The sequence below is a fragment of the Papio anubis genome, chromosome 1, assembly GCF_008728515.1.
Source record: "Papio anubis isolate 15944 chromosome 1, Panubis1.0, whole genome shotgun sequence".
Taxonomy (NCBI): domain Eukaryota; kingdom Metazoa; phylum Chordata; class Mammalia; order Primates; family Cercopithecidae; genus Papio; species Papio anubis.
Window position 1 is genome coordinate 179,868,454 of NC_044976.1, and position 72,089 is coordinate 179,940,542.

The window sequence follows — 72,089 nt, forward strand, 5'->3', positions numbered from 1 at the left end:
TTTTTTGAGACAAAGCCTCCCTCTGTCATTCAGGCTGGAGTGCAGTGGCGTGATCTCGGCTCATTGCAACCTCCTCCTCCTGAGTTCAAGTGATTCTTGTGCCTCAGCATCTAGAATAGCTGGGATGACAGGCATGTGCCACCATGTGTCTATTTTTATTTATTTATTTATTTATTTATTATTTTTAGTAGAGACGAGGTTTCACTATGTTGGCCAGGCTGGTCTCAAACTCCTGACCTCAGGTGATCCACCTGCCTTGGCCTCCAAAGTGCTGAGATTACAGGTTGAGCCACCATGCCTGGCCCCCAATTATATTTCTAGCAACTTTCATGTTGAGCAGATGCTCCCCAAAGCCCTTCCTGAACAATTCCTCAGACATTTGTGCTTCCGCCCTTGACTGGTAGAGACATGTAACATGTGATGAATGTGTTTCCACTGACACTGTGTGTACACTCAGGGAGAAAGCACAGGAAGGCTGTGGGCTGTATAGACACAGACCACCATGCTCTGGAGCCCCCCGCTGAGCCAGCCAGTGGGAGCTGAGGGCAGGTAGCCCATGCTCTGCTACCTCCTTTCCCTAGAGCTTTTCTTTAGATGCCCCCAGTCTGGTCAAAAACAAGCCGTGAAATGTTCTGGTCATTGGTCCCAGAGAAGTTTTATAAACTCTTGAACACAGCCAGGTATACCTCACTCCCACACTGTTTGAACCTGATTTAATCTTACTCTGACAACTTAGAAGACAGCAGCTTTAGAGGTGGTATGAGTGTTGGTATAGACCATGGGCTCTGGAATCAGACTCCATGGGTCTGAATCTTTGCCCTGTCACTTATTAGCTATGTGACAAAGGGTAATTTACTTAACCTCTCTGCCTCAGTTTCCTTTTGTACAAAATGGCGATGAAAGCATCTGCCTCTGTTGTTGTGATACGGGCCTGGCACCTGCTAAGCACACAGTAAATGTAAGTCACGGTCATCTCACAAGGCATCAGGGTATAACTCTGTAGTCTCGAGTTAGAGAAAGGAAGTCTCAAAGCTTATAGTTTGGAAGGGGACTGGGAACATTTTATAATGATTCCATTCAGTTGTTATCTTGCTTTATCTTCTTGTCATTAGGATAACATGGAGAAAGTGTCCCAACTACAAAGCTGGCGAATGAAACTGTCTGGGTGGCGGGTGGGAGGCCACTAGTCCAGGACGTTCTGCAGCTCTGGCAGTTCTATGATCCCAGCCAATTTTTGCCCAGACAGCACTAAGCCTTGTCTTGTGCCCCAGAAGGTTGCGGTCACTGGGTTCCCAGATGGCAGCTCTATACTTCTTCTAAGGCCAAACACAGAAGGGGCCAAATTTGATAATACTCTGCTTCTGGTCATAATTATTCTGCAAAATATTTATATATATATACCTCTTTATATATAAAGACAAAAAGTCATCCTTTAGTGGCCCCCAGAGACTCCAGGAAAGAGCCCAATCCATAGCATGTCCTGCAAGTCTGCCATGGCACACTCATCCCTATAGCATCATCTCCACATGCTGCTACATTCCAGCCATCCTGACCAGCTCATGGCTCCCCACACTCTCTCAGTAGCCCCCACCCTCTCCTCACTAACTCCTGATAATCCTCAGTCCTCTGTTTAGCCATTGTATGAAACTCTCCCACTGCCCACTGTCCACCTCCATTACCACCCCCACCCCCACCATGGCTCATGTAATAGTTTCTCCTGTGTGCTCCCACATGCTCTGGGTTTACCCCATTGAAGCCCTTAAGACACTTTCAAACCACCTGCTCCCCTCTTTGCTTCACCAGACCGTAAACTAACTTGGAGATAGAAACTGTGTGTGGATTCCTATTGCTTCAGTGGCGCCAAGCACAGCACCATGATTTAAAGAGGGTGTTCGGCAAGGTTTCTTAAGGAAATGACACTCAACATGAGACTTAAGGGATGGAGGTGAGGAAGAGGTACCATTTCAAGAAAGGAAAGAACATGCCAGCAAGTGCAAAGGCCCCAGAGTTGGAAAGAACTTGATACATCCAAGGAACATGCTAAGGATAGTGTGGCTGGAATGTAGAGAGGTAGCGGGCTGGTGGCAAGGGATTTGATTTGGAAGGTTCAAAGCATGGTGGGAAGTAATTGAAACATATTACACTGGATGGAAACAATATCCTATATCCCCAACATCTTCTCTTCCCCTTTTTGCTCTCATGAAACATGGATCTCTTCTGAGAATAGTTCCCTGTAGACTTCTCAAGTGGAGGATTAATTTTCTCTTCCACATCCCTCCTACCACTGGGTGGGGCAAGTGTCTTCCTCACTCCTTTGCTATTTCAGACAATTCTTCCTCTCTTAAAATTCCCCAGCTTTGAATAAGCAGACTGCAGCATCCACCACTCCTCCATGAAGGCTCCCACAAACCCCAGATGGCTTCCTCTCATTCCTTATATGGATCTCAGCACCTCGTTCACCATCATTTTCACCAATGCCAGTTGTCATCATTCTAAGAACTACAACTCTGTGAAGCTGGCTTCTTGCTTCCCTGAGTCTGTGAGCTCCTCTTCTCCAAGAATCTTGTCCTTTACTCTATCAAATATGCAAATGGCCCAAATCTAAAGCTTGTCATCAATAACTGCACTCCCTCTGCAGTCTCAGTTTGGTGCAGCTCCCTCTCTGGCCAGCACCTCCTTAAACTTCCCAGGTTGCTGCCCCTGAAATCCCACCACCACCAGTCTTTCCACGCAGGGGGAGCCTGGCCCTTCCACCTTTTTAGTCATCCTGCTACCCTCAGGCTTCAATTCCGTGGTTCATCACGTTAGTCACTTTTTTCATAACCCCTCATCTTCAGTACCTTTCTTTAGTTTTGTTGCATTTGTCTGGCAAAACTCTAACAATGGTGAACTCCAGGCTTCCGCCCACACAGCCAACATGTTGGGGGAAAGCACACCATCTTCCTGGCTGGCCTAACTTTAATTCATGACCACTAACCTCGCGTGGGCCTTTATTGCTGCCTGGCAATTATGAACCCATTCACTCTGCAAATGAGTATTTTATGCCTTTTTTCTCTTTAGACTTCCCACACCTCCTCCACTATCATCCATCTCAGCCAACGACCTTGCTTCTTATTTTGCTGAGACAAAGCAACCCTAGCAAGAGTACTTCCTCAAGCTTCCACCTCCACATCTAACCACACACCTGTGCCTGTGTCCATGACTTCCGCTCTCCTTTCCCTGTGAACAAGTTGCCTGTGCAGAGGCCACTCCTGTATGGGCCCTGAGTCCCATCCTCTCTTACTTTCTCAAGGACACAATCCCATTTCTCTATTCCCACGTAATCACTCCTTGAATAATCTGTTTAGACTCACAGATTACAGTTCCTCTCCTCCCTTAAATCTATTGCAATCAGGTTTGATCCCCATGTATCTTAATTGGATGGTCAATTCTTAGTTCTCATTAATAGGAATTCTCAGCAATGTTTGACATCATGCAGCACTCCCTTCTCCTTGAACCATTTTCTTCCCTTGATCTCCAAAATATCACACACATCTGACTTCTCTTCAAACCTTTTGTCCACATCTTTTCACATCTTTTGCTGGGCATTTCTCATCTCCCCTAATTATGAACATTGGACTGGTCCAGGGTTCAGTCCTTGACTCTCTTCACTATATATGCTCTCCCTTGGTGACTCACAGAATCCGATGGCTTTAAGTGCAATCCACACGTTGATAATTCAAATTGTATTTTCTACCAAGATCCTCATCTTGAAATCCAGATGCCTCTCCAATTGTCGCATCGATGTTTCCAAGTGGAAACCTCGTCCAAACTGAAGCTCCTGGACTTTCTCTCCTAAACTCTGTTTCTCCCATAGTCTTCCCCTGCTCAGTTAATGGCAGCTCCATCCTTCTGGTTGTTCAGGTCAAAAACCTAAGAGTCGTCCTTGACCCCTCTCTTTCTCTCACACCCCATAGCCAATATATAACAAAATCATGTTAGCTCTAACTTCAAAACATATCTAGAAATTGACCATTTCTCACCATTTGTGACAACTCTGGTCCAAGCCACTATCATCCCTCACCCAGATTACTGCAAAGCCTCCTAACTGATCCTCCTGAGTCCACCATTGCTCCCATCAGCTTTCTTAAAATAGTAGCCAGAGTGATCTGGTTAAAATATTACGCAGAGAAAATGCCAAACTCCTTTCAATGACCTGCAAGACCCTGTGTGATCTGGCCAGGACTTCACCTCCTCCTGCTCTTCCCACCGCCCATTCCATCCACCTAGGTGTCCTTGACCCGCACACTTCAGGCCGCTGTACTGGTTCTTCCCTTTCTGTCTTATCCCAGATATTTGCACATCTTACTCCCTTGCCTCCTTTAAGATTTTGCACGAAAGTCATCTTAATGAGATCAACTTTGCCCCTGGAATTTAAATTGCAGTCTCCACCCCTACACTTCCAATCCCCTTAACACTGCTCAGTTTTTTCCCAGAGCACTTATTTGGGGAGGGGGTTTGGGTAGGGAGGGTTTAAAATTAAAATAAAAAATTATTTCCCTCCCATGCTACATATTCACCATGAGCAGCAGAGATGCTCTGTTTGTCACAGCCCTCCTGGGTTCCTGGCTGATGGAGATGCCACCATCTCAAATGTTAGTTACTGGTTGCCCTGCGAGAAGGCAGAGGGAGCTCAGAGTCCCAGAGAGGCAATTACATGCTCTGCCTGAAAGACATGCTAGCAAGGGAGTGTGGGGAAAAGAAAGAGAGATCAGCCTGTTACTGTGTCTATATAGAAAGAAGTAGACATAAGACACTCCATTTTGTTCTGTATTTGAGATGCTGTTAATCTGTGACCCTACCCCCAACCTTGTCCTTGCAAGAGACATGTGCTATGGTGACTCAAGGTTTAACGGATTTTGGGCTGTGCAGAGTGTGCTTTGTTAAACAAGTGCCTGAAGGCAGCTTGCTGGTTAAAAGTCATCACCATTCTCTTAATCTCAAGTAACCAGGGACACGCACACTGCCAAAGGTCACAGGGACCTCTGCCTAGGAAAGCTAGATATTGTCCAAGGTTTCTCCCCATGTGATAGTCTGAAATATGGCCTCGTGGGATGGGAAAGACCTGATTGTCCCCCAGCCTGACACCCGTGAAGGGTCTGTGCTGAGGAGGACCGGTACAAGAGGAAAGAAGGCCTCTTGGCAGTTGTTGGCAGTTGAGATAGAGAAAAGCATCTGTCTCCTGCCCCTCCCTGGGCAATGGAACATCTCGGGTATGTTCTGTTTACCTAGAAAGGAGAAAACCGCCTTAGGGCGAAAGGTGGGACTTGCTAGCGCAATGCTGCTCTTTATGCACTAAAAAGGTTTATGGAGATGTTTACATATGCATATCAAGGCACAGCACTTTTCCTTAAACTTGTTCATGTCACAGAGAACTTTATTCATATGTCTTACTGCTGACTTTCTCCCTATAATGATCCTATTATCCTGCCACTTCCTTTTCTTTAAGATGGTAAAGATAATTATCAATAAATACTAAGGGAACTCAGAGACTGGTGCTGGCATGGGTCCTCTGTAGGCTGAGCGCCAGTCCCCTGGGCCCACTTTTTCTTTCTCTATACTTTGTCTCTGTGTCTCATTTCTTTTCTCAAGTCTCTCGTTCCACCTAATGAGAAACGCCCACAGGTGTGGAGGGGTAGGCCACCCCTTCAAGGGAGAAAACTGGAAATATATTTGATGGACAACATCAAATGATTACTAAGCAGTTAATGAACACTTATTAAACAAACAAATAAATCAATTTGAGGGAGTGACTCTGAGGTCTCTGCGTTGGAGAAGTCTTATTTAGTGGTAATTCAGACAAGGGAGAAAACATGCTGTGGGAGTCAGTGACTAATCAAACGTGCATGGTGTGAAAAAGTCCAGTTTGGCTGCCAGATTTTCAGACTGGGTGAGTGGAGGAAGGGTGATATCAACTAAAGAAAAACAGGCTGGGCACAGTGGCTCATGCCTGTAATCCCAGCACTTTGGGAGGCTGAGCTGGGTGGATCGCCTGAGGTCAGGAGTTTGAGATCAGCCTGGCCAACATGGTAAAACCTGTCACTACTAAAAATACAAAAATTAGCCTGGTGTGCTGGCAGGTGCTTATAGTCCCAGCTACTCAGGAGGCTGAGGCAGGACAATCGCTTGAACCCGGGAGGCAGAGGTTGCAATGAGCCAAGATTGCATCACTGCACTCTGGCCTGGGCGACAAGAGTGAGACTTTGTCAAAAATAAAAATAAAAAATAAAAAACAGAGACATAAGGAGGTACAGATTTAGGTGTGTTCCCATGTGCATGTTAGTAAAGTATAAATGAGACATCTACAGTTTATTTTCTATTTTTTTATTGTGGTAAAATACACATAAAGTTAACCACCTTAACCGTTTTTAAGTATACAGCTCAATGATATTAAATACAATGATCCTCTATTTACAATGGCTCAACTTAAAAATTTCCGACTTTACAATGGTGTGAGAATGTACCGCATTTACTAGAAACTGTACTTCAAATTTTGAATTTAGACCTTTTCCCAGGCTAGCAATATGCAGTGTGATACTCTCACAATCTGGGCAGCAGCATCAAGCTGCAGCTGTCAATCAACTATGCCATCACAAAGGTAAACTGTGATACTCTCCCGTGGACTGTGATGCAGTCGATTCTGTTCAACTAGAAGCCAATGTAAGTGTTCTGGACATGTTTCAGGTGGGCTGGGCTCAGCTGCGATGCTCAATAGGTTAAGTGTACTAACTGCATTTTCCACTTAGGAATTTTTTCACTTAGGATGCGTTTATCAACATATAACCCCATCGTAAGTTGAGAAGCATCTGCACATTCATATTGTTGTGAACCCCCATCTCCACCATCCATTTCCAGAGCTATTCTCATCTTACAAAACTGAAACTCTATACCCATTTACATAGTAATTCCCCATGCCTCTCTCCTTCAGCTCCTGGCAACCACCATTCTACTTTTTGTCTTTATAATTTTAACTATTCCAGGCACCTCATGTAAGTGAAATCATATAGTATTTGTCTTCAGTGTTATTGGCTTATTTCACTTGGGATAATGGCCCCAAGGTTAATCCATGTTGCAGCTTATGTAAGAATTTACTTCATTCATTCATTCATTCATTCATTCATTCATTCATTTTTATTTTTACTTTTTTGAGATGGAGTTTCGCTGTGTCGCCCAGGCTGGAGTGCAATGGTGCAATCTCAGCTTACTGCAACCTCCACCTCCCGGGTTCAAGCAATTCTCTGCCTCAGCCTCCTGAGTAGCTGGGATTACAGGCACCCACCACCACGCCTGGCTAGTTTTTTGTATTTTTAGTAGAGATGGGGTTTCGCCATGTTGGCCAGGCTGTTCTGAAACTCCTGACCTCAGGTGATCCACCAGCCTTGGCCTCCCAAAGTGCTGGGATTTCAGGCATGAGCCACCACATCTGGCTTTACTTCCTTTTTAAGACTGAATAATATTCCGTTGTATGTGTATACCACATTTTGCTTATCTATTCTCCTGTTGAAGGATATTTGAGCTGCTTCCAGATTTTAGCTATTGTGAATAATGCTGCTATGAACATGGGTATATGAATATCTTTCTAAGACCCTGCTTTCATTTCTTTTGGGTATATACCTAGAAGTAGAATTGCTTGACAATGATATTTTTAACTTTTCAAGGAACCACTATACTATTTTCCACTGTGGTTGTACATTTTCACATTTCCACCAACAAAGGACAACGGTTCCAGTTTCTCTGCATGCTTGCCAACACTTTTTATTTTCTAGGGTTTTTCTAATGGTAGTAGTCATTCTAATGGATGTGAGGTAGTATCTCATTGTGGTTTTGATTTGTATTTCCTGAATAATTAGTGATGTTGAGTATCTTTTCATATGCTGATTGGCCATTTGTATATCTTCTTTGGAGAAATGTCTATTCAAGTCCTTTGCCAATTTTTTAATATGGTTGTTTGGTTTCTTTGTTGTCGCATTTCTGGAGTTCTCTATGTATTCTGAATGTTATTCTCTTATCAGATATATAATTTGGAAGTATTTTCTCCCTTTCTGTAGGTTGCTTTTTCATTCTGTTGATAGTGTTCTTTGATGCAGAGAAGTTTTTAATTTTTATTTAGTTTGTCTATGTTTTCTTGTGTTCCCCAAGTCTTTGCTGTCCTATTCAAGAATGTATTGACAAATCCCATGTTGTAAAGCTTTTGTTCTAGGTCTTCTTCTGAGTTTTACAGTTTTAGCTCTTATATTTATATCTTTGATCCATTTTGAGTTGATTTTTGTATATGGCATTAGGTAAGGGTCCAACTACAATATTTTGTGGGTGCAGGCCCAGTTTTCCTAGCACCATTATTTGAAAAGGCTATCCTATCCTATGGTAGAATGGTCTTGGCATCCTTCTCAAAAATAATTTGACCATATACGCAAGGGTTTACTTAGGCTCTCTATCCTATTCCATTGTCTATGTCTGTCTTTATGCCAGTATCACAGTTTTGATTACTGTACCTTTGTAATAAGTTTTGAAATTAGGAAGTGTGAGTCCTCCAACTTTGTTTTTTTCTTTTTCAAAATTGTTTTGGTTGTTTTGAGTCCCTTGAGATTTCATATAAATTTTAAGATTTTTTCATTTCTACAAAAGTGGTTATTGGGATTTTGATAGGAATTGTATTAAATTGGTAGATTGCTTTGGGTAGTATTTACATCTTAATAATGCATCTTCCAATCCATAAACATAAGTTGTGTTTCCATTTATTAAGTCTCCTTTAATTTCTTTCAAAGACGTTTTATAGCTTTCATTGTAAAGTCTTTCAGCTCTTTAGTTAATTCCAAAGTATGGTCTTCTTTCTGATGCCATTGTAAATGAATTTGTTCTCTTACTTTCTTTTTAACATTGCTTATTGTTAGTGGGTAGAAATATTGTTAGTGGATAGAAATATGTGTTGACTTTCTATTCATCTTCTTTGCTGAATGTGTTTATTAATTCTAATGGCATTTCAGGGGACATCTGCATTTTGACCTCACTTTTTTTTTTTTTTTTTTTTTTTTTTGAGATGGAGTCTCACTCTGTAGCCCAAGCTGAAGTGTGGTGGCACCATCTTGGCTCACTGCAACCTCCGCCTCCCGGGCTCAAGCGATTCTCATTCCTCAGTTTCCCGAGTAGCTAGGATTATAGGTGCGCATCACCACGCCCAGCTAATTTTTTGTATCTTAGTAGAGACAGGGTTTCACCATGTTGGCCAGGCTGGTCTCGAACTCCTGAGCTCAGGCGATCTGCTTGCCTTGGCCTCCCAAAGTGCTGGGATTACAGGCATGAGCCACCACACCCGGCCATTGACCTCACTCTTTGCTGGATAAAATCTATTATTTTGGCACCAGGCCCTTTCTCAGTATAGTGTTTTTATTTTATGGCCAGTCACAGGGGACTGGCTAGGAAAAAGATCTGGTCCCTGCTCTAAAGGAACTTCCAGCCTGTGGTAGTGACACTGACGGTTATACAGAACTTCAACAAATATGGAGAACAAGGAGGTGTTTTAGGGATATGCAAGTTAACTATTCTAAGTTATAAAATTTGTAGGGACAAAGTTGTTCATAACATTTCCTTATTATCCTTTTAATATCTGTAGAATCTATAGAGGTGTCATATCTTCTATTCCTGATGGTTAAATTTAGGATGTTTTCTTTCTTTTTTACCTAATCAGTCAGATCAGAGGTTTTTCAATTTTATTGATTTTCTCAAGAATCAGCCTTTGGTTCCATGGTTATTATTTCTCTGTCTCTCTCTTTTTTCTTTTTTTTCTGGGATGGAGTCTCACTCTGTCGCCTAGGCTGGAGTGCAGTGGCGTGATCTCAGCTCACTGCATCTCCTCCTCTCAGGTTCAAGCAATTCTTCTGCCTCAGCCTCCAGAGTAGCTAGGATTACAGGTGCATGCCACCATGCCTGGCTCATTTTTATATTTTTAGTAGAGATGGGATTTCACCATGTTGGCCAGGCTGGTCTCGAACTCCTGACCTCAAGTGATTCACCCACCCTGGCCTCCCAAAGTGCTGGGATTACAGGTGTGAAGCACTATGCCCAGCCAATATTGTTGTTTTCTGTTGTATTTGTTTTCTATTTTTTCCTTTTGACTGTAATCTTTGTCATTTCCTTTATTTTAATAACTTTAGATCTATTTGATCTTCTTTTTCCTAGTTTCTTAAAATGGAAACTAAGGTCATTATCTGAGACCTTTCTTCTTTTATAGTATAGGCTTTTAGTTCTATAAGCTCCTGATGGTACAATTTGTGTTTGTTTTATTCACTGATAAAACCCTGAAGCCCAAATTGGTGCATAGTAAGTACTAAACAAATATTTGTCAGGTGAATGAATTGATGCCTCCCTCTACACAAAACTCTCTGAATGGTTCCCATCTGACTCCAGATAAAGCCAGTTCCTTACATAATCTTCATGGCCGAACACAATCAGGCCCTGGCTACTCTGTCCTCTTTTCCTGCTGTCTTTCCCTCAGCCTCACTGGCTGTCTGTCAAACATGCCAGGCAGGATCTGAACTCATGGCCTTTACATTTACTGTTCTGCCTAGAACACACGCTCTCTCCTCCCTTCCCTGCATACCCCAAACAAGAGAGTGACATGGTTTACTCCTTCACTTCTTTCAGGTACTTGCTGAAAGTCACATCAGAGTCTTTCCAGATGACCCTCTACTCACTTCCCATCCTCTTGCCCTATTATCACCCACTTCCCACTTGATTTGTCTCCATAGCACTTCATAGTTTTCATCACCTTCTAAAGCACTCTTTAGCCTATTTTTTTTTTTATTTATTTTTTATTTTTTGTCCTGGCAAGAAATGTGAACTCCTTGGAAGTAGAAAGGTAGCACTTTGTTTTCTTTTCCTTTTCCCCTCTTCTCTTTCCTCTTTCTTCTCCTCCCCCTCCTCCTCCTCCTTCCTCTTTTCTCTCTCTTTCTCTCTCTCTCTCTCCTCTCTCCTCTCTCTCTCCTCTCTCTTTTCCTGCTATATCCCCAGGCCTTGAGCAGTATCAAGCTCATAGTAGGCGCTCAATATATGTTTAACAAATTCATAACTTACAAAAAGATCGCTGTGGTTGTCGTGTGGAGAATGGATTGTAGGGGAGCAAAAATGCTCACGTGAAGACCAATAACAAGGCAACTTCAGTATTCCAGGAAGTAGGCGATGATGGCTTGTGCTACAGAAGTGGCAATGGTGGTGAAGGGAAGTAAATTACATCAGTATACAGTTTGGAGATTAAATCAATAGGACAAGCTGATCCAACAGACAAGGTGGTGAAAAAAATCAGGGTAAAAGAATAACTCCCAGGATTTTGGCTTAACCAAGCCGATTGTTGGTGTCATTTATTGAGATGGTTAACATCTCAGAGAGGAGTAGATTTGGGGGATTCAGTTTTGAATGGATACGTTTAGGATGTTAATGAGTAAAACCACGCAGTTGAATTATAGAAATCTGGAATTCAGAGATATATTTTTGGCGGTTTTTAGAATATAGGTGAGATTTCAAGCCATGAGCATGAATAAAATCACCTAGAGAGAGCATATGGAGAAAACAAGAGATAAGAAGAGAGGAGAGGAGAGAAAGGAAGAGGAGGGGAGAAAAGAGGGAAAAGGGGGAGATAAAGGGAAGGGGAAGAAAATATTAAAGAAGAGAAGAGAGAAGAGGAAAAGAGAGAGAACAGAAGAGACAGAAGAGGAGTTGAGAGGAATGGAGTACTTAGGGCCAAATTCTGGAGAAAGCCGACATTTACAGACAGGAAGAGGCGGAAAAGAGACATAGAGAGAGTGTAGTGTCAATATGATGAAGCCAGGAAAGGAAAGTGAGGAAGGAGGGAGAGGCCAACCATGTTTACTGAGGCTGAGCGTTTCAGTAAGAGACAAGAAATGTGTATTTTGGCTTTTCCTAAATGGAGGTCAATGCCCTTGACTAGAGCAATTTCAATTAGAGGGAGGTTAGAAGCTAGAGTATAACAGGCTTGAAGAGTAAACGGAATGAGAAAAAGTGGAGACAGCATGTGTAGATAAGGGTTTCTAGAAGCTGGTCTATGTGGGGAAGAAGCAGTAAGAGAGAAAAGTCCTCTCTTACATAGGACAGCATTGGCCTCTGCAGCTGGGCTGAAGTGGAAATTGTAGGTGCTACACCCGGGTACAGAGGTACACACATGGAGATGTGCTGCCCAGATCTTCCTCCAAAGAAGCACTTGCTGTGCAGCTGTGGGGAATGCAGTCAGCAGACGCCTTCTAGCTGTCAGCTCCTTCAGAGTTTGCCTCAACTGCAGAGAGCTGCCTTGTCCGAGATCATAGCCTTTCCAGTGCCTCCTATATCTGGTGACCTGGATATTGAAAGAGCTGGCCTCTCTAGCCCAATGCTGGGCAGTCTACCCAAGGAAACTTGTTCCAAAGCTTTCTGCCACGTTGGCTGAGGCTTTGTTGGGCCTCATCTTCCTCTACCCAGTTCTGTTGATCCCCCTTCTCTTCAGATATGTTGGTCCCTAATATAACATCTTATACCCCCAAATCAAAATTCAACTCACAAGAGAAGTCCAGCTACCCAAAAATAGCATAGAAGAGATGTGACATCACCATTGCTTATGTACAAAATGCTTTGGGATGTTTCTTAACACTGAGGGGGTTAGGTGGTTCGGCCCATCAGCAAGGCCAAAGCTTTGGGGATACCAAGAGAGAACCAGAAATGAGGAAGAGCCAAGTCTTCTTTGCTCCATAATGGTCAGACTAGCTGCACCCAAAACATCGTGTTCAGTTTGGAAGCCATGTTTGAAGAGGTCCATAAACATCATCAAGTACTGAGTCCTGAATAGAGAAACTCAGACAACAATAGGACTGCAGTTCTTTTCTCATTTTTTTTTCTCAGCTACCAGTCTCTCCATGTTTTCTACTGTTTGAAAACAACACAGCTGTTACGCATTGAGCTCTTGCACTGTGCAAGGTGATGATGCAATGTGTCTCTGCATAACACATATAGAAGTTCCATAAGAGAGACGCTGTTAACCCCACTGCCCCTCCTACACAGACATGCCTGAGAGAAGCCAGAGAACTTCATCAAGGTCATACAACTAGCAAGTGGCAGAGCAGGGATGTGAACCCAAGCCTTTCTGACTCCAAAGTTGTACTCCATGCTCCTGCCTTTTCTCATTATATAAGTTGAGTATCCCTTATCCAAAATACTTGGAACCAGCAATGTTACAGATTTCATATTTTGGAATATGTGCATATACATAATGAGATATCTTGGGGATGGGACCCAAGTCTAAACACAAAATTCATTTATGTTTCATATACACCTTATATACATAGTCCAAGGTTAATTTTATACAATATTTTCAATAATTTTGGGTATGAAATAAAGTTTGCATACATTGAGCCATTAGAAAGCACAGGTGTCACTTTCTCAGCCACCCATGTGGACAATACATGGTGGTTTGGCATCATCATTCCTGACTCTAAATGTAGATGCTACCAATAAGCAATCATTTCCTATACTTATTCACACATAAGTACTTAAACAGTAAAAAAAGATACATTATTAATACAATTTAAAAAAATGTGTTCTGGGTAAATAAGCGGCACAGTAGCATCACCAGAATACCTGTATCAGCTGTCAGACAACAGCAGCAACAAACAACAGGCTTTCAACTACAATGCTGTGTTTTGATTAAAAGGTCACTGTGTGCTGTAATTTGTGTTTTTTTTGTTTTTGTTTTTTTTTCAGATGAGGAGAAACATTCAAAGCAGTTGGGGGGCAGGAGGTTGGTCCCTTAGGATGAGGAGGCATTCTGAATAAACTGTGTGTTGTGCACCTGCATTTTGGCTATGACCTGTCACATGACGTCAGGTGTAGAATTTTTCACTTGTGGCATCATGTCGGTGTTCTGAAAGTTTTGGATTTTGGAGCATTTCAGACTTTGGATTTTGAGGTTAGTGGTGCTCAACCTGTACTAAGCAGACAGATGGCTACAGTAAGGCTGTTCTGAAGCTTGGCAATGTCTTCACCTTTTAAGAGGAAGAATCCTAATGGGTAAGGGTAAACCACCCAAGGAGTCGGTGTGTGGCCTGGAAACACAGAGCTGAACAGGCTCAGGAAGCCCCCATGTCCACTGAAGGTGCTGAGACAGTGTCACTGGGACTGGGATGAAACTATAGCGGGGTGCTAACTAAGGAGCAACCTTTACAGTGGAAGATGTGTCAACAGGTGAATGGTCTTCCAGGGAACAGGAAAAGGGACTCGGCAAAGCGAGAACTCAGGTCTATCCCCAGTACTGCCCATATAGGTTGTGTGAGAGCAAACCTGCAGCCGGGGCCACAGGTAACTGAGCCCTGTGCAGATATAACCGGGAACCTCTGTTTTAAAAATCACCCATTTCCTTTTCTTCCTTCCTTCCCCTCTTACCCCTTCATTCCTTCCCTCCCTAGACACTCCCCTCATCAGTGCATGCTTATCTAATTATGCTCTTACCTAAGAACTACCAGAGGCTAGTATTAAAACAATCCAGGTGCCCCACTCCTCCCACTTAGGGGGAATTGTGAACAACTGGGCCAAAATCAGGATATACCAACCAGATCTCCTGAGGAGCAATTAACCAAGATAGCCATCGGAACAAGACACACAAGCCCAGTACCCTGTACCACTCCCACATGTCCCCTATACCACGTATCCCTTTAAAAACTCTATGGTAAGTTATAAAATGTAAGATGGTACTTAGAATGCTAACTTGCCATCTTCTGGGTTTGCTGGCTTTGCTTTTCCTCCCAGCAACCCTTGCCTCTGGTTTTGCAGCAGCAAGCAGCTGAACCTGGGTGCGGTTACACAGCTGTGTCCTTGGGGTGCAGAAGAGGCACCAGGCTCCTGATGCCAGCCCCAGCTCTGATTCAGTGCTCTTGGTGCTGTAGTTCAGCTTGTCTACACTGCCCTATGCACAGAGCCAGGCTGGTGAGCCTTCAGGAGTGTCCTGGGATCCTCGGCAGTCCCGGTTTTCCTGGTAAAGAAGGACTGCACATCACTGTGCAAAGGGCCTCTGCCATCTCTCATCCTCCCTCCCCTCCTAAGTGAGAAAACCTGGCTTAAGGGCAGAAGCTTGCTCTCCAGAGTAGCCATGCCTGGAGCCCTCACACCTCTGGCGTTCCCTAACTAACCTGGGCACCTGGGGTGGAGGTGGTGGTGGGTGGGTGGGGGAACGGTGGCAAAATAGAGATTTTGTCTCTGCAAGGCCAAGGACTGGGGCTGGCCCAGGCACTTTCATCTGATGAAGCCCAGCTATTAGCAGATCGTTGATACTTTTTATTCCAAATGTAAGATTTCAATTCTACATATGTACAAAAATGTAATTTGCTTCCTTGATGTTTTCAAACATGATGACATAAAATTGCTCAAAGTATGCCTTTATATTTTTATACCTTACTTATATTTTATTTATTTTTAACTCACCCAGCCCCCACTCCCCATTAGATTTGCCAGAGGTTTTCATGGTCTTTTCGAAGAATAGACATGCTCACTGTTCAATACAGGCAAAAAAATACAAGCCACAGCTCATCCTGCCAGGAGAATCCACACCTACAGAGGGATGCCGCACTCCAGCAGCCCTAAAGGAAATTTCTTTCAAGAAACTTGCTTCACACCCGTGGCCAGAGGGCTATGAAGAGAGGTCTTCTCTGGTTACGTTCAGTGCAGCAGTTGAAAAAGGAAAAGGGAGGTATGTTTTTATGGAAACCTCAAACGCCCTTCCACATCTCCTGTGAATTACTTCTGTGTTCAGGCAGCCGAGCTAGACAGCTGCGAGGAGAGGCGTGTGGTTTTGATGGGGGCCTTGGAAAGAAAAGGCCCCTTGTACCCTGGCCAGCGCATGTAGGTGGTGTGACCTGGGAGGACAGCGGAGCCAGGAGCTCCGCAGCTGTGTTGGAAGCCAGGCTCCCAGCGGCAATGTTCCAGTGAGCCAGAGGGGGAGCCAGAGAGCCGGGAGGCTCCAGCCCGGTCTGGAGAGAAACAGGTAGCACCTGCCCAAGGCGGTAAGCAAGGATCAGGGAATATAGCGGAGAATTCCGGACTGTGATGAGGCCCCTGCCCTCCCCTTCCTCTCTCTTCTCCTCTCCTCCCCTCCCCTTCCCTCCCCTCCCCCCTCCCCCCTCCCCCCGTCCTCTGCCCCTCCCCTGTCTTCCTTCCTTCCTTCCTTTCCTTCCTTCCTTCTTTCCTTCTCTCTCTTTCCTTTCTCTTTTTCCTTCCTTCCTTCTTTTCTGTATTGTCTTGCCTCTTTCCTTCTTCCTTCCTTCCTCCTTCCTTCCTTCCTTTCTTCCTTCCTTCCTCCCTCCCTTCCTGCCTGCCTTATTTCTTTTCTGTGTTGTCTTGCCTCTTTCTTTCTTTCTTTCCTTCCTTCCTTCCTTTCTTCTAAGAACAGAGAGGAAAATTTTCTTTTCTTTTTCCTTTTTTTGACACTTGGTCCCACTCTGTTGCCCAGCCTGGAGTGCAGTGGTTTGATCATGACTCACTGTAGCGTCAACCTCCTGAGCTTAATTGATCCTCCTGCCTCAGCCTCCTGAGTAGCTGGGACCACAGGTGCGTGCCACCACATCCAGCTAATTTTTAAAAATTCTTTGTGAAGGTGAGGTCTCCCTATGTCGCCCAGGCTGGTCTCAAACTCCTGGGCTCAAGGGATCCTCCCGCCTCAGCCTCCCAAAGTGCTGGGACTACAGGTTACAGTCATGAGCCACTGCACCTGGCCCCAGATGATTCTTATGTACAGCAGGGTTGATGCAATGTACAATGTTTTTCAACTGTGTTTGACCAAGAATCAGAGCAAACTAGACTATGAGATACAGTTTTCATTATATACCGCCAGACTATGTATATAAACCTAAAACAAAAATTACATGAAACTATACTTTTATGTGTGAGACACTTTGATATATTCTACTGTCTTCTGATCTATTCTAAAAAAGAATGTTGGTTGCAGCTCACTAAAATGATTCACTGTCATATTCACAGATTGTGTCCTACAGTTTGAAAAACACTGACATAGTAAAGCTCAACAAATGTTTGGTGAGTAAATGAATGATGGAACAAATAAATGAATATTTCAATCTTAACACCAGTAAAATAGAGAGGCTGCACTAGATAATTTCTTAGATCTCTTCATTAAAAATACTGAGGTCAATGCCTTTTTTAAAAATTTCCAACAGCTTCATCACGCCCCTGGGCTCTGGCAAGCCTCAGTTGTAGGGATTCCCACTGATATAAGAGATCAGAGGGTTCTTTTTCAATGTGTTGATTAATTAAAGATAAGCAATATCTTCCCTTCTAACTTCCCCAGACCTTCCATACCTGAGCCCAGAAGGACCAGCAAAGTCAGAAGGTAAACCTAAGGTATAGAAGATTCCCAGAAGTCTCATTTGTGGTGGTGTTCCTCAGTTTTCTACAAGGTCCCAAGGCTGAGGTGGAATGTGGAGGAGTGGAGGCCTGAAGTCTCTGTGGCCTTGAAAGGTGTGGTAGCCAGTGTGGGCCCAGACAATACGCTGCTATGCCAGTAGACAATTGGAATCTTCAGCCTCTTGTACCCTGAGGGTTCCATGAACCCATCCCACTGCTTGCAGTGAAGCCCATCCCACTGCTTGCAGCTTATCCTCCCTTGGCCTGGGCCAGAGGCTTCTGGGGTTATCTGGCAGGGCCACTGCAGTACAATGTGGGTCTTGAGAAGCTTGGAAAGGACTGGTCTTCTGGTGAGCTCCAGAAGTGGCTCCAGAGACCACTGCCCCAGTAGGACCTGGTTATAGCTCATTCACAGGGTAAGGGCTTCAGAAAGTTTGAGGAAAAGGCTCCAGTGGAGACCAGAGGTGGGTTCTCTGCTGTTTAGACAGGAGGTAGAGGCCACTTCCTACCCCATATTATATTGTTAGCTAATACTGATTGGGCACTTGTCCATCCCTTGTACTCTGCAAAGCACACCATCTCATTTAAACCCCACAACAACTCTATAAGCTAGATATTAAATATTATTATTAGCCATAATTTACAGATAAAGAAATTGGGGCACAGAAAGGTTAAGCAACTTGCTCACAGTCATGCAGGGTGTAGAAATGGGATTTACCCAAGTAGCCTGATGTCAGAGCCTGTATGCTCCATCACTACACTGTGCAGCCTTCACTTGGGCAGGTGGTGTTGAGTTAGTGAAGAGATGGCATTCTACCTGGCACTGTTCGGCAGGGGCTGCCAGGAAGTACTGACATGTGACGTCATTGCCATATAACGTCATCCCATCCAAAGCACAAACCTTCTACTCTGTCATTGATTGCCACATGTGCCAAGTGTAGCACACGATGACAGGCCCAGGTTTATGACATCACTGCTCTAGGAACGTTACTGGCCTCAAAAAAGGCTGCTTGGTCAGTCTCTCAGTGGGAATGTTTGGGGCTAGGAGACCAGAATCAACGAATGACACCCTTCTGGAAGCAAAGTAATTAAGGGCTAGCATTCTGGAAGAACAGGGATGTAGTAAAGATATCAGCAAGCTCCCAATAGCTCTAGGATAAAAATAATAAGGGTTATAATTTATTGAAAACCACTATACAGCTAACACTAGACCAAATGCTCTTAAAATGTGGTTTCAGGTTATTTCACAACCCTGTTATGAAATTATTCTTATTCTCATTTTATGGGTGAGGAGCATGAGGCTCAAAGAAGTAAATGGATTAAGATCATCCAGCAAACAGAAGTGGTATTTAAATCCAGGCCTTTCTGACTCAAGATTGTGTACTGAGTTCCTGTCCAATTCTGCTTTCTGCATGTATATTCATACTCAACAAAGTTTGATGCCTGCGTGAAAAACAATATTTAAAGTCTCCACCATGTCTTGGCCACTTAAGTGCCTCTATCACTCTTCCTCAAGGATGATGAAGGGCTGGGGCAAGTAGAAGATTAGATGGTACCTCACCAACCATTTACACTGTTTGGAAGCAGCTCAGGCAGAGTGCTGTGATGACAGCTGGCAGCAGAGCATGGGTAAGAACATAGGCTCATCTTCCACACGTCACTCCACTCCACCCATCCAGTCATTGACAGGCACAAATGAGCTCCTGCACCATGCCCACCAAATGCCCTTCTCTCTCCCAGATGTCTTGTGTTCCTCCCTCAGTCTCTCCCTTTTCCTCTTCCCAGACAGGCAGGCAGACCTTTGTTTTCACTACTGCCAGTCAGCAGCTCAGGGGAATTGCCAGATTTTAGAGGCAGACTTGCAAATAATAACAAATGCATAAAAGAACACCTCTTTTGTTTCCATGCCTAAGGAACTTGGCAGAATGATACAGATTTCAAAAGTTCTTAAAAGCAGGAAAAGGATGTGGCCTTAGGGAAAGGGCCTTCCACTCTCCATGTCTGGTGGTCCTTACAGTGAGTGTTGGGAAGATTAAATAAGACAGTAAATGTGCTTGTGCTGTCAAAAGGGAAACATACCCAGGAAACAAAAGGGATTTCTGTCCCTTGGAGTCTGAGCAATAGGTTGACCAGCGAGATAGGCAAGACCTGGGATTCAGATCTGAGGCCTGATCTGCACCTGCTATGTGCCCACTCATTAGGATGGTGAAGTCTCACATAGATAAAAAGCACATGGCACTTCAAAACAGCATTCTTAAGATGGCTTGGGGGGTGTATCAGGGTAAGTGACTCAGGGAGATAAGGGGCTTGTGTACACCTTGTCTCTTGATGTAGCCTCCAGGCCACTGCTGGTCCCATTCACCACTAGGTGGCCTATCCCATACCAGTGAGATGGTAACACCAGTGTGTCTTGAAAACCAAGGTGGAGTCACGTGGTCAATTTAACGTGAAAGTCCCAAGGTATCTGGTAGTTACTCAATTGTTACGGTTTCTAGAAATAAAGCATGATGGAAAACAGGCTGTCCAGGCTGGATGAGGAATAGGTGAGAAGACTCTGCAGGCACTTAGTGGGAACCATCTCTCTAGGCAGCAAGGCTGAGGGAGAAGAATGCCTTCTGGGGAAATGACTGTAGTGACCACAGATACCCAGGTCATATAGCCTTGGGGAGGAGGGACTAAGAGTTTCCAGGAGGAAACAAGGGTAGAGTCAAGCAAAGGCCAAGTGCGCAGGCTCTGAGGGACAGTGTTTGGGAATCTAATGTGGTAGTGGTTAAGAGTGCAGACTCTGATACCTTGGCTCAAATTGCAGCTCCACTATGTAGGAACTGTGTGGCTGTGGCCCTTAAGCTGCCTATGGCTCTGTATCCTCCATCTGTAAATGAAGGTAACACTGGTAGTAGCTACTTCATTAGGATGTGATGAAGATTAATTGGGGCATTGTGTGTGGCATGCTAGCATAGTGTTGGCACTAGTAACTGCTCAATAAATGTACCATTGCTGTGAGGCTGGGAATGGGAGGGGGACACACACACACTCTCATCCCAGCTCCAACTTTCATCTCCACAGGCTCCTTCACAATCAGTGAAGAATTAGGTACTTTCCTGCCAAAGATATCTGAAGCTCAAAGCCTGTACCATATGGACACTTGGGATATTTTGAGCAACCATGTTGGGATGCGGGTTAGTGGCAGCACCAACTGATAACGTGGCTATGGGAGCTATTTTAAGTGTTCACCTACTCTCCCTATCCCATGCCCTCCCCAAATGCCAGTGGTGCTCAACATTTTTTGGATCATGGCCCCTTCAAGAATCCTCTTGTCAGAACAGCACATTCCACATAGTTGCCACATTCTGCACTTTATTTCAGAGGCTCTATGGACTTCAGAATTTGAACCCTATTCCAGATATTCAGACTCAGAGACCTAGAGGTATGTCTCTGCTGCCTGCCTCTTTCCTCTGAAACCATGCCTTAAAAACACCAAGGGGACAGTGAAACCTGTTTTTCTGGATCACATTCTGAAAACTGCCGTTCAGAAGAGTTGCAGCTTCAACAGGGCCACGGGGATATAAAAGAAGCCTTGGAATGATGTCTTCCCTAAAAACAACAAAATCATCAATAACGAATAGGAAGAACCAATACTGTGAAAATGGCCATACTGGCCAAAGCAATTTATAGATTCAATGCTATTCCCATTAAACTACCACTGACTTTCTTCACAGAGTTAGAAAAAACTATTTTAAAATTCATATAGAACCAAACAAGAGCTTGTAGAGCCAAGACAATCCTAAGTAAAAGTAACAAAGCTAAAGGCATCATGCTACCCAACTTTGAACTATACTACAAGGCTACAGTAACCAAAACATCATGGTCTGGTACAAAAACAGGCACATAGACCAATGGAACAGAAAGAGAACTTAGAAATAAAACCACACATCTACAACCATCTGATCTTCCGAAAACCTGACAAAAACAAGCAATGGGGAAAGGATTCCCTATTTAATAAATGGTGCTAGGAGAACTGGCTAGCCATATGCAGAAAAGTGAAACTGGACCACTTCCTTACACCTTACACAAAAATTAATGCTAGATGAATTAAAGACTTAAATGTAAAACCCAAAACTATAAAAACCCTAGAAGAAAATCTAGGCAATAACTTTCAGGACATAGGCATAGGGAAAGATTTTATGAAATTGCCAAAAGCAATTGCAACAAAAGCAAAAATTGACAAATGGGATCAAATTAAACCAAAGAGCTTCTGCACAGCAAAATAAACTATCAGAGTGAACAGACAACCTATAGAATGGGAGAACATTTTTTCAATCTATCCGTCTGACAAAGGTCTAATATCCAGAATCTACAAGGAACTTAAGCAAATTTACAAAAACCCCCACAAACCACCACATTAAAAAGTGGGGAAAGAACGTGAACAGATGCTTCTCAAAAGAAGACATACATGCAGCCAGCAAACATATGTAAAATCGCTCAACATTACTGATGATTAGAGAAATGCAAATCAAAACCACAATGAGATATCATCTCATGCAAGTCAGAATAGCGATTATCAAAAAGTCAAGAAACAACAGATGCTGGTGAGGTTGCGAAGAAATAAGAACATTTTTACACTGTTGGTGGGAATGTAAATTAGTTCAAGCATTGTGGAAGACAGTGTAGCAATTCCTCAAAGATTTAGAACCAGAAATACCATTTGATCTACAATCCCATTACTGGGAATATATCCAAAGGAATATAAATCATTCTGTTATAAAGATACATGCATGCATATGTTCAATGCAGCACTATTCACAATAGCAGACTTGGAATCAACCCAAATGCCCATCAATGACAGACTGGATAAAGAGAATGTGGTATATATATACCATGGAATACCATGCAGCCATAAAAAGGAACAAGATCACATCCTTCACAGGGACAGGGATGGAGCCGGAGGCCATTATCCTCAGCAAACTGACAAAGGAACAGAAAACCAAACACCGCACGTTCTCACTTATAAATGGGAGCTGAACAACGAGAACATATGGACATAGGAAGGGGAACAACACATACTGGGGCCAGTTGGGGGAGTGCGGGGTGGAGAGCGCATCAGGAAAAATAGCTGATGCATGCTGGGCTTAATACCTAGGTGAAGGAAGGGTTGATAGGCTCAGCAAACCACCATGGCACATGTTTACCTATGTAACAAACCTGCACATCCTGCACATGTATCCCGGAACTTAAAATAAAATTTAAAAAAATCATCAATAATAACAATGAAAGCAGCTAACGTTTTTGGGTACTTGCTATGTTCCAGACACTGAGCTAAGCTCCTTACATGCATTATCTCATTTAATCTTCTCCAAACTTCGATAATGGCAACAGTATCCTAGTCCTTGTTTTGCAGATGAGACACTAAGGCACACAGAAGTTAAATAACTTGCCCAAGATCACACAGCTAGTGAGTAGTAAGATTCAAACCCAGATCCAGACCCTACTGTCAATCAGTATACTTTGTGACCACCTAGTGATGTCACAGGAACCACACTTCCATCACCTATTTTAATGCCGTGAATGTTCATCCTAATAAATGCACATTAGACTTGAGTGGATAAAAATTCTCAATGTACTGAATCTTCTACCTTGGGCCAATCCTTCTCTTCAAAATGAGCTTGCATGGGAACCAATGCTGAAAGTGTAAAGAGACCCCAGACAGGCCTGGCATCTGTATGCATAAGACAGAAAACCATCTCCCTGCACCCCTACTCCCAGTTAAAAGGCTGGGGGCATCTTTGAGCCAATGAATGGGCTGCTGCAAAGAATTCTGGGAATCCCAACCCCCGAGTTCTGCGACTCACAGTCCTGCAAAAGGTGGGTACTAGAATAGGGAGGTGGGCATATAGGCCAAATACTCTGTTCTGCCTTCCGGGAGGGAAAAAGCATGCTACCCAGGAAGCCCACAAGTGACATGTGGCCCGTGGGCATACCAGGGCTAAAGTGAAGGATGGACTGCTCTGTGGAAGGAAGGAGTGCAAGTGAACAGGAGGCATAGGGCCACATGCAGGATGACTGCGAGGAGGGAAGGAGGAAGGCTGGCTTTGGCAGGGAGGGGAGGCAGGAGCAGAGGGAGTCAGAGGATCGGTTCAGGCAGTGAGAGAGGGCAGCCCCACTCTATTTCCCAGGCTGCTCTCTGGATGCAGGCAGGAAGGTTGAGTGTATTACACTGGCCCCACCTCCAGAGGCTCCCTCTGCAGCTGCTGGACTGGACACAAAGCGTGAGAGACAGAGACACCATCTCTGCTGATTTGTACCCAACTCTGGTTCCTGTTGCTGAGAGCCCACATGTCACAGAAGCCAGGGCAGGGGGCCCACACTGCTGTCTGCATTTCCCAGGTAAGCAACTGTCTGTGTGTGAGCCAGGAGTGGAGAGCAAGGCCTGAAGGCGGTAAGCAGATGAGAAAGTAGGAGGTGGCTGCCTGGGATGGACTTTAGTACAATCTGGAAAGAATGAAGGAAAGAAGAGGGGTATGGGCTGGGGTTGCAACAAGCCCTTAGGGTAGGCTTCTGCAGAGTGTTGATGGATGTATGAGGTTGGGGAGTCAGACGCTGCATTTGGTCCACTCCTAGCTGGCAAGTGCAGAGGAAGTTCCAGCAAAGGACTGTGCTCTGACAGCCTCTGGGGACTAGCACATCTGGGGAGCAGAGGGGCCCGCCATACCATGGCATCAGTGTTCTTCTTTCAGACCAGGTATATTTGTGTAGACTGCCAGAAAATCTCTCCCTGTGCCCCTGCCTGCCTCCAGGTCTTCCTGGTGGTCGAGAGCACGCCTGTGGCAGCGGCAGGAGGAAGAGAGCAGGACGTATTCACTGGAGATATGGCTTCACATGGAGGAGGGATTCCTCATCTGAAAAGAGAGTCCCCTGACAGGCTCTGGAGAAGAGATTGGTTAGCTAGTGGAGGGCTGTGTGCCACCCTAAGGAGGCTCCCCTATGGCCCAGAGGAAAAGAATGAGACACAGGCTGTGGAAAATGGGGTATTTGTGCTGGAGGTGGGGTGGGGAGCGGGTAAAGTCAGTGATCTGTGAACAGTGCCACAGAAACAGGCAGTATGCTGTCATAAAGAGAGAAAGAGACCTAAGACATGCGTTTCATACAAATCCAGCATTCCTTTCCTGTCCCTGCTGGAGGACCCACAGCCCCAGATCAAGCCTGCTGGTCTGAGTAAGTTCTGTGAGGTTGGCTAGTGGTATGTCCCCTCTATGAACTACACATTCACTCCCTAAGATCCACTATGCCGAAAATATGTCAGACCTGGGCTCCTGTCAAAAGACATGCGAGCTACCCTCTGCCATGTGATGGGTGAGGGAAGCAGTGAGGGAAGAGGGGTGGTCCCTGGGCTTGAGGACATAAAGAGACATTAGATGCCGAACTCCAGTCACAACTGCAATGTGTCCTCCCTCCCTCCATGGCTTCTGTATCCAGAGTAGAAAGTTAGGATTCCTCCATACTGCTCCCTCTTCATACACACAGGGTAACTGGGCTCATGATCAGGCAGACACCAGGAAAGAAAAGTTTAATGAGATGGGGATAGGGTAACTGGACCAGCCAAATACAACGATCACTCCTTTTATCCCTTCCGAGAAGGCAGTGAAAGGTGGGCAGAGGTAGAGAGAAGGAGCTTTCAGAAGGTAAATGCTCAGTGACTAATACTCTTGAGCACCCCAGGCAGTGGTCTCTGCAACATGGGTCCTGGCTCTGATGGGCAGCCACTGGCCTCTCTCTTTGGCGGAGGGCAATCTGGGTCAATGAGAGCAGGGAGGAGCCCAGCAGCGAGGCCCTGTAGCCAAGGTTCCTTGGCCCAGAAAACACAAGGGGCTTTGATGCCTACAGAAAGCCACAACTCTTCACCCCAGGATGCTGCAGCTGCTCTTGGGCAGAGCCCAGCCCCAGAGCAGGCTTCAGTCTGAAGGCCACAGCTGGGAGGCAGGACCATTTGGGGCTTAATGGCCTTAAAATTAGAGAGAAACCCCACTGCTGCTGTCTATGAGCTGTGTGGCCTTGGGCAGGTAAGTAACCTCAATAAAGCTCAGTTTCCTGGTCTGTAAAATTGAAAGAATAAGATAATAATAATAGCATCTATCTCTCTCTTTTTTTTTTTTTAGACGGAGTTTCACTCTGTCACCCAGGCTGGAGTGCAGTGGCGCGATCTCGGCTCACTGCAAGCTCCGCCACCACCACCACCAGCTAATTCTTTTGTATTTTTAGTAGAGACAGGGTTTCACTGTGTTAGCCAGGATGGTCTCGATCTTCTGACCTCATCATCCGCCCACCTCGGCCTCCCAATAGCATCTATCTTAATGTTTGCTGAAAAGAATAAATGAAATTATGTTTGTGAAGCACTCAACATAGTGCCGGGCTCATAACGTGTGCCCAGAAAAATGAGAGTTTTAATACCCCCTCTGGGATTCTCAGAAGTTTCTCTCCAGACTAAAGCAGATTTAGCCCTCTGGCCAACAATTTTCCCCCCAGAGAGGCCCTCAGTACCCTGCCTCTCTAGTAACTCCTTTAAAATCTGTCACCCAATCCTCCAGCAGGCTTCCTCTATGTCTTCAAGCTAAGATAAAATTAGTTTGAAAATAAAACCCAAATGGCTCTCATATCTCATGCCTTATGTTTGAAATCCTACATCTGGCTTCTTGAGTCAGGAGGTGTGTACCCCAGCGGGCATCTGCGGTATGCCAGGGGATCAGTATGGCACACTTGGGGGAAGACTAAACATTTAAACCCAAGGTAACTTTAATACTATTTTCTATAAAACAAACGCGACTGGCTGGGGACAGTGGCTCACGCCTGTAATCCCAGCACTTCGGGAGGCTGGGGCAGGTGGATCACAAGGTCAAGAGTTCAAGACCAGCCTAGCCAAGATGGCGAAACCCTGTCTCTACTAAAAACACAAAAATTAGCCAGGCATGGTGGTGGGTGCCTGTAATCCCACCTACTCAAGAGGCTGAGGCTGAGAATCACCTGAAGCTGGGAGGCAGAGGTTGCAGTGAGCCAAGATCGTGCTACTACACTCCAGCCTGGGTGACAGAGCGAGACTTCGTCTCAATTAAAAACAAAAACAAAAATGCGACATAAAATGTAAGACTCTCCTGAATGTTTATGATGAAGCAAAATTTCAAAGGTCAAGCTCTCAGTGGGCATCTTCTGCCCCCTGGGTGCTTATGGGTAGCCTTCCTGGCAGTCAGGAGTTCCTCAGAAGTTACAAGGGCCTGAGAAACCCCGCTTAATCAGTGAGGGGCAGCTGGTGCCTTCCTGACTCACCCTTATTCTCCCAAGGGCTGCTCCTTATCTTTGGAAGAGGTGGCCTACACAGCCCAGGGCCTGAGAGGTAACCCTGGCTGACACCATCATGAGATGGCAGACTTCCACTCCTGGCAGAGAAAGCAAGAGCCAGCCTGATTTCCAGCTTCCCGAGTGGGGGACACTGTAAGAGTGCCTTAGGAGGACCAGAGCTTGCTTCCTACCATCTCATCAAGTTGTCCCCCATGCTCACAAAGGACACATTTGGTTAGCGGTTGGGGATGAGCACCCTAGAGAGGGCAGGGCACAGCTGGCACCCAGCAAATGGCCCACCCTGGCTATTCCTGACAGCATGGTCTCCTGGGGCTTCTAGCAAGTGGGATCTCCAGAGGGAATAAGGATGACTGGAATTTTCAGCAGAGCCAGGCCTCTGTCTTCAGTGAGGCTCAACAATATGCCTGGGATGGAGACCAGTTGGAAACAGAGCTGTGGTGGGAACCTCAATCCCTCTGCTCATGAAAGTGATTAAGTACATTTTTTGTGATTTTCTCTTCATACTTTTATTTTTGCAGGTATCCTGAGCCAAGCAGAATACTCCTCCTCAGAGGAGCAGGCAACAGAAGCGCCTGAACATCATGGCACAAGTGGACTCCCAGGACAGGTGGGGAGCGGTGTCTCCTCTCAGCAGCTTGACTGAGGAGGCTCATGACACCCAGATGCTGAGCATGAACTTAGAGAGTGATGATGAAGATGGTGGGGAGGCCAAAAAAGAGGGACCTGCTGACCCGGTGGCCTGTCCAAGGGGCAGCTCCCCAGTAACATATGACAATCCTGACTTGCCATGGCCCCATCCACTAGACAAAGAGGAAGAGAAATTCTCTGACTCCTCCAGTGCTGGGGACATGGGGCAGAAACCAGTAGAAATGTCTGGGAAAGCCAGCTGGAGCAGAGATGTGGCAAAGATCAACGAGACCCAGGGTTCCCCAGGAGCAAGCACAGCTCTGGGTACCCTTCCCAGTGGTCTCGCACACAAGTTAGGTCAGATGCAACCTCTTGGGGACCGACTACCTGCGGGTGATGATGGAGACTCGAGGGCCAACCAGGGCACAGTCTTGGCTGTCCCATCCAGCTTCCCCAGCAATGGAAAGTATCTCTGTGCGCACAAAAGTGCAGACACGTCCGCAGAGAACTATTCTCTGTTGTGTTTCCCCAGGCCAGGGAGCAACTGGGACCTCTCCACGCGAGAGACACACACACCAGCGCAGGCGTCGGCCACCCCAGCCAGCCTGACTGTCGCGGTACTGGCAAAAGCGCAAAGAAGCAGGAAAGTACAGAACCAGGCGGGCGGGCGCGAGGACGGAGAGGCTGAAGCGCGTCCGCACAGGCGCCTGCGGGGCGGGCGAGCCTTCCAGAAGCCCAGCAAGCCGCTGAGCCCCGCTGAGACGCGCGGCGGCGCCAAGCGCTACGCGTGCGAGCTATGCGGGAAGGCCTACTCCCACCGCGGCACGCTCCAGCAGCACAGGCGCCTGCACACGGGCGAGCGGCCTTACCAATGCTCCTTCTGCGACAAGGCCTACACCTGGTCCTCCGACCACCGGAAGCACATCCGCACGCACACAGGCGAGAAACCCTACCCGTGTCCAGACTGCGGGAAGGCCTTCGTGCGCTCTTCGGACCTGCGCAAACACCAGCGCAATATGCACAGCAACAATAAGCCCTTCCCGTGCTCCGAGTGCGGCCTGACCTTCAACAAGCCGCTGTCGCTGCTGCGCCACCAGCGCACGCACCTGGGAGCCAAGCCCTTCCGCTGCCCCGCCTGCGACCGGGAGTTCGCTGTGGCCAGCCGCATGGTGGAGCACCAGCGCGTGCACTCGGGCGAGCGGCCCTTCCCCTGCCCCACCTGCGGCAAGTGCTTCACCAAGTCCTCCAACCTGTCCGAGCACCAGACGCTGCACACCGGCCAGAGACCCTTCAAGTGCGCTGACTGCGGCGTGGCTTTCGCGCAGCCCTCGCGCCTCGTGCGCCACCAGCGCATCCACACTGGCGAGAGGCCCTTTCCTTGCACGCAGTGTGGCCAGGCCTTTGCCCGCTCTTCGACCCTGAAGCGGCACCAACAGATCCACTCCGGAGAGAAGGGATTCCTCTGTGCAGAGTGCGGCAGGGCCTTCCGCATTGCCTCTGAGTTGGCCCAGCACATACGAATGCACAACGGAGAGAGGCCCTACCAGTGTAAGGACTGCGGCCAGGCCTTCACCCGATCCAATCACCTCCAACGACACCGAGCCAAGCACCGCACCTGCAAGAAAGAACCCATCCCTTCCTCCTCTGACGAGTGAAGACAGCATCGTCGTCGACCTCACTACTTGGAACCTTCCCAGGTGGACCCACTCACATGGTATTGCCAGCCTCATGGTCAGCCTCGCCTTCCAGTAGGTCGCGGGTCATGAGTGGTCCATTTGATTATATATTTGATCCCTTGAACAGAAAGTCATCACCGAGAGAGCACCCAGGTGTGTGGTTTCACATCAGTGGTTCTGAGTGTCCGAGGTCATAAACAATTGGAAAAGGGAAAGACAAAGTAGTGAGAGCTGATCAAACGTTGAGTTCCTTAGGTTGGGGAACCTGAATCAATCAGAAACTGCTTCTAGAATTACATGCTGGGCACTGGGCAGGGCTCCAGGGATAAGGTGGGGAAAAAGACTAACTTGTCCTACCCTCAAAGCCATATGCAAATACTGAAAAGAAGGAATGAAGGACTAGTACTCTTTAGAGAAAGATGCTTTTAGTTTTTTACGTAGATAAAGGAATCCCCAGAAGTGGTCCCTATGATGAACTCCCCCAAAGCAACGCCTTTGTGGGAGGGACTCAAACCCAGTCCAACATTCGATCATTTCACTTGACTGCAGAAATGGCTTTACCCTTAGGATATTTCTTTATGAGTCCTGGCTTTCAAGTAGAGAAGGGCTTTATCTTAGAGAAGGTAGTTTATGTCCTATTCCAGTTATTCTGGAAGTTCAGGACAGCCTTAGCATCTGAAAAAGAAGTACATTCCTCTTTATAGTGGAATTTAGTACGTAGATCTAACGCGAGTCTCACCCACAAAATTCATATATGCCTTCTCTCTGGCTGCCTTTTTTCCTGTTTGCACTCTGAGGGCTTAAGTCATATGTGATATTTACAAAGCAATTGGCCCATTTACAGAGAGACATCTATAATTTCTCCACAAAGCCTTGACCGTGGTTCATGAAACCTTTTGGGTTCATTTACATTTGTCTGAATCATCAGCCTTGACTTGAAGTGAATAAAACACCCTTTGCCCAAGTGCCATTGGCTTGTCTGCATTTCAAAATCATTAAAACCAGGTATGAAAGCCTACATGACTCACAGTTACCTAAGAGGTTATTTCAAAGTTTGCATTACTAACAGCCATTCTTCAAAGTGTATTGATGCATATAGTGATCTGTATAAAGTCAGTAGTTCTTAGCTGAACCTCAACTGTGAGGAATCTATGACTGCACAGATGTCCTTGGTGCACATAAGCAAACGGCACTTCTTATCTTACCGAAGTTAAATAAGATATTCCATAAGAAAGTATAGTGCCCTTCTTGGGGGAGTACCTTCAGTATATTCCTAAAATTGCCACCAAAGAATGCCAAATCTGAATTTCTCTTGGGTTCCACCTGATTTGGACCTAGGGTGTGACCTCTAAATATCATTCTCATGATACATGGGGGCGCGAAAGAGAAGTAAGAGAGAGAGAGCTAGACAGCTAGATAACTAGATAGTCTTGTGTCTTGTTTGACCAAGGTAACCTTAATAAAAGGGTCGGTCCCCACCCTTTACTGTTGATGTGACCTTGGGCTTCAGCTTCTGCATCTGCATGGGCAAAATAGAAGTGATAGTAGTAGGTAAAAGTTAGAGTGATCCTACTATACGATGGAAACTTTGGCTGAATGCAAGAGCTTTAAATTGGTAGATAAGTCACAAGATGAACTTGTGACTATGAAGAGAGCAAAAGCTAACTTTTTTTTCTAGATAATCAATATAGTATTTGAAGACTGAAGGATTACTCCTTTTCATTGTAGGATTACTCCTTTTCATTGTATCCTTTCTTAAAGATGGTCATTAGTATAGTTTTTACAAATTAAAGAATTTGGTTTTGTTTTATAATTTTTATGGAGTTGTTCCCCTAAGCCTGGTTGCATAGGAATCACCGGGCTGTTTGTTAACCGTATAACTTGCTGCACCCTAACCTTGAATACTGATAAAGGTCTGTAGTGTGGTATCTAGGTATGGCTTCCACATGGGCATAGCTTTGGAGAAGGAGTGAGTGTACTTGTTAATAGGCAGAAAAGCCGGATTTGCTTGTGCTGGGTATCTTTGGTGCTGTATACTATGTTTCTGGAATATAAGGGGTAGAACACACTGAATAGGTCCAAGAGAAGTTCATTAGTCCCTCAGGCCTATCACAAAACAACTCAGATTTTAAGGAAAATTGTCCCAACCAGTCTTTTCTCACATCAACTGCAAGGGTCATGCTGAGTAGGTATTAGAGAAGAAAGGAATCCCATTGGAACCAGTAGTCACAGATCACTGGACCAGACAGTGGTACACAAGTAGAAGGCAACAGTACATGGAGTGGACAAAAGAGAAGCCAACCAGCTGTGAGGTGGCTTGGGACAAATTCTGCTCAGTAGAGTCTGTCCATTCAAAGTGGGGGCAGTTGAATCACATCTTTGGAAAAGAATCAGTGCTTGAAGACAGGTTGTTCTGTCTTGCATTTGTACCCCAAATTATGCTGAGCTACTTTCCAGTTTTCTATTAACCCACTGTACATCACAGCAGACAATCTTATTTCTCTATTACGTAATTAAAAATCAGGGTAAAGCCAGGTGTGGTGGCTCATTCCTGTAATCCCAGCACTTTGGGAGGCCAAGGTGGGAGGATTACTTGATCCCAGGAGTTTGAGACCAGCCTAGGCAACATAGTGACACCCCCATCTCTATAAAAACATTTAAAAATGAGCCAGGTTCGCCAGATGTGGTCACTCATGCCTATAATCCCAGCACTTTCGGAGGCTAAGGCGGGTGAATCACCTGAGGTCAGGAATTCAAGACCAGCCTGGCCAACATGGTAAAACCCCATCTTTACTAAAATTACAAAAATTAGCTGAGCATGGTGGCAGGCACCTGTAGTCTCAGCTATTTGGGAGGCTGAGGCAGGATAATCACTTGAACCCAGGAGGCGGAAGTTGCAGTGAGCCAAGATCGTACCATTGCACTCCAGCCAGGGTGACAAGAGGGAAACTCCATCTCAAAAAACAATAACAAAACAAATGAGCTAGGCGTGGTGACACACACATATAGTCCCAGCTACTGGGGGATCTGAGGCAAGAGGATTACTTGAACCCAAGAGGTGGTGGCTGCAGTGAGCTGTGATCATACCACTGCAATTCAGCCTGGGTGACAGAGTGAGACGCTGTCTCAAAATAAATAAAATAAAATAGGGGCAGGGCCTTCTTTGTGACAAAAAGAATTTAAAGCTTCTCTCTTGGTTAATGCTGTTTCCACAGTATAGGTTGCCAAAATTAATTTGAATATACCCAGTAAAAATGTTCATTTATAAGTTTCCACTTAATAAAAATTCCCCTGATGGGTTCACCAGTCTATAGTGCTCATGACTCGTATTCTTTAGATCGTAATGATAATAGCCAACACTTACATTGTGTTCAGTATGCGCCAGGAACTGTTCTGTTTTATATATGTTAACTATAGATTTTAAAGCAAACTTATGGTGATTCTTATCCCTATTTTTTTAAGATTAGGAAATCAAGGGAGAAAGATACCACAGCTAGAAAGTGGCTGGCATAGTAATGATTTGACATTTAGACATGGTTGCTCCAGAGACTGTTCACAGGGTCAACTGCCTCTGTTTGGAATGAAGTTGTTGATGTGCATTTTTAAAGTGGATGACAATAAATTCAAACGATGATAAAAATTGAAACATAGCACAGCAGAAATCATAGCATGACTCAGGAACAAAGACCTGTGAATGACTTAATGAATCTGGGAGAGTCTGGGTTGGCAGCTCTTAATCATTAATGCCTTGGAAATTGTCAATAAGCTAGCCAGGGGGAATAAATTGGAGTTAAAGGAGTAATACTTCCTTGAAGGCCCACTGTTGTTTCATATCACTGACTAAAGAAACATTCTGTGCCTGTGCCTTACACAGAAAAATATACCAGCAATTAATCTTGGCACTCAACATTTACACACTCCATAATCTAAATGCATGCACATTGAAAAGCTATATTAACCTGATATGAACACAATAGATCACCCAGGAATTCCAACTAGACCTTAAAAAATCTTGCTTGGAAGAAAATTTTGTGTAAAGCATTAGTGTAATTGCCAGAACACTCAAGCAGATGTCATTGCTAGACTCAGAACTAGAATACGAACTACAAACTCAATGACCCATGAACATATTGCCAAAGATGGAGTGACTCAATGTTTCATCAAACCAGAAGAGGGCAGCTGTTTAAGTTGACAGGAAAGCTCATTTTTAACATCAATTTCCCTCTCTCCATTCTGCATTAAACCATGCCAGTACAATTTTATCACTGTCTGGATAATGTTTTTATCTCTCTCTCCTCCTCATTTTTCTCCTTAACCACCCCCACCCTACAACTTTCAGTCAAATTGGTTTAGAGTTTCACTGTTTAGGAGTGTCAGGAACTCGGCAGATTGGTTCAGCAAATGAATAGAACTGCTATAAAATATAAGTTATCACTAAGATTTAAAGAAAAACCTCTTGTTAAAAACAAAGAAGACATGGAAGAAGCAAAAAACAGGGATACAGGGATTCTCTTGTGGTAGTTCAGATGAAGTCAAGGACAAGTGGGGACAGAGGTAAGATGAGAAGATGCCAGAGATTTCAGAGGTGGAGTTAATAAGGCTTGGTGAAAGGATAAAAATAACTACCATTTAGTGAACACATTTTAGGGATCGGGCACTACATTCATTATCTCAATTAATTCCTACAACAATCTCTTATGAAAGGTCCTTGAAAAATATTCCCACATGGGGTCTGCAATAATTTTCCTTTCCAGGAATGCAATCAAGATTAATAGGTAATGGTTATTGTCTGTTATTGTTAAGCAAAGGTCAGTAAGGTCTACGTGTCCTTTCTAATAGGCTACCTGTCTGCAACAGGAGAATGTGTAGCAAATGTCTTGCCTTTTGGTTTAGAAGTTATGCCTGCTTACATTTTTATTTTCCATCATCACTGTGGTGGTTTTAAAAATATGTTCACAAATTCTTTGACATACCTCCCTTCGAGAGTGTAGCCTAGTTTCCTTCCCTTTTAGTGTGGGCTGGACTTAGTGACTCGGTTCTAATGGACAGAATAAAGCAGAAGTGATGGTGTGTGACTTTGGAGGCTAGGCATAAAAAGTACTGTGGCTTCCACAGGATACTTTGTTTCTCTTTCTCTCTCTTTTTCCCTCATTCACTTGCTCTGGCAGAAGACAGCCACCATGTCATGAGCAGCCTTGTAGAGAGGCCCTATGGTGAGGAACTGGGGTGTTCCGCCAGCAGTCACATCAGTGAGCTTGTAAGTGGATCCTCTAGCCCCAGTCAAGTGTTCAGTTGACTGGAGACCTGGCTGACTACTTGATTGAAACCTCATGAAAGACTAACAGCTAGAACTGTGCAGCTAAGTGGCTCTCAAATTACTGATCCTTGGAAACTGCATAAAATAATAAATGCTTGTTTTTTTTAAGATGTTGAATTTTGGTTGGTAATTTGTAATGCCACAATAGATAACAAACAATAATATAAAGAACAACTTTCTCCTAACGAGTAAGAGACTAGTCACTCAGTGTCACCGTAAGCCCTGATTTCTGCCCTAAGTAAATTGCCAGAAGGGTTGGAAACATGTCTGCTTCCTCTTGCCACATTCTCTCCAATGGCCACCCACTAAGGCTGGTTGAGGCCCAGTTGTTGCATGGGTACCCTTGTGTAATCTGTCCCATTGCCAAGTGAGCCTTAATAGCTCCAGGGCCCAGGAAGAGGGAGCCTTTGAGAAGGGGGCAGAAATATCTGGACACCAGCATCACATCTGATAAGGAATTGTAAGTATGAATCCCTTTTGGTCACTCTCTTTCTTGGTATATTTCAATTCTTAATTCAGAGATAAGTAAATCAATGTATGGTCTTCCCTAGAAAGGGGAGAAATTCCTAGTTCTCCAGAGCCTAAAACACAATCCTTTGAGGGCTATATTATAATATTATCCCCATTTTGCAGAAAAGGAAACACCATGCAAAGGATTACTGCCCGTATAATTACAAATATGAAGGAAAGCATTTATTACAAGTATACTAAAGATGGTGCTTTTGTATTGATATCCAGTCCTGAGAAAAGTAGTAAAGAACTAAGGATAAGGATAAAATTAGAGTGAGTGAGTCTGAAAATCACGCCAGAGTTTCCAAAATGCTATAACCAATTAGATCTGCAACTGTTTCCTAAATCTTCATGATGAAAGTGCTTCTGAACCTTTTCTTGAATCACAAGCTACTTCAATACAATCACAAGAATCCAATAAAAGCTGCAGACCCTATCAAAAACCCCTCATTACTGATGTTTTGTGTTACAATTTCAAGGAGTCACAGGCCTCCTGAAGCTCAACAACTGGCCTAAAATTAAGATTCTCTTTTGAATTCCACTTCCAAATATGTCTCCAGCACCAAAACCCAGGAACTTAAGTCAGTTATAATAGCAAAAGGGCTAACACAGACTTGCAAAGTAAGCCCTATCAAAGACTATCTTTTGGATAATTTTTAAAAGAAAAAACAAACAAGATAACTAAGACAGCTTATACTCCAAAGGGGTAAACAAATATCTTCAAATACTGAAATGAATATATTACTGATACAGGAAATCAGTCATGTTCTGTCTTATAAATGTAATGATTACTCTTGGAATATATAAAATGGTATATGTAGTTTGAAAAATCATCCAAATAAATATTGTCACAGCTTTTAAGAAAAATAAATACTTTCTTTTGAAAAGTACAATAATTAATGACAAAGATAAACCAGACTGCAAATGGACTTGAGGAAAGAGGCTACATTTACATTCAGAACTGCATGCAAAGCATCGCAGGGATTGCAATTACGGAAAACTTCAGTAAAGACTAGTCCTTCAGAAACCAAGCAGAATACCAGATTACAAAAGTGTCTTGGCTTCTTGGTAAGGCTTATTTATTTGAGAATTAAATAATTTTTACAGTTGAGTTTATCAACTATAAACTCAACTGTAATAATGTATTTAATTTTCAGCCATTAACAACAGTACTATCTATATCAGTAAATACCTATCTTATTCCTGCTAGAAATAACCATGGCATTTCTGAGGGGGAAAAACTGCATTCTTAGATTGATTTCAAGCCATTCATGAGAGGCAGGGTCTGGAGGAAGAGCCTGAACTGAGTAAGTTAGTGACAGAAAACTTGTTTTATTGAATAGATCTTAATAGACATAAAAACAAAAGGTGAAGATAAACTTGACAGCTCAGCCACTAGGGTCCCTCCACTTCATGAATCCATCATGCCTCCTCAATGTCCCTAGCTGAGTGACAGCATGAGCAGAGGAAGCACAGGAGACTGCTTTCTCTCCAGAATGAATCTGCTGAGGGTTGCAGGGATGCCAGCTGAGTGAAAGTCCCCCACACTCATCTCAGTGGAAAGACTGCAGTCCAGAGTGCATTTATAGATATCTTTTTAACCTGACCACCTGGACAAAGGCCACACCACACTCTTGGCACTTTTATGGCTTGCTCTGCTGAGGGGCCACCTTAAGTCTTGACAGCAGGTTTGATTTTTGAAACCCCTTACAGCAGAGAGGACAGATGTGTGGTTTGCAGTCCTCCTTCCCTGTGTTTTGTTCATCTGAACTGTGCTGGCTTTGGTGTACCGTGGACTAGGGATCTCTCACAGTACACTTTCCATAGTCATTTTGGAGCACTCCATCTCATGCACATTACACAGGTGCCTCCAAACATCCACTGTGCGGATGAAACCTTTATCATTTTCAGGCTCCATACATGGCTGGTCTCCAGAGTGAATCAATTTGTGCATGCATAGGTTGGCAGCCCAGAATAATTCCTTGCCACAGGTGGGGTGACAGTAGTAATCCTCCCCTAAATGGTTCTGCTTATGCTCTTGAAGTCCTGTGAGGTCCTAAAACGATGTCCAACAATTGTGCTGTTGATCAGAGCAATCTTCTCTAGAGATCGGATCTATGTCTTCATCATAAAATGTCAACAAGGATCATATTTTCATCATCCTCAATAGACTGTCCCTGAAGCTTTTCTGCGTGTTCAGAACAATATGGTTCTATGCCTTCATCCTCATACTGTAGGTTAAAGTTGGTTCTAGAAGTGACCGAGATCCCTGTAGGGGTTTCATTCTGTGGGTGGTAACAGATTTCATAAGTTTCCTCTTCTTCACACTAAAGTTCTACCAGAAGCTCCTGCTGACCTGAGAAACCTGCTAAGACACAGCCAGCAAGGAGGGTGGCGAGTACTTCTCCTGAATATCCATATACAGCCTTAATTCCTAACTTATCTTTCCTGAGCTCAGGCTAGAATCATCTGAAGATGCCTTCTCTGTGTCCTGGGCATCATCTGACTGCCTTGCTACCTCTGTGTCCATTCTCAGGCCACTGGGCTGGGTATTCGTTTTTGGTTTTTTGGTGAAGGTCCTTTGACCTTACACACTTCCTAAACAGTTTTGACATAACTTTAACTTTTAAACATCCTAAAGGAAAAGAAAATAACTTTTATTCATAGAATGTGCTAAAATCTACTCTAGGAACTACAAAATTATTTCCATTTTTCTCAACAGATAAATGGTTTCTATTTATTTAATTTGAGACAGAGTCTTACTCTGTCACCCAGGCTGGAGTGCAGTGATGTGATTTCAGCTCACTGCAGCCTCCATCTCCTGAGTTCAAGCAGTTCTCCCAAGTAGAATCAGGCCTCAGCCTCCCAAGTAGCTGGGATTACAGGTGTGCACCACCATGCCTGGCTAATTCTTGTATTTTTAGTAGCGATGGGGTTTTGCCATGTTGTCCAGGCTGGTCTCAAACTCCTGGCCTCAAGTGATCTGCCTGCTTTGGCCTCCCAAAGTTCTGGGATTACAGGCATGAGCCACCACACACAGCCAATAGTTTCTAATTCTAAAAGGAAGTAGAACAGTAGTTGCTTGACCTTCTGCCAAGATGGTGTTGGAAGTTTACACTTTAACCACCACTCCTAAAATACATTGCAATGCAATTATAGATAAGCTATAACAAGAGAAAATACTTAAAATATTGCTGTGCTTAAAATTAAGATTAAAACCCTCATGGGCTATAACTAAATAGAAACACAATGCAGTAGTTGAGACTAAAGATGTAGGCTTGTTGGGTTCCATGTCTGAGAATTGGCAGAAGTGGCTGAGAGTACAGTTCCCAAAGTATAAATAAAATAAAAATGAAACTTAGGTAGAAAAAGTTGTGCTCACAGCCTGTGAGATGCTTATATAAAGTTGGAATAACAGTTAGAAGAAGATACATCCTCTGAACCAGAATGTGGTCACAATAAGAAGAAATTAGTAATCTAGAAGCAGGAGAGAAAGGGATTACAATGAAAAGTTGGTTCATTGTAGACACTAATCAAAAAGAGAAAGCACTAGCAAGACTGTTAAAGGGAAAAGGGAGAGGGCACCAAAATATTAGAAATGAAAAGGGAGGCTAAGCATGGTGGTTCATGCCTATAATCCCAGCAGTTTCAGGCTGGTCTCAAACTCTTGGCCTAAGTGATCCTCCTGCCTCTGAGGTAGCCTGAGGCTAGGAGGATCACTTGAGCCTAAGGCTAGAAGGATTTTTGAGACTGAGAAGTCAAGGCTGCAGGTGGATCACTTGATGCCAAGAGTTTGAGACCAGCCTAAGCAACACACTGAGACCCATCTCTACAAAAAATAAAATATAAATTAGCAGAGTGTGGTGATGTACACCTTTAGTCCCAGCTACTCAGGAGGATGAGACAGGAGGATCACTTAAGCCCAGGAAGTTGAGGCTGAAGTGAGCCATGATTGCACTGCTGGACTCCAGTCTGGTGACAGTGAGACCCATCTCTAAAAAAAAAAACTAGAACAGAATAAATAATACTTTAATAAATTAAACCACCTAGTGCCTATAAATTAAAAAACTTCAATGAAATGGAAAAATTTCCAGAATAATATAAATCATCAAAATAGCCCTGGGAATACAGAAGTTCAAATCAGGCTGGGTGTGGTGACGCATGCCTATAATCCCAATACTTTAGGTGGTAGAGGTGGGAGGATCACTTGAGCCCAGGAGTTTGAGACCAGCCTGGGCATCATAGGGAGGCAATGTCTCAATAGAATATTAAAGAATTAGTCAGGTGTGTTGGCGCACACCTGTGGTCCCAGCTACTTGGGAGCATGAGGTAGGAGGATCACGTAAGCCTGAGAGGTCAAGGCTGCAATGAGCTATGATCATACCAGTGCACTCTAGCCTGGGTGACAGAGCAAGACCCTGTCTCAAAAAAAGAAAAAAGAAAGAAAGAAAACATTCAGGCCAGGCACGGTGGATGACATCAGTAATCCCAGCACATTGGGAGGCCAAGGGAGGCAGATCCCTTGAGGTCAGGAGTTTGAGACCGGCCTGGCCAACATGGTGAAACCCTGTCTCTACCAAAAAATACAAAAATTAGCCAGGCATGGTGGCATCTCCTGGTCCCAGCTACTCAGGAGGCTGAGGTGGAACGATTGCTTTAACCTGGGAGGCCAAGGTTGCAGTGAGCAGAAATCTTCACTGCACTCCAACCAAAAACAAAAAAACAAAAAAAAAGCCAGATGCAGTGGCTTATGCCTGTAATCCTAGCATTTTGGGAGGCCGAGGTGGGCGGATTACCTGAAGTCAGGAGTTGAAGACCAGCCTGGCCAACACGGTGAAACCCTGTCTCTACTAAAAATACAAAAATTAGCCAGGCATGGTTGTGCTCGTCTGTAATCCCAGCTTCTCAGGAGGCTGAAGCAGGGAGTTGCTTGAACCTGGGAGATGGAGGTTGTGGTGAGCCAAGATCGTGCCGCTGTACTCCAGCATGGGCAACACAGTGAGACTCTGTCTCAAAAAACAAAACAAAACAACAAAACAAACAAAAAATTTCAAATCAATAACCACTAAAAATTATTAATCTATTATTTAAAATTTTATTCCCTTTCCCTCAACCTCCAAATAACTTAGGCTTACATGGTTTTACAAGTAAATTTTATCTATCTAATCTTCAAGGAATAGATAATCCTTTTCTAATACAAACTATCCTAGAAAATAAAATGAGAGCAGGCAACTTTTACATACGACTGGATTAGGAAGATATAAGGGAAGAAAATTATGACTGCATCTCACGTGTAAATACAAATATAAAACTCCTAAATAAATGTTAGCAAATAAAATCCAATGGGAAAAATGAATCCTCAAAACCAAATAACAATGAAACAAAAAAAATATGACTATGGAAGGTTTATCCCAGGAATAAAAAGATGTTGCAATATAAAGAAATTCTATTGAAGTAATTAACCACATTAACTGATTAAAAGAAACAGGGTAATCATAACAGACATGATAGAAAAAGTATTCAATAAAACTCACTAGAAATCCATAATAAAAACTCTTGGAAACTATGAAATTAAAAGACACCTGTTTAGATTTTCTTGACAACAGAGGTTAAGACATAGACCAAAGTACTAAGTGCTCTTTTTGGGAGTTGATTCCAGGAAGTAGGAGTGAGGCTGTAAGGAGGATGAAACAAGCAAGGGAGGCAAGCCAACATAAAGGTGCATTATCAGGATTGCTGCTCTAAGCAAGAAGGTCTCAGTACCACTGAGACTTCTAGGAGCGTACAAAGAATTGTCCATCAGAGGAAAGAAAGACTAGAGGCTGAGGCTTCTATTCATAAGCTACCATCTACCAATGATTGACAGATGCCCACAGGCAACATTAACACCCCCAGCCCAGGACTCCCAGGTTGTACCCACACTAGGACTGAGTGGGCTCCTGTGGTTTCTGAGAAGGCCTGCTATTGCAGAGAAGTCACTGGGCAAAAGAGAAAGACACATGGCACATGCGTGAGGTGAGATGCTGTTAGCATGAGCCACCAGTGTCCGCTATAGCTGCAGCTGTAATTAGAGATGGACAGAGGGCATGTGATGCTGGGTACTAAAAATGTCTGTCATAGCTAACTAACAAAAACCTACAACTGACTGGGTGTGGTGGCTCATGCCTGTAATCCCAGCACTTTGGGAAGCCGAGGTGGGCAGATGACTTGAGGTCAGGAATTTGAGACCAGCCTGGCCAACATGGTGAAACATCGTCTCTACTAAAAGTACAAAAATCAGCTGGGTGTGGTGGCTCCCACCTGTAATCCCAGCTACTTGGAAGGCTGAGGTGGAAGAATCGCTTGAACCTGGAAGGTGGAAGTTGCAGTGAGCTGAGATCATGCCACTGCACTCCAGCCTGGGCAACAGCGTGAGACTCTGTCTGAGAACAAAACAAAATAAACAAAAAACCTACAACCAACATCATAATGGTGAAATGCTTTAAAGTCAGAAACGAGAAGGAGCCTCCTGTTATGAAATCACTCTTCAACATTATATCTGAAGACCTACCTGATGCTGTAAGTTAAAGACAAAGAAGTATAAAAATCTAAAAGGAAGAGACAAAACTGTATTTGTAGATAAAATAACTGTCTACAAAAAACAATCTAAGAAAATTTACAGATAATTCATTAGAACTAAACACAAGATTACTCTATAAAAATTAATAGATTTCTGTAAAAGCAATAATCAATTTTTAAAATGTAATTAATGTAATATTCACATTAACAATAAAATTTCTATGATCATTGGGAATAAAATCCAATAAAAGATTAACAGAACTTTTATGGGCAAAATTATGGAATGATATTGAGGAACATAAAATAGAACCTTATAAAATACGAGATAGATCAACTTTATGCTCATGGATGGAGGGACTCAGCACCATAAGGATTAAATTATCTGAAACTTAAAGTCAACACATTCCCAACAAAAACTCCAATGCATATGTTTTAAGGACCTTGAAGAAAATGATTCTAAGATTCACGGAAGGGTTAAAGTCCCATGAATGGCCAAAATAATTCTGAGAGGGAAAAAAATAAAAATGAAACATGGAGGGGTCGCCTGACCAGTTAGTAAGATGTATTTGCACAGCAAGTCATTTCAGAGTCATTGAGTTAGTTTTATATTGACATAAGGTTAGACAAATATTTTCATAAAAACAGACTAGAAAATCCAGAAAGACCCAAGCATACATATAGGCTCTTGGTATATGATAGAGCAGGCATTACAAATCAGTGGAGAAAGATCAAGTTATTCAATATTGGTGTTGGAACAAGATATACATCCAGAAAGAAATGAAATTAGATTTCCTCCTCGTGCCATAGAAGATTAAATATCTAAGTGTAAATAATGAAATGTTAAAACTGTAAGAGGTAAACTTACATACCTTTATAGCATAGGAGATGATTTTCTTTAATAAGACATTAAAAGGAAGTATAAAGGAAAATAGGGTGGAATTAGACCACATTAAAAATTTAAAGTTCTGTAAAACAAAGGATGACATGACTAAATATAAACGGCAAGTGACAGATTGGAAGAACATTTATGACACGTATACTTGTCAAAGGAGGGCTATCTATAATCTATAAATAACTCAGACAAATCAATAAGGAAAACATATCAAAAACATGGGCAGTAAACATGGGAAAAGATGCTCAACCTCAGGAATAAACAAGGAAACCCAAAATAAAGTGTAACTCCATTTAACTTCCATTAGATTGGCAAACATTTCACAAATTTCACAATCTCCTTATGCAATTCACTGAAGACACAACATCTCTTGTATAATATTCCTGACAAAAATGCACAACCCAATCAAATCACGTGTAAACCATTAGGCAAACCCAAATTTAGGAACAAGAAACAAAATAACCGTCATGTACAATTCAAATACATCAATGTCATGAAAAAAACTGTTCCAGATTAAAGGAGATTAAAGAAACATGGCAGCTAAATACGTTGTATGTTCTGGGTCAGAAAAAAAAAAATTGCTAGAAATGACTTAATTGGGAAAACTGGTGAATTTTATAGTTCTACATCAATGTAAGTTTCTTGAATTTGATAATTTTATCATGATTACATAAGAGAATAGCTCTGTTCTTGCGAAATACATGTGTGAATATTTAGGACTGAACGGTCATGATGTCTGCAATGTATTCTCAAATGGATTAAAAAATTATATAAGTAAAAAATAAATATGTATGAAGGGAAGAATGTGATAGAGACAGGAGACAGCCAAGGGTCCCGGACGAAAGCCCGCCTACAAGCCTAAAACAGCGTGAAGGCTGCAAAACCGAACTGCTGGTCCGGGATGGATGAAACCTGCCCTTTCCTGACTGATTCTCTCTGAATAATGCTCACCTGCGCACTGGGGGAAAGGGGTGGAGCCAGGGGAAGTTCATTCCCTGGAAATGGTTGCAGGGGGAGGAGCCTGGCCTCTTCAGTTCATGTGTGGCGGCTTGGGATTCAATCTGTCAGGTGGGGACCTGCTAGCAGGGCTGTCTCTCACTTTGCTGAGAGTTCCTCTTTCCTTTTTTTCTTTTCACCCAATAAACCTTGCCCTACTCACCCCACAATGTGTCTAGGTGCCTGAATTTTCCTGGTTAAGTTACAAGAACCCAGTTTTTTCCTACAACATTTTTGGTGCCCAGAATGTGGGATCTGAGGAAGAGTCAGTAAAATGCAGACCCAAAACCTCTCACTTTCATTTGTGAGCCTTTTGGTCTTTTGGCATTTTTCTTCCATTTTTCAAGACAGTAACAGCACCTATCTTTTCTTTTAAAATATCGCAGGTGGTCCACACCCACCTCAATGGCCGTACGCATGTGCAGGATGATTGGGTGAGCTGCGACTCCCCACCCCCACTTCTCTCCCAGGGGGTGCATGGCTGTGTCTGCAGCATGTGTGTAAGGTGAGGTCACACAGAATGGGAATGAGCCACAACAGCTGCCCAGGCCCCAAGGCAGCCCCAAAGGACTGGCTGGCCAGACTCAGTCCAAACCCAGGGAAAAGAAACTATTTGCATAAGAGTAAGAGGTTCTTTCCCCAGGTGTCTTTCCAACCCTGCACTTTAAACTTATTTCCTTTTCTCTACCCTGTCAGCCGTTAACTTTTAAGGAGCTTTTTTGTTTTGTTTTGTTTTGTTTTTTGTTTTTGTTTTTTGCTTTTAGATGTTTTACTAGGCCAGGAATGATAAGGATCACTGTTTATATTCTCTGCAAAGTTTTTTTTTTTTTTTTTGAGATGGAGTCTAGTTCTGACACCCAGGCTGGCGTGCAGTGGTGCCATCAGCTCACTGCAACCTCCGCCTCCCAGGTTCAAAAGATTCTCCTGCCTCAACCTCCCAAGTAGGTGGAATTACAGCCATACACCACCATGCCTGGCTAATTTTTGTATTTTTAGTAGAGACCAGATTTCATCATGCTGGCCTGGCTGGTCTCGAACTCCTGACCTCAGGTGATCAACCCGCCTCAGCCTCCCAAAGTGCTGGAACTACAGGTGTGAGCCATTGTGCCTGGCCACTCTGAAAAGTTTTAATTATGTAAAAGGATTTGTGAGGTTGGTCTTAAGCTGTAGCCAATCTGGTGTGCTTTGCATGATTTTCTGTATGGTCAGTAGCAAATTTTGCTGTAGGCCTCCATCTTTTTTCATGTGCCTGGGAGCATGACCTGTAACCATGTGGCAATATTTTGTTTAGCCTCTGCCACTTTACAAGGCAGCTAATTCAATCCTGGCTTAGGGAATGAATACTTTCGGGTTGAAAGCTGCGTGGCTGTTGCCATTTACTGATTGCCATTTACATTAAAGGTAACCTCTAAATGTTCTAAATTTTGTAAGAACTGCTTACCCCCTTTGAAAATACCTTTACACTTGCAGTTAAATTTTAACCTTAATTAAGACTTGTTGGTGTCACCTATGAGGTTACCGTTAGTAAAGTTTGAAAGCCAGAAATATTGGCAGCTTGGCGAGGCTAAAGTACGATAATAAGGAAGTTAAAAAGATTTTCTTAGAGCATGTTCAGCTTATTTAAAACTGGATATCCAAGTTATAGGTATATTTAAAAGGCCTTTATTTATTTATTTTCGTAGACCTTGTTTTGCTGGAGAAATTTTTTTTTCTCAGCCAAATTAATTCTTTTTCTCCATTTTGTCTTGCCACTCTTAATGCACACATGAGAAACCAATATTCCAGTTAGGAGATTGGCAAAGGAAAACTCTTATGGCTGCCGGATTTTCTTCTGCCTGTCTGTGTAGTTACATATGTGTTGTAAGTGTGATGTCTATTAAAAAAAAAAAAAACTCTAATTAATTGACTTAGAGGAGGATAAGTGCTTGGATCAAAAAAATTTTAAAGAGAAGATAAAAGCTGTGATATCCTTCAGTTCACATGATTTTAATCTTTGAAAAGTAAAAACAGCCTTAAAGATTATCGGTAAAGTGCAGATGTAGCCAAAATGTAAATAGGTGGAGTAGATTGTGCAGGTCAGATACTAGGTTTGCTAAATGTTTTGGGGTTATAAACTGCTTTCTTGGTTTTTGAGAACTGCTCAACTTCCTGCCTCACAATTGGTAAGGCCTGGGGACATACAGAACCAACCACACGCTTAATTATGCTGGAAGGAGTCAAACCTTGGCTTTACTTAGTACATAATTAATACAACTTACCAGGTTTTACATTAAAGTTAAAAATTGCTAGGAATTATTATTATAGCATGTAATAGAAACTACTGGAAATAGATTTACATGCAACGTATGTAAGAGCAGTAAAATGTGTTTTTAATAAAAGATTATAAGAAGATGTGGAAATGTAAATTCTTGCTTAGGGTTAAAGGATTGTTTTGAATTAGATAAGATAAAGCTCAAAGTTCAAACAAGCTGTGGAAGGACTGTAAAAATTCATCTTGCAAAAGAAATTCTGTGTGTGAACATATAACTAAATTTAAAGGTTATTATATGTTTTTTCTGTAAATTGAGCATTGAAATAAAAGCACAAGGTACTGTTAAGGCACTAATCTGCTCTGTAGCAAAATTTGTAAATGGTTGTAAAAGGTTTTTGCTTTTTTAAATTTTTGAGTCATTTGGCAAATTAAATAAATTATGGTAATCTGGAATTCTGTTTCATAACATCAAGTGTTTTAAACCTCTCACATATTTAATCAGCTTCCCCAAATCAAACTTCAGTTTCAAAATTGTCTTTCCTGATGCCTGGCTTTTGGATGCTACAGAGGGTCCCTGGAATACTCAAAATGGAGGTTAATGGGATTAGTTAACATGTTTAGGTACATGGGATTGCCAAAATGATGTTCAATCTTCTTTAGGTTATATTTTAGTGAATAATATTAACATATATTCCAACATTGTATGGGATTTCTAAAATTCTAATGTCTAAAGTATATATTCTTAATCCTCATTAAGGTTGTTAATATATTAAGTTATTGTAAACCCCAGAGATAACCAACCTTCTTTGTCAACTGTGTTTCTGACTGTAACTACCCTGGACATTTTGTTATTCAGAAAAGTGTTGTCTTGCTTTGAGCCTTTTCAAAAGATGGTTTATAATAAGCTACAGGACTCTGCCAGGTACACTCAAATACAGGTTTCTGAGAACTTTGGAGATTATAACATTGAAATAAAGGAAAAACTATTTATGGCCTTTAATAATTGAGAAAGGCATTAACACAATTTGGAGCATGTTTGTTTCTTTCTGCCTCGTTCCTCTAGAATTTGGAAACTGTGAGTATTCTTAACTTATGACAATATAGTTATTTCCATCAGGACTCATGAAGAGCTGAAATGCTCATGAATATAAAGCAAAAGAAGACTAACTGAGGGGACTGAACTAATAGAAAACTTCAGTAATCTTTCTGACTTTTGCTTGGAGCATTGTTAATCCTTGTTTTGTTTTTCAGAGTTATGGAAACTTATTTTGAACTATTTATGGCCTTTAATAATTGAGAAAAGTATGAACAAAATTTGGAGCATGTTTGTTTCTCTCTGCTTGGTTCCTCTGGAATTTGGAAACTATCTGTGAGTATTCTTAACTTATGGCAATATAGTTGTTTGCATCTAGTGCAATAAGAATCCATTTTCTTTTGCAACAGGACACAATTAGAGAAACTGGTTGTTTTTATCAAAGCTTTGACTAGAAGGGAATGTTTCCCTTTAAAGAGTCAAGCTTGACTTGTTGAGCTGATGAAACTAGGTCTTATACCCTTGTCTACACAGTCTCCATACAGGGTTCCTGACCTGCAGTGAGTAAAGAATGTCACTTTCCAACAAGCCCAGGAACCACATGCTCTTGGAACCTCAGAAGGAGTGGAGTTTACCCCCTCACAGGTATTTGAGGATACAAACTCATGGCTGGGCTCAGCTTTAAAAGGTCTTACCAGAGATTCCTTGTGGAACAGTTCCACCAAAGCCAACCTAAAAGGTCTATGTAGAAATAATTATTCTTGTTGCACTTTATGCAAATAATCAGGTCAAGTATAAGACTAACATCTATTTCGTAAATAATGCAGTCCTATCATGATTTGTTTTTAAAATAAATGAGGACTAAAGAAAGATAAAATATATTTCAAAACTTATACATTTATCATTATATTCTAGACTCATTAGTTGTTTTTAAATTTTTGCCTAGATTTTAAACTAACTCTGCTTATTCCTATAAACCAACCAGTGATCTCTGGCTGCAGCTCAGAAGGAATAAGAGGGATGGGTGATATAAAAATCTGGATCAATATTCTAGTTCTGAGCAATTATCCTGCAATTCCTGCCAGGTGATGGGAATAAATAGGGTGCCCATAACCCAGAGGTTTCATTTTTGGGAAAATAAGACCAAGGGAGCTAACCAAAGCCAACACCCATGCATTCCAAACCTTAGCAAGCATATCTTTAGCCACCAATTATCTGGATGTCCTTTTCTCTCCCTTGTTGGAGGAGGACTCAATCCCACAGCTTCACTGTAGCATTTGGCTTATGATAAGGAATCCGTGCACTACCCCAGAGACCCACTCAATTCCAAGCTCAGGTAAAAGCCCTAGGAAAGAAAACTGGATCTGAGGGATACAGAGGCAGAAAATAGCAGAAATTAAAAGGCATAGCACAGGTGAACATGACTAATTCCTGCTGATTAAGCCAAGCTTCTGGTTTCATGGATAAAAGTCATGCTAGTATCCATGACATAAGTGAGGTCTAAGGAATTCAAAGGCTACTGACAGTAGGGTAGATAGGGCATATGTAGGTAAGAGCAGATACTTCCACACCCTCCAGGTCCCCCTGATAACATGGGTGAAAGTCGCTTTGACACTCATGGGTGGTACCCTGTCATGGTCACCGGGACTTGGGGATACAAGGACGGAAGAGACAAAGGGCAATGCCCCACTTTATTTTTCTCATGTACCCTGAGTATTTTCCAGGGAAAGAAAGGAAGCAGGGACACCTGCTCCCCTCTTTCCAGATGAGTAGTCATTTATCTTCAGTCTGTATCCCTTTCAAATGCATCCAGAACCCCTGGGACTCCTCTGAAAAAAATGCCTTGTTTTTTCCTTTTTCCTCCTCTGTCCTCTCTTCACTGATAGGTAATTGTGTCTTTGTACTACAGGAAACTCCCCTTGGATGCATCCTCCAAACTGGAAAAAGTTAATTTCCCAAATCTTAAACTTGTTGGCATAGGATTGGGCTTGGGGAAAGGGAACCCAGAAGCCTGACATGCTGACACAAGGGTAAAAGTTTTTTTCCAGTTGGGCTTTTGGCCTCCTCCTCCTCCCAGTGCAAACTGGTAAAACGCCTTAGAATTTTTGAGCTGTCCTTACTTCACCTTGTTTCGTTTTAATACCTATTTTCTAACAACCCGATTTGTTTCTTCTCGCCTCAGGCCATCAAACTCTAAAAGGTTATGCATCCAGAGCTTCCGATGATGGCCTCTTTTGCCAGAAACTGTTAGATAGGCCTCTGAGGGAGATCTGACTGCCGTTTTCCCAAAACAGCACCCCCTGTCAGCAGGAGGCAGTTAAGATAGTCCTTATCCTTGTCCTTATCCTTATCCTTATCCTTATCCTTATCCTTATCCTAACAGCAGATAGATGTACTGCTTTAGGAGGGGGAATGATAGAGACAGGATACAGCCAAGGGTCCCTGGTGAAAGCCCACCTTCAAGCCTACAACAGCCTGAAGGCTGAAAAACCGGACTGTTAGTCCCAGAAAAAGCCTGCCCTTTCCTGACTGATTCTCTGAATGATGGCCACCTGTGCTCTGGGGTAAGGGCGTGGAGCCAGGGGAAATCCCTGCATGGGGAGGAGCCTGGTCTCTTCATTTCCTGTGTGGTGGCCTGGGATTCAATCTGTAAGGTACGGGGCCTGCTAGCAGGACTCTCTCTCACTTTGCTGAGAGTTCCTCTTGCCTTTTTTCCTTTTCACCCAATAAACCCTGCCCTATTTACCCTACAATGTGTCTGCATGCTTAAATTTTCCTGGTTGTGTGACAGGAGCCTGACATTTTCTACAGCCGAGGGAAGGGAGGAAAGAAGAGAGGGAGATAGACAAACAGAAAAAAAGGCAAGTGCAGCAAACTGTTATTAATTGGTGAATCTAGGTGGAGGTTATACAAGATGTCATTGTATTATTCTAACACCTTTTCTGCTAGTTCGAAATTTTTTTCAGAATAAAATGTTAAAAGTACATATTTATATCAAGTGTTGGTAAGGATGTGGAGAAATGGAAATTTTCATACTCTGACAAAAGGAATGCAAATTATTGGTACAGTTCTTGGAGAGTAATGATGTTTAATATTATATTGATATACTATTAACATAATATGATGATGATATGATAGTAATACCAATAATGATCAATATATCTATACCTTATACCTTAGCAATTCAAATGGGATATGGGAAGAAAATAGTAGAACTTTGTATTTGTCTTTTAAGAAAAAATTTACATTTTATAATGGATATTACATGTTAATACAATAGGACATTTATATAATTTATAAATAGAGACATATTGAGGATAAGCAGTTAAGCTTTTTCATTGGTGAGGCAACACAATCAGCAAAGCAGGAGACCACTCCCCTTAAGAAATTTAAGTGTACATGAGGAGATTATAAATATATGTAAGAATATTAATTGCAGCATAATTTGTAATGGCAAAACTTTGGAAACATTTTAAATATTCATCAGTAAAAGAATACGTAAATCAATTGTGTTTTATTAATATAATGGGATGTTAACTAGCAGTTAAGATGAATGAAGCAAAGCTGTAAGTACAGGTTTAGAAAATGTTGAGTGAAGAAACCAAGTCACAGAACCATAAGTCTATTCATGTAAATTGGCTTATTCAGTTGGCTGTTCCAACAAAGTACCATAAACTGGGTGCCTTATAAACAACAGAAATTTATTTCTCACAATTCTGAAGGCTTGGAAGTCTAAGATTAGGGCACCAGCAGAGTCAGGGTCTGGTGAAGGTCCTCTTCCAGGTTGCAGACTACTGCTGACTTCTAATTGGATCATGACATGGCAGAAGGAGAGCTAGCAGTTCTTGGACCTCTTCTTATAAAAGGCACGAATTTCAATCACCTCCCACACGCCCCACCTTCAAGTATTATCCAACTAGGATTAGGATTTCAACATACGCATTTTAGGGTGGACACATTCAGTCCATTGCATAAATTTGGCCACAGAGAAAGACATGAATAGAAGGACTACAAAGTGGAGAGACACAGGGAGAAGATGGCCATTAACAAAGCCAAGGGGAGAGGGCTGGAACAGACTCCCCCTCACAGTCCTTAAAAGGAACCAACTTTTAAGACACCTTAATCTCAGACTTCTAGCCTCCAGAACTGAGAGGTGAAATTTTTATTAAGTCATCCAGCTTATAGCACTTTCTTATTATAGCCCTAGCAAACTAATACAGCATTTATAACTTGGCAATTTTATTATTTTTTTTAAAGTATGTTTTCAACAAGAGGAAAAAACCCTTCTTCCCTCAAAAATGTAAAATGAGGAACTAAAAGGGGTGAAGCTGATCTGCTATTTAATAGAATATCCTTATATATTTTAATAGTAAAGTTAAAATTTTTATCTGTTATCAAAGAGGTTTTTGTTTAATAAACCTGGTGGGTCAGTCTCATGGAGCAAGAGAAAACAATTCCCATGTGCTTAGAAGAGCGTTTTGTAACTTCCTAATTAGGGATAAGAAAGACAATTCCCAAGTTTCCTTCAGAGAAGACTGGGGCAATAAACATAATTAACAATAAGAGGTTTAATAATAAATCACCAAATCTCATGAGTATAATAAATACAACTAGGGAATTATTTTAATATAGTCTCAATGTAATAATCACAAATTCAACTTCAGAACAGTGTGAATTACAAATATAATGTGGATATTTTCTTGGCATAGATCTCAGGCCATGCTATTTTTAAGGTCATTTGTTATTGGAAGGAGAAGCGGCATGATAATATATAACCTTTGTTCTGCTGACAGAATTTCAGCAAGAGTAACAATGTCCTCCTGCAAACTCTTGATGATACCTTGCTAGAGAAAAAATACGAAGCTGAATAAATAACAGAATATGAATATGGCCCATGAGAAAACTCATTTAAGACCACCTATAGAATTCTGCAATCACATACACAGGTTTTCTTGTTAGCAACATGCTGGTCTCTCTAATTCCCAATAGCATCTTGCTCTGATATTGTGAGCCTTTAGCATTTTGAAGCTCTTGTCCTCACATGTTCAGAACAGTGCCTGGGATATGCCTTTGACAAGTGTCAACTGATGAATAAGGTGAGACAAACAGTTTGATATGAATCCATATTTATTGGATCTCATAAACCCAAAGCAAGCTTATTGACAGTAAGTACAGCAGATGGGGTCAGGGTGGGGGCAGCAGGGTTGCTTTGTTGCCCAGGCTGGAGTGCAGTGGTGTGATCATAGCTCACTGCAGCCTCAAACTCCTGGGCTCAAGCAATCCTCCCTAGTAACTCTATCGAGTTGCTGGGATTATAGGCATCAGCCCCCATGCCCAACCAATCAGGTGATTCCTCTCCTCTGCTTCTGTGTTGGGCCTATAAAAGTCCATTGCTCACACTGTGCAGCACTCTGAACTTTTGGTTCTCAGTGATGCATGATTCCTGAGTCATTCTTTGCTCAAATAAACTGGTAAGTTTAATTCGTCTAAAGTTTTTCTTTTAACACATGTAAAGTATTATTATAGAAAAAAGTATAACTATTAAAATAGTGTTTCAAAGGACCAAAAGCACAGAAGTCAATTAGTTTAGGCAACAACAATAAAATACTATAGACAACTTTTTTTTTTTTTTTTTTTGAGACGGAGTCTTGCTCTGTCGCCCAGACTGGAGTACAGTGGTGCGATCTTGGCTCACTGCAACCTCCACCTCCCGGGTTCAAGCAATTCTCCTGCCTCAGCCTCTTGAGTAGCTGGGACTACAGGTGCACACCACCACGCCCGGCTAATTTTTGTATTTTTAGTAGAGACGGGGTTTCACCATGTTGGCCAGGATGGTCTTGATCCCCTGACCTCGTGATCCACCTGCCTCGGCCTCCCAAAGTGCTGGGATTACAAGCGTGAGCCATCGCACCCCACCGACAACTTTTAAGAATAATCACACTGACGAGAATATCCAGATGTTTCCTATAATAATTAACTTTTAAATAATATTTACACTAGAGATTAAGAAAGAAATGGAGACTAAATAGGAGAGGGAAATGTTAGTATTTTACACTTTAAATACTAAGAATATCAAACTAATATATTTTCCTCACAAAGTAGCATTTATTAACTTTAGTACATGTTTTCTCAATATTTTTCCAAAAGAAATAATGATTTCAATGACCCATCCTTAACTATCCCCCACCCCTTTCCATCAACCTCCTTGAGCTCATCATATCAAGATCTTCTTGTTTCTCAACAAGTCTTCATCAAGATTTACTCTCCAAGCTTTAGTTCCATCCACTCACCTACCCAACCTTAAAACATCTATCTATACATTTGTCAATCCCTTTTCTCCCACATATATGTCCATCCTTGTAGTGATTCCCTCGCCCACCTGTCTGTCCATCATCAATCCATCCATGCTACATTTACAGAATATTGAGATAAAGGCATTACCCTAACAACTTGATACAGGAAGAAGTAAACAGAGAATTACATCACAGTATTAAACGTGCCACCAAGGAGAAGCATCCCAGAACTTGATGGTAGTATAGTGGAAAGACCTGTACTTCGAGGAAAGATACTGGAACTTTCTAGGAGAGTTGATATATTGACTGAATTTCGAAGGTAAAATAAGCATTAGGAAGGTAAAGGGGTATTATGTCCAAAGACAAAGAGAAATAAGAAAGCAATACGAGTCTGGAGAAACTGTAATTTGACCTGACTAGAAGGTAAGTTGAATAATGAGAGATGACTGAAGAGGCGGACAAAGTGGAGATGGCAGATAGCCTTTCCTTCAGTTATGGTTTCAAACCCTATGAAGAAAGCTGTTGGGTTTCTATCCACCTGCATATTTTTTATTATTATTTTAGTTAGGTGTGTTTTTTTCAAAGATAAACTATTCCTTTTGCTTCTTCCAGTTTTCAACAGAAGATGTGGAGACCTCTCCTCACAGATGTGTTTTGAAAATTGAAAAGCATTTTAAACAGCAACCTAAGTAAATTAATTATTCAAGACAAGACACAGACCTATTTAATTGCTTCAAAGAAAGTAAAATACTGGGTAACTTGTCAGGTATGTATCCAAATCTTTTCCCACAACTTCTCCAAAGACTATGCAATTAGTAATAATAGAAAAATCTATTAACAATATTTAGATTAATACTAAAATTTAGTAATAATTTAGAAATCTCTAGTTTGAAGTATTCATGAGGAAATTACAAACTACTACACATCGCTAACTGGTAGCATTCACATGCCAGCTGTGGTCTATTTGGTGACATGCGGGGACTGCTTCTAAGTTGTTTGAGGGGCTTCTATTATCTGAATATATCAAGGACAAGATGATGTGACCTGCAGCCCAGTTGGGGGTCAAGGGGAAAGGTGGTAGAGGTGAGGAATAAGAGAAGTAAAATGTAAGTGCAAAGGCTTTATTCTCTCTGTTTATGGATCTTTCCTCATATCCCCGCACTGACTCCACCAATTCTGCTTCCCAGTGAACAGCCTATGGGGTACCTGCCTGTAACCACCTGGAGCGTCACCAGGTTGGGGGGCGGGGAATTAACAAACACCCTAAAGACTTTGAGGTAGAAGCAGCGCAGGTCCCCTTGTAACATGGGCCAACTGCCCGGTCCCAGACTCCGCAGATCTCCCTCGGAGTGGTCTCCTGGATCCTCCCTCCTCGGGCAGGCGTCCAGTTCCCGCGTGCTCCAAAGGGCTGCCCGCCGGCCGAGACCACAAGGGGGCGGTGCCTGACCCACCCAGCGGGCAGAGGGCGCTGCCTGCTCCACTCTCCAGGGCAGCAGCCGGGTCCTGGAGGCCCGCAAGGCGGGCCCTGCTCAGCGCTCTTCACTGACCGGCTGCGGCGGTAAATCTTGCCCCGCCCATTTACGGTAAGCAAAGGTACGGCCCCACAGGCACCGCCTCGTGCCCTGACAGATAAGCCTCCTGGCCAACCAGGCTTCGTATCTTCCTCTAAGTTTTGCTCCGTGTCCCCGCCCCAGCTTTGAGCCCCATCCCCAGCGGACAAGCTCCGCCTCCAGTCCGCCTCAGAGGAAAGTGAGCTCCAGGAGAGGAACCTGTGGGCCTGCGCAGCTTCAGTGAACGTAGTAGCTGTAGTTCCTGTGGTGCTGGGCGGGAGGGTCTGGCCCAGGAGAAGGCGGACTAGCCCCTGCCCTGCCCAACTTCAGTCCAGCCAAAGAGAAGTAAACCAGGGAGTGGGTGTTAGGTAAGGAAAGTACCTTGACCTGACGGGTTAGGTGAGGTTTCTTGGAGGAACTGAGACCGGAAGAAGGAGGGAATTCGCTAGACCAGAGGCGGGAGGGTGCCCAGGGGAGGGGACAGAGTTCCAGTAAGAAAAAATAACAGGCCTCGGTGAGAGGATCACCATAGGTTCCGGAAACTAAAACAATTTTTGACCAGTATGGCTGGAGCATAAAGTAGTCCAGCAAGAAATAAAGCTGGACAGAGAATGGAAGTCAGATTCTAGAAGACTCCAGAGGTTCACACTTTAGGCTTTTAAAGCGGGACCGTGGCATGATCAGGTCTACATTTCATAAAGGTCACTCTGCAGAGTGCACTGGGAAAAGATCAGAGTAGAGACAGGAAAATCAGAAGACTGGCATTGATGTGGACTAGGATGGGGGCAGTGAGGATGAAGAGGGGTGGATTTGAAAGATGTTTTGCACATAGAAGTAACAACTCTTGATGAGGTGGCAGGGTAGGTGAGAATTAAAGAGAATGAAGAGTAAAGATGACTTATGTCTGTATCAGCAAGGTCAATGGTGACCATAAAAATTATCGCTCTCTTTCCTCCATATTTTTACCGCTTTCAGAGCTGTTATTGCCTTGAGTGATTCTCTTTTGCGTAGAGAATTTATTGCTGTTCCAGATTAGAGGTTCCTTGAAGAAATGGACATCTTTAGGTTTTCTTTTGCTTAGATTGTACGGCAAATTACCCATTTGATTATTTGCTGAATGATCCAAGGAATGAATGGCCCTAAGGATTTGATCCTCAAAACTAAAAAAAGCTGTCAGAAAGGCCAGTGCTCAAGATGTAGATTTACAGTCATGTGTCCCATAATGACATTTTGATCACCGATGGACTACACATATGACATTGGCCCCATAAGATTATAATGGAGCTGAAAAATTCTTATCACCTAGTATCAAAGCCATTGTAACATTGTAGCGCAATGTATTACTCACATGTTTGTTGTGATGCTGGTGTAAACAAACCTACCATGCTGCCAGTCATATAAAAAGATAGCACACATAATTATGTGCAATACATAATACTTTATAATAATAAACGATTTTAAAATAATAAACGATAATAAACGACTGTTACTGGTTCATGTATTTACTGTATTATACTTTTTATCATTATTTTAGAGTGCATTCCTTCTACTTATTAAAAAAAGCTAACTGTCAGCCTCAGGCAGGCCTTTCAGGAGGTATTCCAGAAGATAGCATTGTCATCATAGGAGATGACAGCTCCGGGTGTGTTATTGCCCCTGAAGACCTTCCAATGGGGCCAGATGTGGAGGTGGAAGACAGTGACGTTGATGATCCCGACTCTGTGTAAACCTAGGCTAATGTGTGTGCTTGTGTCTGTTTTTAACAAAATAGTTTAAAAATTAAAAAGTTAAGATATAAAAAGCTTATAGAATAAAGATGAGAAAGAAAATAGTTTTGTATATCTATACAACGTATTTACCTTTTAAAGTTATTACAAAAGAGTCAATTTTTTCAAGTTTATAAAGTAAAAACATTATGGTAAGCTAAGGTTATTGAAGAAAGAAAAATATTTTTTCATAAATTTAGTGAAATCTAAGTGTACAGTGTTTATGAAGTCTATAGTAGTGTACAGTAGTTTTTCCAACAAAAGAAATATATACTGTTCACAGAATATTAAAAAGACTAGAAGAGAAAGAATCACTTTTCTGATATGAGTCAGTATTTGATCTTACATCATGTTATCACAGTAAAATAGAATCAAAGATTGACTCACCCCAGCATTATCAAAAGACTATGGAGGCCAGGCGCGGTGGCTCACGCCTGTAATCCCAGCACTTTGGGAGGCCAAGTCAGCTGGATCGTCAGGTCAGGAGTTTGAGACCAGTCTGGCCAACATTGTGAAACCCTATCTCTACTAAAAATACAAAAAATTAGCCGGATGTGGTGGTGTGTGCCTGTAATCCCAGCTACTCAGGAGACTGAGGCAGGAGAATCACTTGAACCTCGGAGGCAGAGGTTGCAGTGAGCCGAGATCGCGCTATTTCACTCCAGCCGGGAAGACAGTCTGAGACTCTGTCTCAAACAAACAAACAAACAAACAAACAAAAACCATGGATTTGGGGGCCAAGCAGCCCTGGGTTTGAATATTGGCTCTATCCCAAACTAGCTGGGCAATTCTGGACAAGTGAGGAATTCCTTAAGACTCGGTGTTAGTTTCCTAGGGCTGATGCGACAAAGCACCAAAAACTGGGTGGCTTAAAACAACAGAAATGTATTGCCTTACAGTTCTGGAGGCCGGAAGTCCAAAATTGGTGTCAGTAGGGTCGTGCTCTCTTGAAGCCTCTATAGGAGGATCTGTTCCATCTCCTAACTTCTAGAGGCCCAGGTGTTCCTTGGCTTGCTGAAACATCACTCCAATGCTCTGTCTTCACAGGGTGTTCTGGATCTCACTGTCTTCTTATGAGGGCACCAGTCACATTGCATTTGGAACCCACCCTATTCTAGTATGAACTCAAATTACTGTACCTACAATGTCCCTATTTCCAAATAAGGCCACATTCTCAGGTACTGAGGGTTAGGACTTTCCCATATCACTTTTCGGGGGACAAAATTCAATCCATAACTCTCAGTATCTTCATCACATAGGTGAGAATAAAGGTACCTTCCTTGCAGAGCCATTATGAGAACCATGTATGAACTTATTTTTAAAAATTCCTAGCACAATATCTGACACATGATAAATAAGAAAAGTGAAATGTAATAAAAACTAGTCCATTGGAATGATACATTCCTTTTTTTTTTTTTTTTTTGAGATGGAATCTCACTCTGTCGCCCAGGCTGGAGTGCAGTGGCACGATTTCGGCTCATTACAAGCTCCATCTCCCAAGTTCACACCATTCTCCTGCCTCAGCCTCCCGAGTAGCTGAGACTACAGGTGCCTGCCACCACGCCCGGCTAATTTTTTGTATTTTTATTAGAGACAGGGTTTCACTGTGTTAGCCAAGACGGTCTCGATCGCCTGACCTCGTGATCCGCCCACCTCGGCCTCCCAAAGTGCTGGATACATTACTTTTAGTGGTGAAAAGCACAATTACTTTTGCATCAGTCTTATAGTTATCAATACTATTCTTTAAACAGTGTTTCTAATATTTTCTGCTATTATCCTTTACAGTCACAAGCAATGAGTTCTGCTTTTCACCCTCTTCTTGCCTCACCCTATTTGTGTTTCTATTTTCACTTTTTTAAAGTAAACTATCTTTATCTAAATGTGGGATATACCTTTTAAAAACTCCAGCACACACCTTAATGAAGAGCTCCCAAATATAATCAACAAATGTCTCGGGTGATATGTCCTGGAAGTGAGGGAAGGAAAGGTGAGAAAAAGTAGTGTTTTGCACTGTTTATAATATATTATCTCTAATTCTCATTCCAACCCCATGAGACAAGCATTATTAACCTTGCTTTTGGAAGAAGAAACTCAGGCTGAGAGAAGGTTAAGTAACTTGCTTAAGGTCAGAGCTAGCATGTGGTAGGCACAACATTCCCCCCAGGTTTGTCTGGCTCCAAAGAGCACGTGTATTATTCTCCCCTCCTTCCAGCACCTTGTGGTATTATTGCCAAACTCACATTATCTTTTCCTATTTCCTTTCCAAGTAGTCACTTGGAGCTGTCATTTTCCATATTCATATATTTCACTACATCCTTGCTTCTCTTTCCCAAAATTGGCTAGAAGTAAAATTGTGAAGTATATAGAAATCTTTTGATCATTTGGTAAACTTTAATAAGGCCTTGTGGAATACTCTGGAGATTGACAATCATACCCAGCCTTTTCTCTTTTTCTGCATTCTAAGAGACCAAGATGTTCTTCCTTCTGTGTAAGGCCTACCCCTCCTTTGTGCTCTTAATCTCATCCCTTTTAGCCTCTTTGGAGATCTTTATCTCAGAACTGTATCTTTCATCATTCCCACGTCCTCTGCGCTAATATTCCCTATTTTTTTTTAAAATCCCTTTATAGCATCCACCCCCCGAGTCACCACCCAATGGCTTATTTTCCATCTTTTTCTTTCGAGCCCTGGAGAGAAAAGTATAGTCTACAGTTGTCAACTCCATTTCTTCTTCAGCTAATCCACTTTAGTCAGATTTTGATCCCACCTTCTACTGAAACTGCTCTAAGATTACGTGAAAGCCTTTTAAATACCAAAGCTAATGAATGCTTTGAAATCATCATCTTACTCCATTTCTCTGCTGTAGAGGACAGTTTTTGTTACCTCATTCTGTTTAAAACTCTACTTTTTCTTGGCTTCTGGAAGATTGCATCTGTCTGTGCTCCTCTTAGTTTTCTTGGTTTTTTTCTTCCTCTGCATTCTAATGTGGCCCACTGCCTGTCTCTCATTGCATGCCATCCCGGAAATTATTCCAGTCTGATAGCTTCAACCAGTGCCTTTATACATAGGTATGCAACAGAGACGTATAGCTGATTCTGTCCTCACCTGACCTCCTCTTTAATATTTCCAAAGGACTTTCTCTTAAGATGAATATTGAACAAAAAGTGAAAATTCACTGTCAGCCTCTCAAAGTAGAGAGAGAGGGCATTCTAAGCAGGCAGTTTTGATATCATGTACAGAGGTACAGAAGTATGGAAGACCAGTAGAAATTGAGAGGGCTGTGGTAAGTTCAGTATTGCTGCAGGCTGAAATGGAATAGGTGTGGTCAGGATGTGTGGAGAGATGAGAAGTGAGGCTAAGCAGATAGGCAGCGGTCAAGTGATATGAAGGGTCTTACTAGCCATGCTAGATGGTTTCAAATTTTGCCCTGTGTATGGTGAGCCATTGTGGGATTCTGAGAAGAGTAGGGTAATTGGCTCTTAAGTTTTAGAAAGCTTACTGTTAGGAAAGTAAAAGAAGTCTGAGACTAGAAGCAGGAGGCCAAGGAAGAAGCTGTGGTAATAATCCAAGTGAGAGACGGTGATGAGGTGAACTAGGACAATGGACATGGTTTGGAGAGTAGGGACTATGGTGTTTCTAAAGTGGAATCAGGAGAATTTGTTGACAAATCAAATAAAAGGGAGGATAAAAAGGTGGACTCTAGGATGATGAGGTTTCTGGTTTGTGTAACAGGGTAGATGAAAAACAGTTCAGCACAATGGATTATAGGAAGTGAAGTGTATTTATTGGAAAAAATTCATGTATTGATTCATTCATCAGACAGACATTTAAGCATTTTCTACATGCTAGACACTATGCTAAGCCCCAGAATAATTTCTAATTTGGATATAACTTTGAGAATGCCTTCAAACATCGAGATGGAGATGCTTAGCAAACAGGTAGAGATAGGCATCTAAAGATCAGCAGACATGTCTCCATTTTGTCGTTATTATTAACAACATTGTCACATATGTTCTTGTGGCTGAATTTTTGCCCAGATGCTTAATTATCTACACTGTGCAGAAGATATTAGAGAAATGAGAATGGCTGAAATTTATAATCCCATGCCTTGTCATTGATAGTACTTTGTTTAATAATGTCCTTGTCAACTTTTATTCTTCTGTGATTGACGTAACTTTCCAAAAGGAACAAATGTGCAACTAATGACTGAGTGGTGTGATATAACTGATTTCTGAAAAATTTGATATAGAATCAAAGGGTTAAATATCCTCTTCATATGCATTTTTATTACTCTCAGAGATATTTACTACTTTCTTCAGTTTAACATTTCAGTGTTCTTGGACTTAACGTTTTAGATATGATTACTACTTATATATTGTGATAGCATTATGAATAAGCATTATCCTTTTTGGAAAAGGGGAAAAATTTGGAAAGTCATAAATATAGTACCTTTTAACTCAGTAATTCAACCTTTTGAAAATTCAACTACTCTAAGATCATCTAAGCAATAGAAAAAGCTGTATGCATGATGATGTTTATCACAGCTTTATTTATAGCTTTTAAAGGAAAGGAAGCTGCCTTGATGTCCATGGGAGTAAATTACAGTTATTTTATGTGTAACCATTAAAATTATGGTTGGAAAATTATAGAGAAACATGAAAAGTGTATATGATAGAATGTTAGACAATTCAGGAGAAAATTTTAAGTAGACTATAATTATAATCATGTAAAACATACATATGAAAAATAATGTAAGTATATTGCCAAAATGCTAACAATAGTTATATTTGGATGGGGAAATTATAGTTTGTTTGTTTGTTCCCAAATTATCTGAGTATCAGAGATTGATCCTAGGGATCCTAGGAATCACTTGCCCTTTCTCTAGTAATAGCACCCTGACTCAACAGAGGGAATTGCAGGTTCCTTCTCTGAGTTCATGTGATTTCAGTGGGGTTGACTCCACGCCTGTCAGAGACATAGCCCAAGCAAAGATCATCAAAAGCAATTAGACCCAATTCTAGGACTTTTATTGGAACTTTAGGAAAAGATGCAAGTTATTTCCACTGTGGATCGGTAAGAGGATAGAGTGGAAGCCTGGAGCTGTAGGCAGCCATATAGTCAGAATGGGGGTACAATCTATCTGTGAAAGGAGCCAAGACAGAGGAACACAAAGACAAGAGACGGCAACAAGGAGACTGGATTCTGGGAACACTGAGCCCCAGCACCTAACTGTGTCTGTGGTGAAATTATCCCTGGAATTTTCAGTTATGTGAGCCCATAGCTTTATTTTGGCTTCAGCAAGTCTGTATTTTTTCTCTTTTAATTGACAACAAAAAGAGTCCTAATTAATTTGATAATCAGATTTTGTCACCTTTTTGTTTTTTGTTTTTTGTTTTTTTAAAGCATATGCATCATAAGCATTCCAAACCATCCTACACATTCTAAAGTTTATACTCATTTCTTGACCTGCACTAGAAGCACAGGTGAAATATTGATTTTAACTTCAGGATTCCAGAAATTCCAGAAATCTTGACTCAGCCCGGTCACATTGCCTTCATAAAGTTACTGAAGGTTTTAAGCAGAGGGAACAAAGTAATACAGAAGGACTTTGTTGTTAGTTGGGCTATATGTGATAATTACAGTAATGTATACTTTTTGTTTTGTCTCTCTAGAACCCCTCCCTTCTCCTGCTGACAGCATTCCCTACTTCTTTTTGGGAACTATTGCCTTACCCAGCTCTTCCAGGGATGGGCAGATTATGTAAATGTGGTCATTCAGGATCCTTTTGGAATTTTCCAAATAGAAATTAAGGAAAAAAACTATTTTTCCTGAAGTTGAAGCGGAAAGATGCTAGTGCCCTTGACTCCAGTCTTCTAGAGGATGCTGGTCTGAGAGAAGGAGGAAAGCAGAGGCAAGATATAAAGTCCAAATGGTAAATAATTTGGTTCTAGTAAGTCTCCAAGAATAGCTACATTCCCGTCCTTTGCATTATTTGATTATATGAGCCAATAAAATTTCCCACACCCCTAAGGTACTTCCTATTAGATTTGTTCACTTGCATCTGACAGTCCTAGCTAAATGTATGTCTAGTGCCCCAGTAAACCTAGGTAGGGACATGTAGCCTAACCTAAAGGTCATGTCAGGATCTATCTGTTCTTCCCTAAACCTGCAGATCTTGGGACCTTGCCACTTTCTAATCAGTGGCATGTTGGAGATCAAGCCAAGGATTTTTACTTTGTGTATGAATGAGGAAGATAGAAGATAGTGCAAGATGGCAATGCATGTTTTGAAGCAGGAAGTTATTATTTTATTTTATTTTTTGGAGCGGAGTTTCGCTCTTGTCACCCACGCTGGAGTACAGTGGCATGGCTCACTGCAACCTCCGCCTCCTGGGTTCAAGCAATTCTCCTGCCTCAGCCTCCCGAGTAGCTGGTATTACAGGCACCCGCCACCATGCCTGGCCAATTTTTTTGTATTTTTAGTAGAGACAGGGTTTCACCATGTTGGGCAGGATGGTCTCAAATCCCTGACCTCGTGATCTGCCTACCTCGACCTCCCAAAGTGCAGGATTACGGGCGTGAGCCACCACGCCTGGCCTGCAGCAGGAAGTTCTAAATCAGCTTACCCACTTAAGTGAAAAGGAGTAACAGAGAGAGAACAGGATGGCTAGTCACCTGTGAGGAGGCAGTTCATTAGCTGTAAAGAAAAAGGAAATGGAAGAGAGAGTATCTACATGGCACTGAAAAATGAAGGAAGCACCTACTAAGAAATGTGATCCAATCAGTGACTTGAAACCCAACTGGATTAGCAATTCCTCTCCCTTGGGAAGGGGAGAAGAGCAAAAACGTGGTGGGAGGAAAAACAAGAGAGTTGAGAATGGGACAGAAGTTGCATGTTGGTTTAGTACTAGGAGAGTTTTACAGAGATATACTATACTATTCCAGTTTTTTTTCAAACAGAAGGAATGCTTGCTAGATATTCAATCATCAAAGACAAAACATGGCAGTACATTACTTGTGATTTCTCATTGATATGATACTTCTTATATGAACAGCTAAGTTTGAAGCTCTAAGGAAAAGAAAAGCTCACATAAGACCGGCTAGACAGGTATGTATATTGAAATTCAATCTTTCCATAATAAAAATCAATCATAAAGATTCTCACATTCTCTCTAATATGAATCAAAATGCACATGATTTTAGTTGTCATCAGCAGTGTTATATAAATTAGCAAACACAAAAAATATGAAAAAGTTGTTAATATTTATAAATTTAGAGATGTTATTTATATCCTATCCCTTTGGATTTGATGCTAATATATAGAGTTAGTGAGTTAACTTGGAAAAACAGCTTTGAACATGAAATACATTTACTTCAAAGTCAAAGCAATTTTTCTAAAAGGATGAACTAGTTTTGCAAATGTACATGCAAATTTTAAAGGGAGCTGATGTCTTGGTACATAATTCAGTTATTGGAAAACTTCTAAGTATGTTTGAAACAACTTGGGTATATAAATCTATTTTTTCAACTGTAAATTTTATGAAATCTGACTACAAGTATTTCTGATGAAAATTTAGCATCTGCACTGAGATGTGCTGTAAATGTAAAATATACACCAGATTTCAAAGACTTAGTATGACAAAAAGAATAGAAAATATTGCAATAATTTCTTATATTGATTACATGATGATATTTGGAATATGCTGGAATATACTGTTCTATCTCAGCGTGAAATTTAAGAAGGACGGTGTGGAGGAGGTGGGAGTAACCTTTCTGAGCTTAAATTTCAGTTTATTCCCTTTTAGCCCTCCACTGCATTTCTCAAGGGTTCCTTTGGAAATTATTTAGCCAATGAGCCTCCACTGGAAAACAAATGACAAACATGGAGGAAATGTTTACGTAGTAACATATAGAAAAACATTCTCACTAATAATCAAAAGGATGCACAGTGAAACAGTGATGAATACTTTCTTGGATCTTCAGCTCAGCTGTGTACATACCCTAAATATGTATGTTCCAATTTATAAGGGTGAGCCACTGATTCCAGCTTGAGTTCAAGGGAATTGCCTGGGAGTTCACAGCTCTTGTTTTTCCTGTCTGGAAGTCTTTACCAGAGCAATTGGGCAAAAGAAAGAAACAAGACATTCAGATAGAAAAGGAAAAGGTGAAATTGTCACTGTTTGTTGATGACATGGTCTTATATATAGAAAAATCTAAAAACTCAAAAAAACTATTGAAACTAATAAATTCACTAAAGTTGCAGGATGCAAAATCAACACACAAAATCAGCATTTCTATACACTAACAACATTCTATTTGGAAAAGAAATCAAGAACAATCCCATTTACAGTAGCCACCAAAAACAAAAACAAAAACAAAAAACAAAAACAAACAAAAAAACCCCAAAAGCTTAGGAATAAATTTAACCCAGGAGAAGGGCCTATACACTGAAAACTACAAAATGTTAATGAAAAAAATCGAAGACAGAAATGGAAAGATACCCCTTCCAATCAATTCATCAACTGGAAGAATTAATATTGTTAAAATGTCCATACTACCCAAAGCAATCTACAGATTTGAAGCAATCCCTATCAAAATTACAATGTCTTTTTTTTTAATAGAATAGAAAAGATAGTCTAAAACTGATATGGAACCAGAAAAATTTTGAATAGTAAAGGCAATCACTAACAAAAAGAGCAAAACTGGAGGCAACACAATACCTGATTTTAAACTATACTACAAAGCTATGGTAATTTAAACAGCTTGGTACTGCCAAAAAAATACATACATTGACCAATAGAACAGAATAGAGACCCAAGAAATGGTGCATGTATGTAAGGTCAATTGATTTGCAGAAAAAAAAGTCAAGAATACACAATGGGAAAAGGATAGTCTGTTCAATAAAAGTCTTATAAAAACTGGGCATCCATATACAGAAGAATTAAATTGGACCCTTACATCATATGCAAAAATCAACTCAAAATGGATTAAAGCCTTAAACGTAAGACTCAAAATTGTAAAAGTGCTACAGGTTGAGTATCTGTCACTCAAAATACTTGGGACTGGAAGTGTTTTGGATTTCATTTTTTTATTCTGGAATGTTTGCATTATACTTAATGGTTGAGCATCCCTAACCCAAGCATCCAAAATACAAAATACTCCAGTGAGAATTTCCTTTGAGTGTCACACCAAAACTAAGAACATTTCAGATTTTGGAGCATTTCAAATTTCAGATTTTCAGATCAGGGATACTAATTTTTTTTTTTTTTTTTTTTTTTGTGAGATGGAGGCTTTGTTCTGTCACCGGGCTGAAGTGCCGTGGTGTGATATCAGCTCACTGCAACCTCTGCCTCCTGAGTTCAAGTGATTCTCCTGCCTCAGCTTCCCAAGTAGCTGGGACTGCACACCACCATGCCGAGCTAATCTTTTGTATTTTAGTAGAGATGGGGTTTCACCATGTTAGCCAGGATGGTCTTGATCTTCTGACCTCGTGATCTGCCCACCTTGGCCTCCAAAAGTGCTGGGATTACAGGCATGAGCGACTGCACCAGGCCTAGGGATACTAAACTTATAGAATAAAATATAAGGAAAAACTACATTACATTGATCTGGGCAATAATTTTTGGACTTTTTTTAACCCCTGATGCTCAGGCAACAAAAGTAAAAATAGACAAATGGGACTGTATCAAACTAAAAGGCTTCTTCACAGCAAAGAAAACATTTAGCAGTATAAAGAGACAACCTATGGATTGGGAGAAAATATTTGCAAGCCATACATCCAATAAGGAGTTAATATCCAAAATATATAAGGAACTCAACTCAATAGCAAGAAAACAAAGAAACCCAACTAAAATTGGGCAAGGGACCTGGGAATAAACATTTTCTCAAAAGAAGGTATATAAATGGTCAACAGATATATTTAAAAAATGCTCAACATTGCTCATCATTAGGAAAATTCAAGTTAAAATGTCCATATCATCTCACACCTGTCAGAATGGCTATTATCAAAAAGCTGAAAGAGAACAAGTATTAGGAAGATTTGTGGAAAAAAGGGTCCCTCTTGTATACAGTTGGTAGAAATGTAAATGAGTACAGTCTTTATGGAAAACTGTATGAAGTTCCCTCAAAAATCTAAAAATATAATTACCATATGACTTAGCAATTCCACCTCTGTGTATTGACTCAAAATATTTGAAATCAGTTTGTCAGATGTCTGCACTCCCATGTTCCTTGCACTACTATTCAAAATAGCCAAGTTATAGAATTAATCTAGATGTACATCAACAGATGAATGGATTAACAAAAAAGTGGTGTGCATATATACAAAATGGAATACTTTTCAGCCTTAAAGATTCTGTCATTTGTGACAATATACATGGAATAGGGAAACATTATGCTAAGTGAAATAAGCAGGCACAGAAAGACAAATACTGCATGTCCCCACTTACATGTAGAAACCAAAACAATTGAACTCAGAGGCAGAGAACAGAATGGTGGTTACGGAGGCTGGAGGGTGAGGAGAATGTGGAGATGATGGTCAAAGAGTACAAAATCTCAGGAGAAAAAAGCATTATTTTTTCTTGAGAGCTATTGTACAATATGATAAATATAGTTAATAATAGTGTATTCTACATTTCAAAATTGAAAAGAGTAAATTTCAAATGTTCTCATCACAAAAAAAATTTTAGGTGATATGTTAAATAGCTTGATTTAGTTATTACACATTATATTCATAAATCATAATATCACTTTGTACTCCATAAATATATACATTTATAAATTGTCAATTTACAAAAAAAAAAAGGAAAGATACATTTGATTTGAGATGAACCTATAGTGGGCTCCCCTCCCCACTCCCACAGAAGGAAACTAGATATTTGTCTACTAATCAGTGAGGAAAACTGCATGTTTATAGGGAAGTGAGGTTGGCATGTTATGTTATTAAATCTGCTGAGTGGCTTGGATAGTATCTTGTTGGAGAAAGGACTCCTAGTCAAGTTTTAGACCTAATTCTGCTCCTAAGATACTTGCCCTGGAAAACTCACTGATGTCCCTAAGTCTCTTTTCTTTAATTTGAAAATTGGGCATTAAAACAGCTGAGCTTCAGATTCCCTTTGAGGTCTATCATCCTAAAATTATGTAATTTGTGAATCACAATAATTTCGGAAAACATAAGTACATTTTTCCTCCATATAGGGCCAACATCCATAATTCTCAAACTCTATTATTAGAGAAGATAAAATAGAAAAAAAAAAAAAAAAACAGGTTCCATGACTATTTTAAGGGTCTATTAGCATAACTCCATGAAGCATTTTGGTAAGTGACCTTGTTGTAATTCTGCAGCTTTAAACTTCAAGAAAGTTTTCAGACCAAGCTGTATCAGCCTTGGAGAGTGGGTGGCTGAAGGAGAAAAATGGGTAGTATGTCTATGCCTCTGTACACTGCAATGAACTCAGAAGTGACACTGTACATTGTCTGGGCCAGAGATTGATGAGATGCACCTGACTCAGATGAAGACCTATCCTGATTAGTCTATAGACAGAACTACTGGAGGGGATTAATCAAGCTTCACATGACCCTCACTTACTTGGACTTAGCAACATCTGTGCTTCCTTCCCTTCCCCTCCATCAGAATCAGGGAGGGGGTTCTAGAAGCTTGCCCCTGCATGTTTGCTCTAAAAAATAATGCTGAGTTTTGTATCCTTCCTTTTGTACCCTTTAGAGAATTAAACTTTGTTTGAAAAACCCAAGAAAGATTATGTCAGATATTTCCTGTAGTCTGAAACTGTAATTGAACTTAACAGTACAGTGGTTGTTTATGTAAAAATGAAGGAATCCAGCCAGGCATGGTGGCTCACACCTGTAATTTCAGCACTTTGGAAGTCTGAGGTGGGTGGATCACGAGGTCAGGAGTTTGAGACCACCCTGGCCAATATGGTGAAACCGCATCTTTACTAAAAGCAGAAATTAGCAGGGCGTGGTGGTATGCACCTGTAGTCCCAGCTACTCGGGAGGCTGAGGCAGAAGAATCACTTGAACCAGGGAGGTGGAGGTTACAGTGAGCCAAGATCGCACCACTGCATTCCAGCCTGGGCGACAGAGTGAGATTCTGTCTCAAATAAATAAAAAGAATCCAATAATTTATTCTTGGTCTAGTATAGACACAAAGCATATGTTGAGGCAACCAAGAATTGAGTAGCAAATGAAACATTAGAATTTCCTGTGAGAACAAATACTACATGAAATGAAACTAGACCTCCAAATCTTTATCTTAAGGATAGCAAGAAATAACCAACAGTAAATCCCATACATTCAGAAGAGCCAGCAGAAGGCAGCAGATCTCATTGACTAGGAGAAGCACTTGCCCTACAGTAGATCTAAGGTCATATTTCTTTACTAAGTCATATTTTTTTCGTTTCAATTATATGAATTGAATCAATCTACTTCATGGGTTTCTTTACTTTGCATTCACTTTTGAAGGATATTCTCCCTGCATGTGAAATTTTAGGAAGAAAGTTTAATGGGAGTTTTTTCAGCACTTTACACATGTTGTTCCTTTGTCTTGGGTCCTCCGTAGTTTTTTGTTTGTGTTGTGTTTTTGTTTTTGTTTTTGTTTTTGACACGGGGTCTCACTCTTCCCTAGGCTGGAGTGCAGAGGCACGATCTTCATTCACTACAACCTTGGCCTCCTGGGCTCAAGCAATTCTCCCATCCGAGCCTCCCAAGTGGCTGGGACTACAGGTATGTACCACCATGTCTAGCTAATTTTTGTATTTTTTGTAGACGAGGTTTCACCATGTTGCCCAGGCTGATTTTGAACTCCTGGACTCAAGCAATCTACGTGCCTCGGCCTCTCAAAGTGCTGGAATTACAGGTGTGAGCCACCATGCCTGGTCAGGTCCTCCAGTGTTTCTGATGAAAAGCCAACTGCCATTCTTCTCATTGTTCCTTTTTATGTATTGTGACTGTATTTTTCAGGTTATTTTAAAGACTTTTGTTTGTTTTTAAAAAAGGCTTTGCTCTTCAGTAGTTTGATTATAATGTGCCTATGTATGGTTTTCCTTGTGTTTTTCTTGCTCTGAATTGTTGAAATTTTTGGATTGTAGATTGATTTGTTTTTAACAATTTAGAAAAATATTCGCTATTATTTTTTCAAATATGCTTTTTGCTCCCATCTATCTCTTCTCTCTCTCTTTTCTCTTCAATTATATGTATATATTGCTTTATGTTGTTCCATATGTCTCTGGGATTCTTTTTATTTTATTGATTTTTTTTCTCCTTGTAATTCAGTTTGAATAGTTTCTATTTACTTGTTTCAGTAAATAATCTTTACTTTTACAGTATCCAATCTGTTATTAATCCCTTCAAGTACATATTTCCTTTCAGCTGTTGTACTCTCAATTATATAATTTCCATTTGATTTTGTTATAGTTTCCACTTTTTTCCTGCTGAGATTTCTGTATCTGCTCACTTATGATGTGTATAGTTTTCTTGAAACCCTTGAGTGTATTTATAATAGTTGTTTAAAAATATTTTTCTGCTAATTTAAACATCTATGTCATCTTGAATCTATTTTTGTTTAGGTGTGTGTATGTGTAATTAACACTATTTTTGCTATCCTTGTATCTAGTGTGTTTTTTTAAACCATACATTAGATGTATCAATTGCTGTATTAAAGAAAGTCTGGATTATGCCATCTCCTTCAAAAGGTACTGAGTTTTGTTCTAGCAAGTAGTTAATTTACTAGTGAGTCATTTTGATCCTGGGGTGACTTGGCTTTAGGCTTTGTTAGAGCAAGTCTAGAGTAGCCCTCACTCTGTGCTATGGTGGTCTTCAGTCCTAAAGAGTGGCCTTTCTAGCGTTCAATTGTTTACATTGAGTGTTCAGCAAAGCCTTTCCACTTTGGCTAGTAGGAATCCCCACATCTCCCGGTTTTGTGCAAGCTCTTGCATTTTCATCCAGCTAGCAGCACCACCCCACCACCAACCCCAGTAGCAATTTCATGCCTGTAGGGTCTTGCTACATGTTTTCACCCAAAAATCAAGAAGACTTCTACACATATTTCTGGGGCTGCTTGTCTACAGATCTCCTGCCTCATTAGTACCACAAATTTGAGCTGCCCCAGCATTACCAACCTCTAGTCTGTGTTTTCTCCATCCAGCATGACCACTGCCTTTTGTGTTGCCCTCAAGCAGAACCTAGGGTGAATATTGAGCTCACCTCCTGTGTTTTCCTCTTCTCAGGGATCACTGCCTTGTGCTACCTCTTATCCAACATCTAAAAATTGTTGCTTTATGTATTTATACATTTTTAGAGTTATTCATTTGGAAAGTAAATCCAAAACTCATTATTCATCATATCCAGAGCCATAATATTATGTGTCTTTCTAGATATCTCTCATTTATGCCTTATGTCTTCTATCAAAAGCATTTGGCTTTGATACTAGACCTCATCCTGATCCAAGACTGTGCTCATCAGGTAGAAACCTGGAAAATAAATAACTTTTTTCCTTTCAGCTCTGATTCTTTTAATTTTTTATTTACATATAGATATTCAAAGTGATCATATTTTTTGGCCCTTACATACTTGAGTGGGATTGGTATTTAATTGTGGAGTTTATTATAATGATTCTCAATGACTTCAGCAGAGGTTTTTGTTTTGTTTTGATTTATTTTGTTTGTCCTAGAATATTATGTAGGCACTTACTAGAAATAAGTAAACCATGGCCCAGGCCTTGAAAAACGTTTTGCTAGTGTTTGATGAAATAAAAATTAACCTGGTGTATCTTTTTATTTTTTATCATTTTTTTTTATTTCAATAGGTTTTTGGGGAACAGGTGGTATTTGATGAAATGGACAAGTTCTTTAGTGGTGATCTCTGAGATTTTTGTGTACCCATCACCTGAGCAGTGCACACTGTACCCAGTGTGTAGTCTTTTATCTCTCACCCCACTCTCACCTTTCCCCTCGAGTCCCCAAGTCCATTGTGTCATTCTTATGTCTTTGCATCCTCATAGCTTAGCTCCCCCTTATAAGTGAAAACATATGATGTTTGTGAGTTACTTCACTTAGAAGAATGACCTCCACTTCCATCCAGGTGCTGCAAATGCTGTTATTTCATTCCTTTTTATAGCTCAGTAGTATTCCATGGTGTGTGTGTGTATATATATATCACATTTTATTTATCCACTTGTTGATTGATGTGCATTTGGGCTGGTTCCATATTTTTGCAATTGCAAATTGTGCTGCTATAAACATGCTGTGTAAATGTCTTTTTCGTATAATGACTTCTTTTCCTCTGGGTAGATATCTAGTAGTGGGATTGCTGGATTAAATGGCAGATCAACTTTTAGTTCTTTAAGGAATCTCCACACTGTCTTTCATAGTGGTTGTACTAGTTTACATTCCCACAAGCAGTGTAAAAGTGTTCCATTTTCGCCACATCCATGCCAACATCTATTATTATTATTTTTTAAATTATGGCCATTATTTTGGGAGTAAGCTTGTATCATATTGAGGTTTTGATTTGTATTTCCCTAATAATTAGAGATGTTGAGCATTTTTTCATATGGCCACTTGTGTAACTTTTTTTGAGAATTGTGTAGTCATCTTTTTAGGCCACTTTTTGATGAGATTGTTTTTTTCTTGCTGATTTGTTTGAATTCCTTGTAGATTCTGGATATTAGTCCTTTGTTGGATGCACGGTTTGTGAAGATTTTCTCCACTCTGTGAGTTGTCTGTTTACTCTGCTGATTATTTCTTTTGCTCTTCAGAAGTCTTTTAGTTTAATTAAGTCCCTTCTATTTATCTTTGTTTTAGTTACATTTTCTTTTGGGTTCTTGGTCATGAAGT

At 41.7% G+C, this 72,089-nt stretch overlaps 1 protein-coding gene and 1 long non-coding RNA gene across 2 annotated transcripts; both read left to right on the forward strand.

Moving 5' to 3' along the window:
• The first annotated feature begins 26,472 nt into the window (after positions 1 to 26,472).
• On the forward strand, positions 26,473 to 30,781 carry ZNF648 (zinc finger protein 648). The gene has a single exon (XM_021929851.2). It carries the CDS (start codon positions 27,354 to 27,356, stop codon positions 29,052 to 29,054), a length of 1,701 nt encoding a protein of 566 aa, XP_021785543.2. The 5' UTR covers positions 26,473 to 27,353; the 3' UTR covers positions 29,055 to 30,781.
• A 17,794-nt stretch (positions 30,782 to 48,575) lies between these two features.
• LOC103879412 lies at positions 48,576 to 68,918 on the forward strand. Its single transcript, XR_001897248.3, has 5 exons — positions 48,576 to 49,286; positions 53,538 to 53,691; positions 61,912 to 62,171; positions 63,199 to 63,346; positions 68,882 to 68,918. It is a non-coding gene; the product is annotated as an uncharacterized LOC103879412 (long non-coding RNA).
• The last annotated feature ends 3,171 nt before the right edge of the window (positions 68,919 to 72,089 follow it).

Coding starts and splice junctions, on each gene's coding strand:
- ZNF648 (XM_021929851.2), top strand. CDS start 27,354: ATGGCACAAGTGGACTCCCAGGACAGGTGGGGAGCGGTGTCTCCTCTC.